Source organism: Haliotis asinina, chromosome 6 (genome assembly GCF_037392515.1).
Source record: "Haliotis asinina isolate JCU_RB_2024 chromosome 6, JCU_Hal_asi_v2, whole genome shotgun sequence".
Taxonomy (NCBI): domain Eukaryota; kingdom Metazoa; phylum Mollusca; class Gastropoda; order Lepetellida; family Haliotidae; genus Haliotis; species Haliotis asinina.
In genome coordinates, this window is record NC_090285.1 from 24,785,942 (window position 1) to 24,858,030 (window position 72,089).

A 72,089-nucleotide genomic window follows, 5' to 3' on the forward strand; every position below is an offset into this window, starting at 1 on the left:
ATTGGATGGTCAGGCTGGCTGACTTGGTTGAGAAATTCCCAAATGCGCAGATCGATTTCGTACTTTTGATCACTGGATTGTCTGTTCCAGACCCGGTTATTTACTGACCGCCGCCGCTGGAATATTACTGAATGCGGCGTAAAACTAAATTCTCACTCACCACTGCAACTGCTACTACTTCTAAACTGAAATATCCCACAAGGATGGACATTTTAAGGACTGGATGTAGTTTATCTAAAACTAGCACACAGTAGTAAGAACTGTTACACAGGCTTACACTTAACAGCCGCCATCAGTCAAGCTGTGCCACCTTCCTTGGAAACATCCATCATGCTACTTCCGACTGTCAGAAGTTACTCGTGGAAATGGCCAAACCAAGGACAGAAAAACACTATTTCCACCAAGGTGGTCTCACATACCCCCATCCACTTGTTGCTGTCATTTCAATCTGAAAACTAAACCTGAAAACTAAAATGAAACTAACGCTCATGTGAATGTCCACAAAAAATACCTAGGATTAAGGTGACAGAGACAATAATCCTAGCGTTCTCAGTAGTCCTTCATCTCGATCAGGTCAAAGCTGATAGTTCCAGTAATGTAAATAGTACTGCAATACCGTGGTAAGGAGGTAAATCATACTTCAGCATAATGTTGTATAGTACGCCCAGCACCAAGATGGACATTATAATGAAGGGAAGGAGATATATGATATCATTAAATTCTCACTATGGGGATATTCCGTCGGCTACGATCTCAAATTATGAGGAAGCTAAACGTTTGATGATTAAATCTGCATTTGCTTTCGGGATTTTGTGGATCCTAGTTTGATGTTCAAGGAATGTGCGCCATCTTGATAGGGTACTGGGATGGTCAGGTGAACGTTCTGGGCGTGAACGTTGGACGATGGACGATGGACGATGAAACTTTCATTTGAATGCTGCAGTTTTTAATTCAGTTATTCACAGCTCTGTGACGACGACTGCGCTCTCTCAATATCTGTAAGGATGGTAAAGTAACGAAAGAAGTCGGAGATGGCTGAATATACGTTAATGATTGGTCAGTAAAGTATAGTTATGTCTAAGTAACATCAACGTCTGCAGAAACGGTACTAAATATGCCTGAAAGTAGTCTAACAATGTTCACACCGGTCGAACCAGTATGAACTTTCACACGGAATGTCAGTCGGAATACTTTGTGTGTTAATCTCTGTGTTCCAATGCTAGATCTGTCCAAAGTTGACTTTGACAATTACAATGCTGAAGCATAAACCTAAGGAATCACACTTCATCATTTGTATACTTCATCATTCTAAAGTAAGGTAACGATAGTCGACATTTGTATCACAGCTAAAGAAGATGTTACCAGATGAACACCAGATACTGGTATCACTCGTATGACACGCATATTAACAACAACACCGTGAGGACGGCGTTTCAAATGTGGATACAACAATATCCACTTCTATAATTATACATGAATACATTCAGAAACGTGCTTATAGATAGTCACAGTCATACTGAAATGACCATATGAAGGATAACCGATCCTTTCCATACAAAGGCAGACCAGAAAACAGATGGACAATGTTTCCAAAGGGCAGTAGACATTAGGTGTTGCACTGGGTCAGACATTTATCACAAGCTATTGCTTTGAACATGAGCACGCGGTTTTGGAAGATCAATGCAGCCATGCTGGCACACATTACGCTGTCTTGTGACATTTTGCTTGAACTATAGCCACTGTCCTGAAACTTTCATAAACTTGTTGTGTACCACTGGAACCTAACCACCCATGGCAGGTGCAAGATTCTTCTTGAGTTCAGTTTATCGATAAGGACTGGGTTTTATATGACTTTTTGTTACTAAATATATCAGCAGCTTCTTAGGCATTCATCATCGATGCATTTTCGAAACAAAGTAGAGGCTGAGCCAATACCATTACTGAGATCAAGACTTCAGTAAGCTTCCAAATCCTTTCAATTGATTTTGAATAAAGAGTTTTGCCCGTATCATTATGTTATTTACAGCTGTAGCGAGGTTATTACATCAGCACAACTTCTTGACATTATAAATACAAGGAGTCAGAATACTCTTGATGCAGCATATGAAATTGATGCATGGTAAATCAATGAGCCAGTAGAAATGGCGTTCGTCTGTATATATCTACAAATAGCCTCAGATACCAGAAACACGGAGAAGCACAGTGCTGTAGTAACCCAGTCACCTCACCATTCTGCATTGACATTTTTCACTATGTTTTCACTTATCACTGTACATATGTATTGTGTGATGGGATATATGGTACTCCAGATGTTAACAGGGGTGTGTATTCCAGAAAATTTTCGTATTGCGATACATTGCGATGCGAAAGCATATAGTGCGATGTATATTGAGATATATTGCAAAAGATTCTTCTAAACAAAATCAAAACTACTTACAACAGAGTTAATGCTTGATTCATAAAACAAAATCACAACTATGCTTGTAATAGAAACCTATAATCATGATATATCGCCACTCTCCAAAAAAGCGCTGAAGATTTAAACAGCAACCTCACCTAGTCAGGACATATCACCGGTCATTAATGATTAAATATGTTAAACATTCAGATCCAAAACATTGCGAAACACTTGAATAAAAGTGAAGGACACAACTTCAAACGAACTTAACTTGACTTCCGATGTGAAGAACTGAAATATCCGAAGATTTCCAAGTGTTACGAAAATATCGCTTTTCGATCAACGTGTCGCAATACGCAACATTGTCATGTCTGAACTGGTATACACAGGCAAAGCGGTTTTATTGCGCATCCCGACTGGTTAACGCATTTGCTTGTCTCGCCGTAGACCGAGGTACGATTCCCTACATGTGAGAAGCCCATTGCCGGTCTGCCCTGTAGTGATATTGCTTGGGTCTTGCGATATGCAGGATAAAATCATACTTACTCATTCACCACATTCTACCCAAAGTTCGTGCTATATTTACCCTAAACTTCGCTTCATCTCTCCTCTTGTCTCAAAATGATATCTTTGTCCGGATGCTGGTGGCTAACTGGTGGCTAAAATTTGATTAATTTGATTTAGGTTGACAAATACGAAAGAGACAGAGCAAAATATGTACTTCCAACACATGTGTAAAATCGTAGTCATTCACTCGATGTGTGAGTACCCTTGTCCCCAGCTATTCATGCCATAACGTTGCAGAACAATCTTCAACAGTATCAACGAATGAGTACTTATATAGCAAATTGTTTGAATATTTTGAAACATTGTTGAGGTTGACACAAAGGGAATGCCACCAGATATTTCTTTACTGGGGGACCTAATCGATATTTGGCAATGCACATCTACAGGCTGTTCAGCTTGACCTGAAGTACTCTACACACGAATGCCCCGAGAGGCCATATGGTACAAACGGAAGGCCAAGGTAACTTCATTAAATAGGAGAGCAGAGAATGCTTTCGCTGCCTAAGAGCCCGGATCGGAACATTAAACCATCTGCAGCTTTTTTTAAAAGAAGGTTAGGACATTTCTGACCATTTCTCGACAGTGAGGTGTCAAACAGCGGTGTTATCTAGGCTGTTCGGACACGTTGACAATCATTAATTATCGTGCACCTCTTCACAATAACAGACCTAGCCAGTTGTGACACGTTCACGCAATGCATTAGTATTCAATTGGTCAGATCAAGCTGAACAAGCTGTACATACCCACAAACGTATTAAAGTGCTAATTATGAGATATTAAGTCCTAATTAGGAGATACTACGTGATAATTAGGAAATATTAAGTCCTAATTAAGAGACTATGTACTAATTAGGAAATATTAAGTCCTAATTGGGAGATACTACGTGATAATTAGGAGATATTAAGTATTAATTAGGAGATACTACGTGATAATTAGGAGATATTAAGTCCTAATTAGGAGATACTACGTGATAATTAGGAAATATTAAGTCCTAATTAAGAGACTATGTACTAAGTAGGAAATATTAAGTCCTAATTAGGAGATAAAAAAATCAGGTTGTGGCACTAGGACGCTTCCGTAGGTGTTCGATGCTATGATGGATGTTACTGGCCAGTCAATGGTGTCTGACGGACTGTTCTAATTAGATCTGATTTCTCTACTGAAGTTTTGTGCTCTTTAGCCTAATGCCATTAGACATTAGACTATCAGCCCCCACTATTATACACCAATCACACACACTGGCACATTGCAAACAATGCACTGTAAACAATAAAGAAGAAGTTCACATCCATAACATTTTGTCTAGTATGAGCGAGTGATGGATTTGGACCAATTTTGGCACTAGTTCAGCTATCAAGGCACAAGACACCCCATCTTCACAAATTATATTAATTGGATTTTCTGTCTTGATTTACTTTCTTTAAAAGACTGGCGAAAGAGGTTGCCATCAGCAGCAAGAATGATTAGGGAGGTCTACTCTGCCCCTGACAATAACCCAAGGCACCCCAGGGCTGAGTACCACACTGAACCAAACAAGGGAAGTGTGACGAGCCAATGTACAAAGTTCCTTAAACAGATGTGTTAATCATTCGTCTTGGTGTCATATGTCTGAATCTAAAATATTCTAAACATCTAACAAATGTTTTTGAATTTCATCAACATTGTTAAAAAATTCTGATTGGAATTCCTTGGGAAATTTTGAGGTAGGTGTACGCGACATTGGTCCCTATGTCAATGAATGGAACTGAGCACTCGGAATCTCATAAAAGTTCTCCTTTTCAAAGAAGTTTCAAATTTTACGCTTGTTGAGATGTACGTGATACATTTTTGACGGTGAAGAAAACATTATCCACAGACCCTGTTGTCAGAATCATGGTTTAATGTTTCATAATTTCTGATTAGATGTCAAAACCGAATCGATCTTATTCAACGGAACGGACTTGCTTTGATTAAAATGTCTAAGGAATATATGGGCAGAGATTATTGCATGTACGCAACGATGAATTGATTATTCGTTTGAGGAAGAGGATTCACAACATTTCCTACATCCACACCTAATCACATACGTATTCCCCTGATGAAACGCCATATACGCATATAGGCTACTGTTTCATCAAGGATATATTGAGAGGATACGTCCCAAAACATTCCAAGTAAATTTAAGTGCATGTTTTTAATGGAAGTATTTTTGTTATTTTAATATGTGACTAAACCACAGCGGAATTGCTCAGGGGATGGTGTGAATCAGCTGGGGCCCATGCAAGTAGCAAACTAAGATCCCAAGGACTTTAGTATGGTGATCTACCTTCAGTTGTTAGCGATAGATAGCCCATCCTTACATAATGATTGTATTGACCATAATAGTTGTTTACATTTAAAGATACATGCTAGCTACTTTTAACTCATTTTGTGATAATGAAGTAGTGCTACTGTCCTTTGTTGACAAGGGTCTGTACATCATGTATATTTATCATGAATATAGAATTAGTTTTAGTGACGATATGACTGAAATACTGCCTATGTGGCTTTAAATCTTAACTCACCCATTCACTCAAGGAGATATACCTGCTTACCACCGGATCTTTTAAATCATATGTATCCAAACACCTATGCTGACGCGTCAAATATATGTTTGTTCTGTTGCCCATCGTTCACAATTTCAATAGAATCTCTGGTCACGAGACGTCCACATTCCATTTGTACATGTCCACCATATGGACATAAAAAGACCATGCTTTATTACCTTTGCGGAAAGTATCTTTACAGTTTCGAGCAAATACATCGTCGTAAGACAGTAAAAAGAATACATACAAACCAGATGATTTAGGTTAGAAAAGATCTTCAGCAAATTGTGTTTGTTGTAAAAGGCAACTAATGGGATCAAATGGATAGGCTAGCCGAGTTGGTTGACACATGTCATCGTATTCTTGTCGATGCTCAAAAATGTGGATTGGCTGTTCCACACTCGATATGTAGACTTCCGACTTATAGCTGGCAAAAAAAAGCTGACAAACATAAATATCAACGGAAACATTAGATTTTTTTCTTTTTCTTAGCACACGCCGTCGCTATGGACGTTCTTGTCCTAGTGTGATAAAATCAATACTTCTCTCAAAAACTTTCAGCTAATAGGGACCATCTGAAAATTTGCTTACGAAGCAAATCAACTCGATCTACTTCGTAAACCATTATAAATCATATTATCAAGTGAACCAAATTTTCGAATTTAACAAAACAAGTAACACCTTTTGTTAGTGGTTGTTGAGTCGGAAGATGAGGATCATTTATTGAAAGGTTTACATATATTCCATTTCAGTGTAAAATCGATACGATATGGCTGAAATATTGCCGATTCATTTCAACTCACTCACTCATTCAAGATGAGGAGCCAATAAAAGTGTGCGGATGGCTAAATGTAGTTTAATATTCAGTGATCAATACATGTTCACATGGACGTCTAATTTGGTAACATTTATACTGACTAGGGTCTTACTGACCATCCAAGAATCCTTTTATATATGTATCCGTTTGTGGAAAACCGTTCAATGTGAGTATAGTGTGACCAATGATCTCCACTTCATGATGCTGTCGTCTTCGTGGTGTGGTGAGACTGTCGTTTTTACCTGCACAGCTGTAGCCAGGGCGATGTATACTGTACAAGTGATCTGTACTGTGTCGTTCTGAATATGGATCATGATGCATCCCTCTAGATGCTGTTACTGAGGACGACTTCCACCTATGTCCCTTCGTGACCTTGCTCTTATCAAATGTGAAGGATTTGTGAATAAATCAAACATATATCCTGGTGAATTCCTGTCCAGGATCTCGTCGACATGTGTCTTTACCCAAAAGGTGAATGTATCAATGAATGCCATTTCTGCTACTGTGGCCACTCTAAGCCGGCGTTGCAAAGGGCATATCCCAGGGCTTGTTGACTTGATCATCTGAAACTGCGCAGGTCTTTGCTCAGAAAGCCAAACGTAATTGAATGTATAGTAGCGGCAAAGTGAAAGGTGAGCTCCTGGGTCTTGAGTCCGGTTGCTCACAACGAAACCAACTGGTAAAACAGACCAACAAAACCACTTATGCAAGGTGAATCTTTATAAATAAAAGGTTTTATTGAAACTAATATTTGACTGTCAGAGAAAGAATGAAAGTATGGTATCTGTCAGTATCTGCAGACTCATTTCATTATCTAATCTATATGAAACATGGTCATGTGCATGACATTATTACATCGGTTTCAAGTCTTAAGTCAGGGGCCAACATCGTAGTTAAATTTATCTTGATGAAGCAGAATGCTACTAAACAGATATAACTTCGATGTTTGAAGTAGTGTAAGTTTCGTATGAGCTGTTACATGATGAAGACTTATTCGAATTGAAAGGTCATAAAAGTAGATAGATAAAACTTGTAACGTGATTGCATTCTTAAATGCTGAAGATAAAGACTCCACAGTGACTCATTAAATCCAGCCCCGCGACAGTCATCGGTTTAATGTCCTGTTGCACACTAAATTACGTTGGACAGGCTGACCAGAATGATTCACTGAAGTTTAATCTTTCAAATTGACCAGAGATGGCAATGGACGACGAACGAGACAGGTATATCGTTCAGATCATCGTTTGGACTGAACCTCGTTTTAGTTTATGAATGGTTCCTCTTGCATCTGCAGTTTCATACAGCTTTATTAGTATGGGAATATGTGAGGAGTTTAGTAACCACAGTTTCGTAGATAACGCTTCTAACGCTAAACCTGTGTCATTTAGCTTAGATATAAATGTGTGTCCCGTGTCTTATCTCAAGACACAAATAGATGCACCGGATTGTAACTCTCGATGACATGGCTGTATAAATGTCATCTCCTACACAGATGTGAAAGATTATTGATTATCTATAGGCCACCCTCGTGTAGGTGGAATATTGCTGTGTGTGCGGTGAACAACAGACAAATCTACCACATCAGTGCTACTGCAACAGTTCGAATCCTCTTGGCCTCACAACCGAGCTTGTAGGTTTCATCAAGCTGGTAATAATGGAAGCTGTTAAACTTCTTTTTCCATGGCTGACACAACATGTAATTGAAAAATTGAAATATTATTATATCGATTTCATTCGAAGCAGCAACAACCTCCTTACATCAGGGGCTACGTTTTTCTTAGCACGATATGAAACCATTCCGTAAGAAGCGGTCGGGCGTCATGAGAGGTCCTGGATGGATTCACTGCGTAGAAACGTTCTGTGTGAGCCTGATCGCAATCAAAGTGAAAACATGACAAAAAAACGTCATTAAACTCCGTAAACTATTAATCGCACCAAGCCTGACTCGATATTGTGTTTACATACAAAGATACGTTTGAGTTTGAGTTTGAGTTGTTTCGAATTCCTATGCATTTCGTTTTCCGCAACGATCCCCCCATTCACGTGCTAATGTAACAACTCAAACTCTTGTTGAACCTTACACATCAACTCTTCTAATTTACTATATATCGTAACTTATTCTTTCTTTCTATAATTAATATATGTATTACACAAAAGTGGTGCCATCGCGTCGGAGGCAGTTGTTTCATTCAATGTACAGTAATGCAATATTCTGCAGATAAAACAGAAAGTGATGCCATCGTGTCTGTCTTTGACATGTTTTCTGTTGACCTCGTCAGATTGAACATGTAATTGTTGCTAAAAACCGTATCCAATTTGGTCAAAGTAAATCTTATATGAATGTCTTCAAGAAAAACACCCACGATTAATGCTAAGTTTAGAATGTGTCAAGACAATAATAATGACGCTACCAACAGCACATCCGGTTTTTTTCAGGTTGAAAGTTGACAATTCCAGTAATATAGCAAGTGCTAAATTGCTTGTTAATGAGGTAAGACATACCTCAAGGACGTGTAGTATAGTGCGCTCAGTGTCCGGATTGACGTTATAATGGTGGAAATGAGATATATGACTTCATTAAAAGCTTAATGTGAGGATATCACATTATTCAATGTCTTAATCAACTTCCTCGGAGGCTATACATTGGATGCCCTATCTTTCATTTTTTCGGAAAACCTTTTTTGGAACCAGACTTTAAAAAAAATATACCTCGCTTTCAAACTATTCTAATTAATTCAGTTGTGTATTGATAGCGGTACCTCCAGATTTTTAAAGGAATGACCTAAACGTGTGGGTGTTGAACGCCGTTGGCATAGAGTGGATGGTGCAGGGATGACTTGGTAATGCAATAGATGTACTGTTGTGGATGCTGCTTTTGTTGCATTAGCAGGGGATTCTCTGCAGTTATAGACACCAGATATAACTGAAATTCAGCAGATCATTTTCCGTCTCAGTGAAGTCAGTAAATGCGTTTTTGTGTCAATCATTTGGTTGTCTGCATTGCTGACAGACCGTTGTCATATTGAGGAAGTATTGCAGTAAGAGCAGAAACCCTTTTGCTAAGCAAACTACTACCGGTAGTGTGAAATATGTTAACCTTTCTCGTGAACACGTGTTTGCATTTATGATTTTCTGTACACCCGTAAAGATCTTCAGCAACCCATGCTTGTAAGTCGTCGTGTGGTCACGCTGACTGACACATGTCATCGTATCGCCCTTGGGTAATCGATCAGTTTTGTTCATCACTGAATTGACTCCATTATTTTCAAACCGCTGTATTATACAGGCAAGAATTATTGGATGGTAGCTTCTTTACATGAAAATATCTGATGAAGGAGTAAGAATAAACTCTATCTGTATTGAGCCGACTAGTTGCTATGTACACATATTCATCTTTATGCTTTCTCATATCCTCGTACTCATTAACTTGGGACTACTACTACTACTACTACTACTACTACTACTACTACTACTACTACTACGACGACGACGACGACTACTACTACTACTACTACTACCAAAATGTCTCGCTTGCATCTCAAGTACACTGTCGTCAGGCGCACCATTGTTCTCGGTGCCCTTGGTTTGGTAAAACCTGATCTCTTGGCTCAGATCATGAGAGTGCCCGGGTTTTTCCACCGGCAGCACAGCCCTTCTGACAATCTGGGTAATGCAGAAGGCTGCAGTGTTGGGGAGCCTTCATATTCTCCGAAAAGGTTTTGGTTGGTTCGATTAGGCAGTCCCATTCGCTGTCTGGGCTGCGTGTAGAGGGGGTGAGGGCCCTGAGCTGATGATGAGCCTTACCCGCCTGACTGCCAGGATCACAAGAACCCTCTCTGCTGCATATCTATCTTAATCTGTAACACATAATATTAAAAAGAATAAACTTTGAAACGCCATGTTCCTCAAATGAAAAAGTACACATTTGCCTGTCTTTATGTGCATCACTATTAAATGACGTTCAACATCCGTGCCGCCAAATGGCTGGAATATTGCTGAATAAGGCATAAAACAACAAGCAAACAAAACAACAAAAATCTGACAAACATGAATTGCAAGAGAATGATTATTCGGTATATTTACCACTACTGTCATGCAAAATAATTTACTTGTAACACACTGAAGTCAAGGAACTTAGCATTACAACATTGGCTTTCAAACGGATAAAGAAAGATACCCTTCTGCTATTTTCCTCATGGTATCTTGATGTCAATGAAACAAAAGTCGAAGAAGGAAAGAGAGAGAATGTGTTAACACGTTTTACGTTTCGATGACACGTGTGAATACTGACACTTCAGGGTGGGGAAGGAGAGTACAACGTGTCTTGAACTAGCTGCATAATTGTAAGGTTGGAGAAAGCCTGGTTAACCTTTTTCAAATTTGTTTTCGACCCAGAACACATCTCCAATGAAACAATCATTTCTCGTAAAACCGTTGGGACAAACTACATGCAATTCCGATCACATTTTAAGAGATGTGTAGCGTTTATCAAATTGATCTTAGGTCCCCGGAAAGTATTAAATGGTCGACCCCTCAACACAACTAAAGATGGTGATTATGATTGTACAATTTTCAACCAACATCGTTGAGGGGAAGTACCAGGGGCGTTTGCTTCTCGGTTGGAAGAGTCTGTTGAAAGACTCGATCACAGGGCTTGCGGATGACAATAATGTTACGTGGAGCAATATGCACTACTCATTTTCCATATTCATGATTACACTTACATCAGAGAAGGAGAGTACCTATACATATATTACTTTTCAATTCAAGGATGTGCAATCATCACTTAAACCTCAGAGGGGATTTCAACCAGGACGGTTTTCACCTGACTGGTCGTCCCAGAGCTATTTCAACTTCACCGGAAGAACGGTTTCTGAGATGATTAAATTAAATTAAAAGACTACATCCCCGAAAGGCACTTGTCATGAAAGTATTAAATCTAGTCCGACTTCTATCGCCATCTCAGAGACGGCACAGTATCTGTTCCTAAGTGCATGGAGTTTCCGCGGACCATTCAGTCATGGTGTACAACAATCGCTGACAGTGACGTCTTTCACGGCTTCTTTAGCCCCGCTTCTGAGAAGGAGCATTCTTGGGTAACTGACAACCCCGGAACCTTTTGAAGACTGGTGTCGGCGCCTCTTGTGGCTTATAAATGGTCGCTGCTGCTTTAAACATGAGCAAGCCGTTTCGGAAGGAGCGCAATGCATCCATTTTTGCAGATGTAACGCTCTCAAGGGTCTATATTTTAGACTCGTGAGAGCGTTAGATCCACTATTCCATGACCTTGAGGAATGATATGCACGCCTAAACCGATCACGGGTAAAATGCAGTTTGAAGGACGTTTATGGCTACTTTATTATCAACACAGCAACAATTAATCATCGGTCACTTGTAGACAATATGCTTGGATTGAACCAATACCATCACTTTGATCGAGGCTTAGAAATATTGAATTCTCAAACAATTATGCCCCTTAAGCTTAGTGTGCTCTTTACGACTTCTCCCTAAACGATTTTGAATAAGACGTTTTACCCGCGTCATTTATAATATCTACAACTTCAACAGGTCGATCATGTTAGCTGTCTGTTTTCTTAGAAATAGAAAGAGAACTTTCAAATATTTCGAAATATTATCACATATAATTATTAACCTGGAAGATCTCTTTGTGGATTGTAATAATAAGATTAGTATATATGTGTCTTTAGTCGGAAAGGCAATAGAACCACTACAAAAAACATACTCTTTTCAGGTTTAACAAGCGGCATGCATGTAAAGGCACATCTGAAATTTGTTTCCATTTGCATATATATATATATATATATATATATATATATATATATATATATATATATATATATATATATATATATATATATATATATCCAAATGATCATAAAAGGCACAGAGCCACATCATATTTCTCTACAAATACATAGCACATTTCTCCCAATAACACTATCAGCCCTACGGGGAACAGTCACATAATTCATTTAAAACATAATTACGTATCTATATTACAGTACTGAATTAAAAAGTTCGAATGAATTAATGCAACGTTGCTATAAATCGACTCTTCCGGCCGAACATTATTTCAAATGAGCCCCAAATAATTATGTCCCTTGGTGTCTTTTCAGGTGATTATGCATCAGAATATGTATGAAGAAAACAGAGGTAATGAACAGGGAAATAATTTATATGTTGATCTGGCTTAGATATATCGTATGAAAACTATGAGTGAAATAGTGAATGAATGGCGTTGTATTTGTACAACCACACGGTCGGTGTTACAAGAAAATACCTTCACACAAGATAAGACTTCGGTTTTCTATCCCGAGAAACTTTCTTCCTGCGGCATTACCTTCCAGTGACATCACGACAGGGCACTCTGGTACTCTTTTACTAACTCCTGCAGTAGGAATTATTAGTGGAAGGTTGAACGTATGTAGAGAAGCGAACATGAGACTTAACATCCGTTTCCGGCCAACGCTCAACCGTTTGGTGAAAATACATCTCATACATCAGTTTTTAAATCAAAATTTTAAAAGATTTCCGACAAATGTCTTATATTTAATCTTCGTTTTCTCTGAAGATTCCATATCTGCTAGAACAAACTATAGCTCCATGCATAATGAAATAAATTGATGATTTTAATGGAGGGAAACTTTTCGAAGCTCTCTTAGCGCTAAGATAGTCGTAAGTCTATGTTAATTTACGGCACTTTCGACTGTCTTAGCGCTAAAAGTACTTCGAAAATCTAGGCCCAGGCTTCTATGCCTATGTTATTGAAAATTCATCACTTATCGTTATGCTTTCCGCATGAAATTGATATTATTCATGTTGACACCCAAATCCTGCATATCCATACTTTCCTATAGCGATGTCATGCTCCATATAACTTACACAGTCCTAACGAGAAGCCTTTCATTCTTATCTGCACTGCCCCAGTGATAATATCATTATTCATATCTATATACTTTCACGGAGACAATCCTGCCATTCATATTCATACACCTCCAATAACAATGCTAGTATTCCTATCCATACAACCCCAGTGATAACCCTAGCATTCCTTAACATACTCCCCCAGTGACAACCCTTCCATTCTTACATGTACTACCAAAATGACAACCCTAGCATTCCTTTCCATACTCCCCTATGATAAACCCTAGCATTCCTATCCATACTCCCCCAGTGACAACCCTAGCATTCCTATCCATACTCCCCCAGTGACAACCCTTGCATTCCTTTCCATACTCCCCCAATGACAACCCTAGCATTCCTTTCCATACTCCCCTATGATAAACCCTAGCATCCTATCCATACTCCCCCAATGACAAACCTAACATTCCTGTCCATACTCCCCCAGTGACAACCCTAGCATTCCTTTCCATACTCCCCTATGATAAACCCTAGCATTCCTATCCATACTCCCCCAGTGACAACCCTTGCATTCCTTTCCATACTCCCCCAGTGACAACCCTAGCATTCCTTTCCATACTCCCCTATGATAAACCCTTGCATTCCTATCCATACTCCCCCAATGACAAACCTAACATTCCTGTCCATACTCCCCCAATGACAATGCTAACATTCCTATCCATACTCAACCAGTGACAATGCTGGCATTCTTATCCATACACCCCCAGTGACAATGCTGACATTCCTATCCATACTCCCCCAGTGACAATGCTGGCATTCCTATCCATACTCCCCCAGTGACAATGCTGGCATTCCTATCCATACTTTCCCAGTGACGATGCTGGCATTCCTATCCATACTCCCCCAGTGACAATGCTACCACTCATATTCATACTTCTCCAATTACAAGCCCGTCAGCCATAGTCTCTCACTGTCAGTGCTATAATTAATACCCACATCATCCTGATTACAATCACGTCAATAATGTCCACAGTTATATGCTTTCTTTTAAGGGAATTTAGCTAGACGTGTCTATGTAAAACTGCAGTAAGTGCGTCCGCCTACAAGACTGACACATTGCTTTTCAACTTGATACGACGACTGGCTTACAGATTCATGGGTAGTCTTCGTGTTTGGCTTTACAGTGGACAGTTTAATTACAACATACTGTTACACTCTTGCTAATCAAGTATTTTAGTTAATTCGTTAATAGACACTATTATTGTGTTATAATGAAGTTTTGGTCTAAACGACGGCGTCAAGATTGGAACATTAAGAAAGCAACTCCGTTCAACCTGTAACGTGACTGCACTCTGAAGTTCTGAAATAGTCTCAACTATGACTCATTCCTTCCCTATCGGTGACAGTCAAGGGTGTTTTGTTCCTGTAGCTCACGCTGTAAGAAAAACAACTCAGGATGAACTTTAAAGTTGACCGAGATATCGATAGATAGACATAAAGTTTCAAGTATCGTTAGTAGAACCTAATCTTACCCTCTGTAAGACAGATAGATGTTGTTGCTGATGTTGATTCCCTGAACTGATTCCTTGAATACGCTGCTACGAACTGTACAGAATTAAAATCATACTTGAATTTGTCGGCAACTGCTAACCGAACTTTGAAAGACGGTGAAACTGATTTCGATGACGACCAGAGGTCTTCAGGATAGTAATATGTATGCCTAATTTTTGTCTTAATTAAATTTTTCGACAAAAAATACAAAACGATTCCCGACATGAATAGCCAACTTTTTTCAAGGTCGGGAGACGCATAATGCTGCGTTCAATAGCAATTTCCTTCAATCGATTTTTGGCCATGCCTTACAGTGGACATAATAATTTCTATATACCGTTAAACTCTTACAAATTAGGTATTTTAGGTAATTCGTCAAGCGACTATTGTTGCATTATGGCAGTAGTTAAGACATATCCATAAAGGGTTTAGTTTAGTGGAGCGCATGGCAAGCGTGTGGAATAAACAAAACAAGCATCTTAAAAATGGGATTTGCAAGGCTTTGTATGTGGACGCATAGCAGTAACTCCTGGAATCCGCGGCGAATATTTAAGAATTTCGCGACCAGTTGGAATAAATTCTGCATTCTGAACCTGTAATGGTTTTGAGCTTCATGACATTCAAGGTACAGTCGTTCGTTTGAGTTGCTATTTTTTATAAAACGTTTTTCTGGCTTTAGAAAGATCACCTTCAAAAGTATTCTTACGAATGACATCGGGATTGGCATACAAGCTGTACTAAATGTCGTAAATTCCGCGGCAGAAAAAATGGCAAATTCAGCAGGTATTCCGCACGAAAATGCGTTTTCCGCCAACTAAACGATTTTCTGCATTAACTAGTAGTGTCCAAGATTTACTCTGCAACTACGGAACTGAGGCTGTTATATGGTCAAATCCACCACAGGTACTTTCAGCGCTTACATGCGTGTACCGGTGTATGGCTGTCGTGTTCCTATGGTTCCACAGACATCATTCACGATGCTACCCCTGCGATGTTGACGTAAATTGCTTACACACTAATCAGTCGCTCGGATATTATAGCTGTCAGCGAACGTGAAGGGTGCCTGAATTAAAACAAACATAGATTCTGTTGTATTCTAGTCCAGGAGGATTCTTTAGAAGGAGGAAATTATTAATGAACGCCATTTCCGTTCCTGCCATTACTTTATGACAACATTGCAAAGGGCATGTCACTGCGATTGCTGACTTGATACTCTCAAGATGCCCCGGCCTTTGTTCGGAGAGCTGAATGTAATTGCCTGTAAGCAGACGGCAATCCGCAGGCCAACAGAAACGGCGAGTCCTCTCCACCACTTACAATGAACCCATGAACATCCGGGTTAACAATGGTCTTCCAGCAAACCATGCTTGCCGGAAGAGACGACTAACGTGATCGAATGGTCATGATACATGATTGGTAATCCTAATTGCTCAGATCATTTCTCATAACGTTAAACACTGAAATGTCAATTGTCTTGACTGGACATGTACTGGACATGTACAGACCGCAGTCATATAGAGGGACTATTGCTGTGTGCAGCGTCAAACAACCAAATAGACCAGTAATAACACAGCCGCAAAGAAGAATCTTCTTTTCTTAACAAAAGTCATCAGAAGATAACATATCCCCTCGCCCCCCAAATATTTGAAAGGACAAATCATCTGACAGTTACTTAATGTCTTTTAGACTAAGTTTGAATCGTTTCCATGGAAATCGTGAAAAATATAAATGTCATACATCTGTACACAGCAAAAGGCACCACTACAAGATCCCAGATATCTGCTAAGATCTGTTGAAAGATATTCAATGGTTTTTAAAGTGCTCTGGAAACGAATCCCATCCCTCCATTTTGAGACTAAATCAGAATTGTTTCCATGGAAAACGGGAAAAATGAAAGTGCCAAACTTTGCTGAAAGGTATTAAGAAGTTTTAGAGATGTGCTCCGAAAACGAAGCACCACTTTGGGTTCTGACTGATGTATCTACCAAGTTTTGCAGAACATTATTGAACGGTTTTTCGTTCTGCACCGGAAACGAAGCTCATTCCTCCATTTTGAGTCCGAACCGTTTTTATGGAAACAGAGATAATAATAAATAACAAAAATCTGTAAAGAGCAAAAGACACCACTTTGGGATCTGCCACACATATCTACTAAGTTTTACAGATATTACAAAGTTTTTTTAGATTTACTCAGGAAACGAAACACACCTCTCAATTTTGAGACAAAGTCCGAAAAGTTTCCAGGGAAACTGAGAAAATAACAAATCACAAAAACCTGTAAGTACCAAGAGGCACCACTTCAGGTTCTGACTGATATATCTACTAAGTTTTGCAGAAAACTACTAAAGGCTTTTGGAGTTCTGCTCTGGAAACGAAACACACCTCTCGCTTTTGAGACAAAGTCCGAAACGTTTCCATGGAAACCGAGGAAATAATTCACAAAAACCTGTAAGTACCAACAGGCACCACTTTAGGTTCTGATTGATACATCTACCAAGTTTTGCAGAAAAATAAAGAACGATTTTTGAGTCCTGCTCCGGAAACAAAGCCCACCCCGCCATTAGACTAACACCAAAATGTTCCATGGGAAAACAAAAACAAAAACAAAAATACAATAAAAATTCCAAAAATCTGTAAACAGCAAAAGGCACAACCATAAGTTCAGAGTATTATATCTATCAAGTCTGATCTAAAAATATGCTCCGGAAACAAAATGATTGCGGGTGGACTGGCGGACGGACAGGCAGACGAGGCGTCGACTATATCCCCCTGAATTACTTGCCGGGGATAAAAATGAAATAGCAGGCTCACTAACTGTCCAGTCTATGACTCCCAACTTCAGTTTAACAATTAATAATCTTTTTTATTTTGATTATTCTTTATCAAACGTTTTCTGTGTGCTTTTCCTATAAACGATGAAGAAACTGTTCAAATCTGAAAATAATCCATGAAAATGAGTACAAACCTTACTGGTGGAACGCTGTCTTTTGAATTGGCGATAATTCTTGATACAAAAACAAAACGAACCCAAAAACAACAAATAAAAAACGCATAGGTAACACTTTGCGCTGCACTGCACGTCTCCTACAGTCATTGGGCGTTATCCCCCAAACAATCCATTCGAGGGTGTTAAGGTTTTCAAGGTCGGACGCATAATGCTCCGTTCACTAGTAATTTACTTCAATCGATATTTTGGGGCAATCTGCGAACACCAGACGGCTGCTTCACGTTGTACTATTTTCAAATCATGTCAGGCTTGAGTAACATGTCTCAACTGTTTGGGAGTCTTAGCTGCTGTATGAAAACACAAATTATTATCGACATTTAAAGAACAAACATTGAGTTAAGATCCACGTCGCCATATTTAGGTGAAAGAATGTCACAATACTTCACCGTGTTTGCAAGGCATATGTTCACATCACTGTGGGTCCAGTCGACTTTCCCCCTCAAGAAGTAGTTTACTCTACAGTTAGCCGTCGCCTGAATATGACGCTCTACCTCACTTTCTTCCGATACCATAAGCTTAACAAATTGATGCAATATTTTTCAAGCATCCAGCTTCAACCATTACCTATATGTTTTCATAAAGTTCACATTATTCCAAAGCTATTTCATCATAGACAATTTGTATTTATGTTTAGAGTTGTGAAATTTCAACTTTTGAAATGTTTCAGTGAAACACAGTATTCTTTTCAATGTCACTCGTTTTTGTGAAAAAGTGGTAATGTTGGCAAGAAGTCCGGATTGGTGGAATCCCCAAATGCCAGACTATACAGCATGATGCACATCAAACATGGGGGGCCTGTACAATGAAAGGGAAATAACTCGTGTCATATTGGAAGAGGCTATAAAATCTCACCCCTAAGAAAACTCTAAATGTTTTTCTTTCTTACATTGGAGAATATCATCTCAATGATATTCGCATTTATTAAAAAACGGTTATTCAACAGATGTCATCTAGCGTTTGTATTCCATCTGAAGTATTTCACAAACGTCCTTAACATGCTCAGGGGTGTTTGAAGGTCTGCGATGAGGTCCCTTAAGAAAAGCAGCGATATTTGGGAGTGTTGTCATCATTTTGTAGAATTCCTGGAAAACATTAAAAACGCAACGTGATCACTTTCGAAAAGACATATATTTTAATTTCTATATTCAATCAAGGACATATTATTAATCCCAGAGTTTTGAAGATGTTATGGCTCATGTTGGAAATACTTCAGAACAAGAGACCATTATGTGGGAAAATCAAGCAGTCATGGAAGGAATTCAAACTTCCACATCGGTTATTGTTAAGTCAGAGATTATCATCGAACCACTTGTGGCTACAGCTGAAAAAAATGCTACTAAAAAGAATTATAGCTCAAGAACATAAGACTCACTTTAGATAGGGGACAGTTGTGTGTGTTGGGGAATACTTGCCTTTGAGTATGGACCATATATTTGTGGAGAAGAATACTCACCTTTCCGTGGGGAGAGTTATGGAGAAGAATACTCACCTTTCAGTAGGAACCATTGTGGAGGAGAATACTCACCTTTCAGTAGGGACCACATTTCAGTAGGAACCATTGCGGAGGAGAATACTCACCCTTCAGTTAGACATTTGTGGAGAACACTCAGCTTTGTATATGGATATTTGTGGAGGAGAATACTCACCTTTCACCAGGTACAGCTGTGGAGCAGAATAGCCAGTATGCTCACACTTTTGTCGAAGTATTTGCAGATCAGACAACTTACCTTCAACTTTGGATAGCCATCCAGAACACCTTCCCCAAATTGCTCGTGTGATGTAAGCAGAGGTTCGAGAAGACCAATGTCAGCAAGGGTCAATCCTTTACCCACCAGGTACCCACTGCTGCTTGCCTCCAGAATCTAGATTCAGTAAGACAACCAAAATTGAAAATTTAACCAAAAATTATTTATCATACATATCCTATTTCATGTCTTATACTCTCTCTCTTATGGCAACCACAGGGAAGAAGCACACTGTTTAAGTGAAGTTAAATATACATGACTTAAAAAATATGTTTAAATGTACAGAGTTTGAAGTTCAAAAGCAACTAGTGCATGCCGTGTATCACGCAAACTAAATATTAATAACTGGTTTATCTACAAACTGTATTAGGAGTGAGTATGGCTTTTCAAGGCTTTTAGTAATATTTCAGCAATATCACTGTGGGGAACTCCAGAAACAGGCTTCACACACGGTACACGTGGAGATAGAAACAAGGTCTTCAGTGTGACGAGCAGACACTTTAACCATTAGGCTACCCCACTGTCCCCTGTATTAAGAGTACAGTGGTGTAACTTGAGGTATGAAATGCTTTATTTCATCAAAAACAAAGGGGAATTGTTGCAAGTATGTTTTACTTCAACTTCAGGTCTTAAGTCTATAAATAAAAGGATGTCAAACTTTTACCCATGTCAGAATCTGACCATAATCAACATACTGCAATAAAGATGATTACTCATTTCTTCTTTGTTTACCTTTTCATACACAGGAAGATATCTGGGAAAAAATTTCTTCCGATAATCCTCCAGAATTGATTCAACGTCGTCGAACACCAGGAAGTCAAAGCTGTTCATGAAGTCCCGTGTCCCCTCAAAGTACATTTCCACTCTGTGAACATACAATATAAGGTACAAGATGTTGTAAGAAATAACCAGGTACACATACTTCACTGTGATTTGAAGTTTGAATAATGATTGTAATGCATGGTGGAACAACTTAAGACTGACTATCCGTCCAACTTCAATACACAGAACTGGTAGCAGCACATGAGCCAATTCACTGAAAAACAATGGATGAGGTTAATTCCTTATTAGCTTTACACCTTCTTTGCAGATTTACATGACACTAGTGACAGAATGAAAACACTTCATAAATCTCAATGTTTGTAATTTTAATCTGAATAAATGAGAACGATGAGACCTATTGGTGCCAAACTGTTTAAATTGAGCTTAAGGTTTCATAGAATGAGCAAACAAATGCTCCCTGAATACCTATACTGTTTGAAACATGTTTTCGCATGAATAGTACATTTGTCTGACCCATCACACCAGCTAAGATTTAGGCAGGCTGTCAACTAAGATCATTCAGATTAAAAATCCTTAACTAAACATTTATATCCTATTCACATATATTTTGTTCATTTTCACTTTTTTCAAAATAGCACATTCTAGGCCCACAGGTTGAGAAATTCCTATGAATACCCTCTTTGACCTAAATCAGTCCATTCAACTTATCATCAAGTAGACATCAGGTTGTTCATGTAGGTATACCCCTTCAGACTGGTCAAGTTTTGACTGATGACCATTCATTTATTTATTTTTTTTCTTTCAAAGGATTGTTTTTTTTGCACATTATTACAAAAAAACATGTCACACTGAAAAACTCAAAATAAACCCCAACCACATGCTCCTGATATGTTAGCTCCCAAATCTGTCCAGGATACAGTTACCCAGCGAAGTAAGACATACACAAAGTCTGTAACAAAAATAAGTTTGATTGAAACAAATAACTTTACTTAAAATGAAAAGAATCTCTAGTGTGCTTGGAGGTTAAAAAATCTGGGGAAATGTAAAACTAGCTTCATTTAGAGCTGTTGCCTGGTGAAAAGTCCTGGGCCAAAGGGGAAATATTGTGGTTCAGGGACTGTGACAGACCAAATTTGGCATTTTACAAGAGGCAATCTTAGTGACATAAGGTCACTGGATCCCATATTGGGATGCCAATCATAGATTGCCAGGTCCAGATGCAATTATTTTCAGACAGCCACCATAAAACTGCAGCACAGGGCTAAACATCAGTATGTGATGAATTATCAATATAGATATGCATGTGTGGGGAATACTTACAAGCCATTTTCAGTCAGGTTAGAACCATATAAGCCCTCCCTTATGGCTATGTAGTGTAGGATTGCCCTCCTCTGTACGAGGTTCTGTCCATCTATCTCCAGCAGAGGCAGCTGACCGTACAACAACTTGCCACCTGGTGATTCAGTTACGAAGGAAATACTCATATAATGTGAGCACATGCAGATAAATTACTTGCATCCTTCAAATACTTTTTCATGGGTTTTTAAACGTTATGCAAACTACACAAAACTAAATTCCGTACAAAAGCGTGTCCGATCCAGTTGTACTGATGGTTTGGTTTGATTGTTTAGTAATATTACAGCCATATGACGGCAACCTGTAAATAATCGAAGCCGGACCAGACAACCCAATGATCAACAGTATGGGCACACATCTATGTAATTGGGATACAATGACATCGAGCCTGACCAAATGATCTCTTAGTTGCCTCTTAAAACAAGCATGGGTTACTGAAGACCAGTTCCAACTCGGATCTTCTCTGGTGACTTGCATTCATGAGCAACAGACATAATGTGTAAAGCAATAAAGTTTCTGGAGGTAGTCATTTCACTTCTAAAATGAAGCCTAGATCGTGATTGAGTATAAATACGTATCAGAATGGTTTGAGTAAACAATACATTTGATGATCAAAGTCATGGAATTTGTTTGTCAACAAAACATTCAAGATTTGGTAGTCTACACATCAGCAAGAGCACCTGATGATACACATAATATACATGATTTAAATCAGTGGATTGTCTGACCCTGATGTTGCCAGGACACATTACCTGATCTCAGTTGAAGGAATTCCTCTCTTGACTCCACATTATGTTCTGTGAACTGAAAAAATCAGTGATTCATTAAAAAACACAGTCAAAATGTCATAAAAACTCAGCTTTTGTCTCTGTTGTATTAATTCTATAGCTATTACTTATATATATTAAGCCAAAGCATACAAAAATCATTAACTGTGTAAATTAAGGATTCTGGTAATTTCTGTAAAACGATTATCACAAATACAACAAAAACAAACAAATAGATACATAAATAAATATAAACAATAAAAGAATGAAAAAAGTATCTTTAATGTGTTAAAAATCAAACATCACTCTTGGAACCTAACTTTTTTACTAGCATTACAATATTCTAAAATGCATAATGAAAGTGGATTAATTTCACAATGCTAGGGGACAAGCTTCTTCTCTTGATCAAATTATGAAAGAAGAAAGTGATTTGAAAATATCAAACAGCAAAAGAATGCAAAATATAAAACTAGAATGCTGTACTTCCTCCAGTAAAGTCTAGGTGTAGATCCTGTGACACTTCATAAGTCTGGTATGAATTTGAGGCTTGGCAATTTCAGGATTTGCTAAAACCAATCTTCAATCTCATAGTTTAAATGTTTTTGATTTTAAAAAGTGCTCCTGTTTAGAATTGTGGTATCATATTTCGGGAAAATCACATAGAAAGTCTTAAATTACCATTGTTTAATTGTGTTTAATTGTTACCTATTGTCTATTGGTACATTGTAGTCCAGTGTTTTATCATGGCTCTGCATTTATTGAATGAATGTGGTATAAGAATATCAAATAAATTAAAACTGTAACCAACCAAGTATCAGCTCAAAACTTTGAAAATGGATACAAGTTTTAACTACTGAAGTTCTAGGTGTGGGCGTTAGCTCGTCATGCCGAAGACATGGGTTCGATTCCCACATGGTTACAATGTGTGAAAAAACATTTTTCGTGTCCCCCACCGTGATATCGTTGGAATATTGCTAAAAGCGGTGTAAAACCATATTCACTCACTCTAGGCCTGGGTGTGGGTGGGGGACGAGTGCTTAATTGTGATACTGGTTTTACATATCACAAAATCAACTTATCTGATTTATGAGTGTTTTATATTGTACCTAAGGTAAACCTAGTTCATATGAATAAACTCGTATTCCAGCCTAGCACACCTTGGTATAGTGCGAAGTCGTCTAGTTATATGCTGGACTAAGGTAAACCAATACCATATACATCTGTATGCTGTCAGAAGTTGTCATTACAGCTAATTTTAAAATTAAAATATGGGCTTATCATTGAGGGTGTTGATTCCACCTAGTGCAGTGCCTCATACAGAATGGTTTAAGGGAAGAGTTCTTTCCGAAGATCTAATTTGAAGTCCATCTCACCTCAATTCCTGCAGCACAGAGAGTCATCCTAATGAGATCAGCAAAGCCTCGTCCGTCAAAGTATGTGAGTCGCGGTTGAGTCGTCATGGTCCGTGCACAACGTAGCTGATCGCAACACCGGCCAGTTTAACAATCCAGTCTCTCCACTGCCTGAAATGCAAGTCACTAGCTGAATAAACTACGCCTCGAGAGATACGCAGGTCGGACGTGAAGTACCCTGACCTCAAAAGATTACCCAATACCGACAGTGATGTGAACGAAACTGCAGCCGCTTGTGCGAGTAGCGATAAGGCGATGTGCAATCTCAACACGCTCTCTGTTGTTTATCTCCAGTAACATTTTCCATTGTGATCGCAAAAGGTCATGGTCACTGCATGTCATGCTGCACAGTTACGATCCTCAAACTGGTTGTTGCATACTGCGTCCCTCAAATGTGGGTCAACACTTGAAAACGGTCGCGCATATCACTGCATCGTATCAGTTCATCTAAAGTTTCGTCGTCCGTCCTTGACCTTTTTAAAGGGACCGAACCTCTCGCCACAGCAACCCAAGTTTCCCTCCCGTGCCATAAGCCAGGTATATAGATCTACATAGATTTTTTAATTTATTGCGGCTGTGAGCTGGTCCTTTGTCTCCATGGATGAGATCGTCATGTTTTATGATCTTACACAAGGTTTTGTGCATGTCCACAACAGTGTTTGCCCTTAATCCCGAAAAACCTCAGTTGTGGGTCCTGATCAAAATGTGTAGGTCGGGGCTTTCTCTAGTAGACCTATGTTGATATGGAAATAAACTGGGGATGAAAGAGCTGTCGTTTTGGTAAATGTACAAGCCACAAGCTGATGGGGCTGATATTTTCTGCCAGTGTAGACACTTGCCGGATTTGACAATGCCGGTTTTGGCAGCTCCCGCTGTATGTCGTGACTTCGTGTCGCTTTTTCTACCTAGCAGTGTGTGGCGATTTAAATACTTGACCAGAAGATGGCCCCTTTACGTGCCTGTAATGGGAGATTTCAACCTGCACTTGGTAGTTGATATTGTTTTATAGTTTAAGTCTAAATTGTCGGCAAAGTGGTTGATACCAGTTACCTTTCAAACAAGCTCTTTCATCTGATAACTTTCTTCAGAATATATCGGGCTGTTGGCATCGGAACACACCTATAGAGGTATACTACAGAACATGTAACAATATACAACATTTGTTGGTTAAAACATATGTCTCCTGACTGAATGTGTGCACATGTCATCATAGTCGGGCGGTGTGGGATTTGCACCAGTGGTTACTGTTGTTCACTTGTCCTAGAATATCAGCTTTCCGAAAACTGAAACAGTAAACACTCTGCTATGCCTCTGAATGTGTAGTTTACAGTTTGTGGTCTCCTGGCAGCCAAACGAGAGATGCTGGCAGATATAGGTCTTGGAGAATCAATTGTTACAATACAGCACTAAGTGCTATGGTGATAAAGTTTGGCGAGATTACTCATCTTATCAAGTGTTTGTGCACTGGAAGTGACACGCCCCCAATTTTCATCTCCGACATGTACTTAATTTGAGTGAGTTTGTGAGTTTAATTTTACGCCGCACTCAGCAATATTCCAGCTATATGGCGGCGGTCTGTAAATAGTCGAGTCTTGACCAGACAATCCAGTGATCAACAACATGAGCATCGATCTGCGCAACTGGGAACCGATGACGTGTCAACCAAGTCAGCAGTTCTGACTACCCGATCCCGTTAGTCGCCTCTTACAAGGATCGTCGCCTTTTATAGCAAGTATGGGTTGCTGAAGGCCTATTTTACCCCGGATCTTCACGGGTCTGTGCTTTGATATTTCGTGTCAGTTCACTATTGCCACGAAATCGTACACATAAAACATGGATCTGAACGACCACACTGATTAAATATAGTTAGCATCTTCATTTTAGCAAATTGATGACGTGTAATTCGTTACGTTGGCCAAATTTTGTTATATTGTGTGTGTTGGAAACAAACTGAACGCCCCTTAATAGTAACTAGAAAATGTTTTTTACCACATTTTAAAGATAATAATTAATAGATCTAATACTTTTGAAACACATAAATGATTCATTCCTCAATGTTTTTTTCATAACAATGTATGTGCTTTCAAATACGGAATAATAATCGAAGAATATGGTCTGTTTATTATTTGTATTCATTTGGTATATTCATTTGAATATAACATTGGGTTAATCATGGTGATGCAACAGGCATCAATGTTAGAAAGGTTTAACAACAGTCATGGTATGGCAACATCTGGGTGATGCCTCTGGGAACTCGACTACACATCGGAGTATTACATACTACATTCAATATATGTTGTATAATAGTCGTAAAAGGAAAACGGACACATCATGAAATATTCATAAATGTGCGTGTTTTAGCTTGTTTTGAAAAAGCCCATTCATAAAAGGAAAGTGCACCTTGTTTAATGGATGGAGCTCATGTTTGTTAAAGACATGATTAGCCAAAAAATTTATTAAAAAAACAAAAAAACAAAAAACAAAAAACAAACAAACAAACAAAAAAACAAACAAAAAAACAGTTGTTAATGTCACATAATGAGTTCATTTCCTAGTATATAAAAGCACTGTCACTGTATCCGGGGTCGGGAGATGGGGTACATTGGTTAGTTTGTTGTTTACGGCTACACTAAGTCTGGACCAGGCAGTCCAGAGATCAACAGCCTAGGCATTGATCCAATAAAAAAAACGTTATAATGTGAGACTGTACCCATATTAATTGTTTAAGACACATACAAAATTCTTTGGCTAAGTGAAGTTCACATACAGGCAATACATGCATATGAAACTCATAGTCAACAATAGATCTTCCCCACAATATACAATATTTACAGTCATTCAGTGGGACATTTGTGCATCTTCCAAAATCGACTAGAAGTTCAACCTACTATATCTGTAAAGAGCCATGTATAGTCAAGTGCATAGGGATAGGGAGTGCAATATTCTTTTCCACATTTAACGCTCATTTTAAAATGCTGTTAGTAGAAGGAATCAGACAAACGATTGATAGAACTACATGTACATCGTGCTTGTTGTAGGGTCTAAAATGATCTTTGTTTCAAAAAGGTGAATAAACATCTCCACATCTTGTGCAAATAGCACATGTTCAATTTCAAATCTAAACATAAGATTTTTAATGAACAGTCCATGCTATACGGCAGTGGCGAGATAGTTTGCATTCATTCAAGTACAGTAGTCTGCACCAGTACCATATAGCCTTTGTGGTGTGTACAAGTTGGAGAGGGGTTCTGCCTCATTCTTCCATCAGTGTAAGTAAACTTATCCTCAGCACTTTTCGTTTCACTCCACTACTGGGTCTATCAAAACCTCATGGGAGGTCGCGTCAGGTAACCTTTGAGATTGACCAATCAGAACACAGCTTACCAAATCGCGAAAGTGCACATTCGCACATAGCTTTTGAACTTTTTATCTCGAAAAGGTTCCGAATGCTGTTTAGCATACGCTCGCTTCCGGGTGATGCACACGGCGTCCGTACAGCCATGACAACAGTGAGTAAAGGATGTCATCTTGCGGAATTATTAGGTAATGGTAACCATGTCAACAGAGGCCCCAAAGTGTATATATTATGGGTCAAATAACTGTGTTATATGCGGATATTTGTTTGTGAAGAGATCTGTGTCAGTGACCTGAATATTTTGAAAGTCCCGCCGATCCCTAAATAGTAGCCATTGTCTGCTTGGGTAAATCTATTTAAGTATCTCGCGTTTGATTGGACGGTCATTGGTCACTCAAAGGTTGCCTGACGCGACCTTTTATTAGGTTTTGTTAGACTCAGTGGTGGAGTGTAACGAAATACATTGAGCCTAAGTTTACTTAGACTGTTCTTCCATAGCATTGTTTGCAGTTTTGAGAAACCGTTTACACATGTTTTGCCGTACATCTTCAATACATTTATGGTATGAGGTCCCCTATACTTCTGCACACTTACACACTGCAGGAACAATCACAGCATTAAATATCATAATTAATCTTGACATGTTTTTTTATCAACTTTCTTTTGACATCTGTACAATGCTATGACATTCTTTATAATGTGTGCACCAAAAGTAGTTAGTGCTTAAGTCCAAATAAGTTTAGGTGTTAACACATTACCCAATATTTATATGAAGATACAATTTCTGTATACACACCATAAAATTTGAATTTTTCAAAAATACAATCACAATAGTGAACTGGGGCCGTTTGGTTTCATATCGCCCATTTCAATACGATTTTCGTGTCTCGCAACTGCTTAAATAACGTTTTCCAACTCTGAAAGTAACGATTGCCGTTGTTCTGGTGACGTATACTTTGCCATAGTGTCGACGAAAATGCTATGAATACATCCTAACCACCCGTTCTCGGATTTTTCTATAGTAAATGTATGGTGCGTCTCCCTGAAGTGAAGGCCGCCATTCGGCAGCGGTTGCCTGGATCAGTGTGAGGGTGTTAGCGCTGGCGCAACGGACCCAGGGAACCAAAGTGAGGTGACCTCCAAATAACTAAGATCCTTGACTACAATGTCACGATGCAGTTCTACAAGTTAAAGACTTTCATCTTTATGATAAATTCATGACAAATGTCCTATTATAGAACAAACAAATGGCCACACAGAGCCTGAGACTCTACTAATAAGTCCAAATAAAGTATTGGTCAAGTATTTTAAGGGTATTTACAAGTGGAATGTATAAGAAAACCGAGATACGTAATTCTTTGGACAAGCAACAAAACATGACTATTTTGGCATTCTTTGTCAATGTATCAAGCATAAGTAATTCGTTTTTGTTTCACTGCAACTTATCATGTGATGGTCCTATATTTAGAAGTTTGAAATTAGAGGAGTTCTACATCCGATAAAGCGATGTTCTCTCTCGGCTACCATACTGTACTCGTGCTTGTACATACAACGTTCTGATCAGTTTTACTCTGAATACGATCGGTCATTTCTGCTTTTCTTTTCATCTAACCGGCATTCTTCTTTATACCCCTGTAAACGTTCCTTCCCAAATCAACAATGGCAGCTCCTAAACTCTATTATTTTGACGGACGTGGAAGGGGAGCAATTGTACGGTTAACACTGGCCGCCTGTGGCATCAAGGTTAGATACTTTAGTATGTTTAAATTTATGACTCCAACGTGCATTGGAGTTTTGCCTGCGTGAACTGGTATTGCAACATAACTGTTTCGTAAGAAATAACGATCACAATCATAAATGCAGTTGTTTTCTCACTTAACAACTTTATTGGGACTCCCTCCGATATCTTACAACATACAACACGCCCAGAAAATGAGCGATGTCACAGAGCACAAGCATGTCACATAGTACAAGCATGTCACAGAGCACAACCGTGTCACAGAGCAGGCTGTGCACGTCTCAGTGCAACGTTAATGTATTTCATAATCGTCTAAACTGTGACCACCAAAAGATTACGTGTTTGCACACTGTTCACCCTTAACTGGCCTTGTAACAACTTGTCTTGAATAATTCGGAATGTGTAATTCAATCGTCATATGATAAACAGGGGAGCTCTGATATATCTGTGTGAAGAAACCTAATTTATAGCATGCCGATTTATACCTGTGTATTCTATCAAGTTCACAGATGAACTACTGACAGAAAAACACCAGATTGAAAAATGGAGATCAGGTAAATTGTTTGTTTTCCTTATGGCAACTCAAAATGAAACAGTTCAAGTATTTCTGCTTTTCATTCTTTGATCACATCAGGATATTGTACAATCGATACCTCATTATCGGAACGCTTTTGTTATATATCAGCAAATAATACGTCCCACTCGTACTTAAGTGTAGGAATGGACCTAAGGATACTGTGTCACGATATCGTTATTTGACCATTTCCATGTTCAGATGGGCTTCTCCTGTTTCACAAGCGCCAATATTGGGGTTACCTCATTTTCGCAACGTTTTTGTTATATAACAGAAATTAACACTGTGACCTTCACTCGTACTTACGCGTAGGAATGGATGTCACGATATTGTAATTTTACCTTTCTGATGTTCAGATGGGCTCCTCCTGTTTTTACAAGTGCCAATGTTGGAGATAGATGGTCTGAGACTGGTCCAGACAGGGGCCATTGTTCGGTACATAGCAGGAAAAGAAGGGCTGCTGGGGTCATCACCGGAGGAGACGGCCAGGTACGTCAGCAACATTTCACAAACAACCTTCTGAATTAAAGGAATGTGTCTGATAGTCCGAAACAAGTGTGACGGATAAGGTCAAAATATACAAATTCAACTTGCACTAAAGTAAATGTGTGCAATACAAAATACAGTGAATGGGTGCCGGTTTCAGCAGTAATTTTGTGCAACGAATCAGACTGGTAAAGGGAAAGTTGTTTTTGCAGTATTCCAGGTTTCTAAATAAGGTTTCTAAATGTGTCCCTGACAGGCACCAATTCAATCATGTGTACTTACGGGAAAATGAATCACTGTTAGCATTTAAATCCCCTATTGACAGTATACCAGTAATGTCATTGATGGTCAACACAATGATTACTTGCATGGGAATATAACAGTGCGAAGTGCTACGAACGAATGTGCACAATCAAGTGTGTCCCCCATAGTAATTGTTTGCTATAAAAATATGAAGAAGAGGTTAAGTCAGAAGGATCAAACGTTACGTTTAACAATATTTGCAGTTAAATCGTAGTTTAATGTAATGTAACTCACGAAACCATGCAGGCCTCAGATTTTCATCAATCCGTGAATCTTACGAGCACGATTATTGGAAACACAGAAACCTAATTTGGTCCACCTGGTATTGAAACGAACAATCCAAGGTTTCTGGCACGCTCAGTGAACGGAGCTGTGTACTGTGAATGACGGCTTTCAGATCACTGGGTTTCCCATGAAATACAGAAATCCGACCAAATACCCCTAGTTTTTATGCAGTTGAACATCTGTCGCTGCTATACAGGAACTGCAACAAACGATTATATTAAACTATTAGATAAAACTGAAAATAACTTCAGTCCCCTTTTTTACCAAAGTGAATAGCATTATTATTATTGTTTAAAGTATCTTTTTGTCAAACACATGCATTTCTAACATCATGTATGTTTATCAACTTAGAAAACAATCATTGACTCTCAATTGCGACAGTATTTGGTTTATTATAGGCATAGCAGATGGACGGTTGGTAATGGTAACTTTCAACATTCATTTTCATCAGAATCAATATGCTGTTCGAAGGATCGCGGGACTTTCTGTCGTACTTCTTCATGTATAGACCTGGTCGAGGATTTATTGATATACAGGAAGTACTGGATGATGCCACATCTAAGGCTTTGCCTCGCTACCTGCCAGTATTTGATAAGGTGAGTGCACATTTCAATGTGTTTGTGCTCATTGGTTTAACAAGGTCTAAGTTACCGTGAGGAAGCCAATTACACCGGTAATTAGATTATTCTAGCTGTGAAGAAACACAACACTAAGCATCATAAATCCAACCCTCTACAAAAAGTATCCTTGAAAACGACCCCACCCTCATCCACATGAGTGAGTGTGTAAGTTAATATTTGTACATCGGAAATGTTTCAGCCATAACGTGGCGAGATAAAAATATGACGTTTTTTTAAGAATACGTTAAAGTTCGAATAAAAATGTGAAGATAAAACTAACAGCATGTGAAGATAAAACTAATAGCACTCTTTCGACAGTACACAATATAAAAACAGGCTTGAAATCGCCAGCAACTGAAGGCAGATCACCATAGAAGGGACAATGTGGAATTACAGTGCCTTTGCTACCTGTATGTACCCTATCTGGATTCACACCATTCCCTGAGTCACTGGCGACGGTAGGGACCATAACTTAAAATAACACATATTCTATGTTTATCTTCCGAATATGTGATACAAGTAAACGTTAAACATTATATAACACCACACAAGAGTTCGTGTTCACACACTTTCACATGCTATACATCCCGTAGTTTTGTGAAATTTGACAAAACAAAATATCAGGAAGCATTCTCAAGACGCACAAATGAAACTGCTGCACTGTTTATCTGAGAGTGTTGTCGGTTGACAGGTCTTAAAAGAAAACGGAAGTGGTTTCCTGGTTGGCAACAGTTTGACTCTGGCAGATATTGGTCTCTTAGAACCGATTCTCAGTGTCCTCGACTACTATGGGGAAGAAGCTCTGAAAGATTACCCATCTCTTCAGGTAAATATGCACCGGGGGAATTTATGTTGTAAACGAGGCTGCACATAAAAGATTAAACACCAGGGACTATATTTTCGAAGTTTTCTTAGGGCTATGACAGTCGTAAAAGTTGATGTTATGTATGACGCTCTTGAGCATCTTAACACTAGAAGAACTTCTAAAATCTATAACCTTCATGAAGCGATTTTGATTTTATTGCGCCAAATCTTTTGCAGAATGTTTATTTGTATACGTAGTTGCGGGATGGGACCAGGTCCTTCCCAAGGGCCCAGTTTTAAAAAGAAATGTGCCCTTGAGAAGTCCCTTATCCCATTCCATCATTGTGTACACTACTTTCTGGGGTGCATGCAAAATGTGATGAAAATCGGTGGAATACTTTCGAGATGTGGACTTTGAAGTGACCATGGGGTCGGTCGGGAAAAGGTAAAATGTTCAACTTTTTGTCGTATTTAACTCACGGTGCCCTACAGATTCTGAGGCCCTTATACAATTTTGCATGGATCTCGGCAGATGGTTACGCTACAGCAAAACGGCATTGAGAACACTTTCAATGACGCCATGCGATTAATTAAGACAATATTACAAGTTGAACATTTTACCTTTTCACGACCGACCCCATGCTCACTTCCGTATCTCGAAAACTATTCCGGGTATGTAAAACATGTAACATGTAAATACAAATGATGTACACAAGGAATACACCTGTAATGTACACCACAAGTACACGGGTATGTAAAACATGTAACATGTAAATACGAATGATGTACACCAGGAGTACACATGTAATGTACACCACAAATACACGGGGATGTAAAACATGCAACATGGATACACGTATGATGTTCACCAGGAATACACGTGTATTGCAAAACACGTGTTGTACGCAACTGGAACAGACATGTAGAAAACAATAGGTGCAAATGGGTATCGCACAAAAAAAACCCCACACATAAGACTTTCATAACGATTATTCTCGTGTTCCGTGTCTTTCAGGAGTTTCATAAGAAGGTGACATCTCTGCCGAGCTTGGCTGAGTTCCTAGCAGGACCTCAGCGGAGGAAGCCAAATGATGACGTGTATATGTCAACTGTGACCAAAGTCCTCTTTTCATAACTCGAGCTCTTAACAGAATCTCGACAGAATTAGACAATTCAATTTGCATCAGGGTGAAGTTCCGTAAGAATAATCACTGAACATTTGCTGTCACGTCACCAATGCTGACGTGACACGTGCGTAATTTGAAGAACTTAGAATATAACCAGAGATAAAAGTATAGCACTTTTGATCTGTTATGTTAAATCTATTGCGGATTAAAACACTTTTTCCTCTGAAATTGCGCTGCTGCAGATATATAGGCGTGTATGCGTTTCCTCATCCTGTTTTCTTTCTTTTTCTTTTTGTGCAAGTCTATCGGTATCAATACAAACAACTACTCCCACGTAGTTTCAATAAAGTCTCGAGTCCATTCATATCCATTAGAAATGTAAGACAGCATCATATTATCTAAAACTGGTTAACCGATTTGACCCAGTGAATCTCTACTGCTTTCGACCAGTAACCCCTTTTTCCCGATGCACTTATGCATTGGAGGTTACCTTCAATTACTGAAGGCATGAAAACGTGGTTAGGGTTTACCTGTGTCGTAGTACTTTTGTCACCGGATCCTCTTTAGTTAAACACTTTATTGCGTTCTCAAGTCAATGAGGGGACACGATTGGCCCTATGACCCATGTGCAGCGCTGCCCTCTGAAGGTTCACCAGAAAAATATGTTATTGGGTTCACGCCTATGCACACTACAAGTGCATCACTTGGGGCTTAGCTCCCAGTATTAAATGAAATAAAGGTGCACTTAAATGTATTTCCTGTTAAGCCATATTTTCCCTTCTGTACCGTATAAAGCATTCATTCTGTCACTACAGGTTTGCATTCCATGGCGTTCGTGAGCGTTAGAAGTGGTTCGTCCTAATTTCCCATACCTTGTTATTTCTATTTTGGTCCCTAGTTTGTGAGATCGTCTACCTTGGACATCTTCAGATTCCGATGATGGTCCACACAGGTGATGATATGCCTTTACATACACACTACAGAGAAAGAGAGAGGGAGAGAGGAGGCACACACACACACACACACACACACATACATACATACATACATACATTCAACGAACAACGTATTTATCTTACCGAACACCTCAATGTTAATTTTGAACTGTTCCAAGCATCTGCGGATCGTATACTTCACCCAACACGTGTGAATCAAACGTCTCGAATCTTGCATGTTGCTGTTTTGGAAGCAGGTATTGTCCTAGTAAATCGCTGCGGTGTAATTCCCCTTCTTAACATTCACATGGACTACATTTGAACATTTTGTCAAAATGTATCAAGTGGAATGTAGGCAAATCATCGTAACCATCGCTAGATTTTGCAGATGACAGGACTCTTTTCCATCGATTTGCATTCGCAAAACATCGGCAATTTCCGTGCATCATGCGTGCTTCAATGTTGTTTGAGATGACGATGTACTACCACAAAGTACCGAATGAGTTGCCATTGGCAGCGGGGTACATTGCAATATACCTCGTTTTTAAGTGTGGTACATTGAAAATAATAGAAGATTGCTTAGCCAATCAGAAAACGACATTTATGTGTAAGTAAGATAAACATACATCATGATTTATTTCCCCTACGGAAACCGAAATTATTTTCACCTGCATCCAGGCTATTATTATCAGCCCATGCAGTCGACCCCTTCTTAAGGACAACAGGTTATATTTAATAACAGGCTGCTAATTAACTAGTTCCTTTGTGTTCCCGGATTCCGTGAACTTTTAAATGTACACATCATCGGTGCAGGCTGTATTATTATACTACCTTTTTAATATTATAATGCATGTTGCTTAAATTTACATATACACGTTTATGTCGTTCATTGCCAGATGAAAATCAAAGGAACGCGTACGTTCTCGGGGTTTTGAGAATTTACAATTTTTCAATTAGAAGTGTACACTAAAATGGCAAAACCCCCCACACATATACTAAGCTATGAGCACTGTTTTCCTTAGGGATTATAGATTGGGGAAAACATGTATAGATAGGCCTCCGGGAAATGAAATCCCTTATTTATCTCAGCTTCTTATGGTATCACAACACGTACACCATGTACCTGTTAGAAGCAGAGACGAGACAACTTTAACCCCGTCTAGTTACATCACAGGTAACAATTTCCATCTACACCGTACAGGACCGTCGTTGAAGGACAGGCTGTCCCCATCGATCCCAGAATTCGTGCATGTGTACACACGTAGTATTGTGATCCAGTTTCCCTACACCAACACTATTGGCCATAGCTGTGCCTCCAGTCTCTGGAGCCATCCCTCTCACACCGTCCTTGACCTTTAAAGAACAACTATCGTTAGTCAGTGCGCACTTGCCGACCGATCGCAACGATGGCAGCCCCTAAACTATATTATTTTGATGGACGTGGAAAAGGAGCAATAGTACGATTGACCCTGGCCGCATGCGGTATCAAGGTAAGATACTACTACTAGTAGTGTGTGTGTGTGTGTGTGTGTCTGTGTGTGTGTGTATGTGCACCGGTGCACTTGATTCAAATGGGATCACATGTCATATCAACCATGTGCACTTTAACCTTCAAATGTCATGAAGATGGTATCGAGACATTTATGTTTCTGTTCGACAGAACATATGCGCGTTGTCACTCATGTCACAAAGAGTAGAAATTTACAGAATATGAATGTTTATGTCATGGTCCACGTGTACTGTACGCGGGTGTCGCAACAGCAGTGTTGCCTGTGAAATATGGATCACAAACACACACGAGATTGTCTCAAACGAGGTCGTTTGAAACATATACAAGAGATCACAATAAACACATGCATTGTCCTTACAAACAATCAACGTTTTGGAATAATTTTGTTGAATTATTTCACAAAACAGAACACAATTCATTGTGTATATGGGCTTCATAGTCTAGAGTACAATAAATGAAATACATTTAAGTATCACGTGACAATCACGCTGGACATTTATTATAAATATATTTCTAAATCACATGACTAAATGTACTTACAATGCTATGCACATTTTAGGTGAGATATGGAACACATTTTACGAAGAGCTGAATATTTTTCACAAACAGATAATACGAATCACTCAAATCGTTATCTTTAGATCACTAAAAACTGCTAACTCAAAGGTATAAAGAAATTCTAAATTTACAAAAAGCACCGATCAAAGATATGCCCTTAGGGACAATCTAAGTTTTCGTTTTGTTGAATTATTTTACAAAACACGTGTCATATTTGGGATTTCACTTTCTTAGTAAAATACACAAAGTCAGCCGCCTAACCCGCTCACCAACCGCGACTTCCACAAAAAATGGAAGTCGGACAACTGGTAGTTTAGACTGCGCACTTTGAGTACCCCTCTGATAAGGGGTACAAAACGTAGAGAGTGAAAAATCTGTAATTTGTTAAACCAAAAAGAGAAACTGTAGCCGATAACGTTCAGAAACAAATGGAAAGTATTGCAGTAATACACAATCAACCGGGACATGTGGCACTCACTGCGGGCGTCATCTCACTAGGGCTGATTGTGGGAGTTAATGAGCTTTACGCAGCCTGTAGCAAGACCTCAGCCACGCCAAGATTCCACTTTCAGAAAGTTTGATGCAGTTCATTTTCACGTTTACACCACGATGATGTGTAAGTGTCCTATGTTGTCGTCAGTGTAGGATTATTGTGACTCTCACCCACAGCACCGTTAATAGTGTAGTTTCATTATTGCCTAGTTGCGTATCCCAGTAGCGTGGATCGATGTTGTCGTTGATCATCGGTTTGTCTAGTCCAGACCCGATTATATACAGACCGTCGTCATATGACTGCAATATTGCCGAATGTAACGTAAAAATAACCTCATTAACTCACTGTTGTCTAGTTGAGCAAAATAAGAGTGATGTTTAACTTTTCTCTTAAGCTTTGTATGTCCGAATACATCAAACTGTAATTGTCAAGGTGTTTAAATGAAACGAGCTACTATAACACCACAATACCTTCCTGCACCTTTCACTCCATATTGGTCTATCCTTGAGCAAAATCATTATAAATGCATCACTATCAATGCCTCTACAAAAAGACTTGTTCAACATGTCCTATGTACCCATTCATTTTGTTTAGTTCACAGAAGAGTTGCTCACAGAAAGAGAGCAGATTGAAAAATGGAGATCAGGTAAGCAATATGCCTTTGTCAACGCAAATAGCAACAGTTTCTAGCTGGTACGTATCTGTGTGTGTGCATTTGTGTGTGCGTGCGTGTGTGTGTGTGTGTGTGTGTGTGTGTGTGTGTGTGTGTGTGTTCCCACTGTAACCTTTTTGCACGTCAGATTAACATGTTTGGGCTATTATGAAATGATAACGAACTCACCCCTATTTACGTCAACGTAGATTGTTTCAGGTCATGTGATCATGGGGTTATTTGAAGTATAGATGAAAATCTAGTCACAAACTGCGGGATACAGGAATGAAACCAGTAGCATCATGGACTTTTTCCATGTTCAGATGGTCTTCTGCTGTTTTCACAAATGCCTATGTTGGGGTTACCTCACTTTCGCAACGTTTTTGTTATATATCAGCAAATAACACGTGACCTTCACCCGTACTTAAGCGTAGTAATGGATACATGATTGCTATGTCACGATATGGTAATTTTACCTTTCTCATGTTCAGATGGGCTCCTCCTGTTTTCACAAGTGCCAATGTTGGAGATAGACGGTCTGAGATTGGTTCAGACAGGGGCCATTATTCGGTACATAGCAGGTAAAGAAGGGCTGCTGGGGTCATCACTCGAGGAGACGGCCAGGTACGTCAGAACTTAAAAAAATATAAAATATAGTAAATGAGCGTATGACGCTTCATGTAACAGTAACTGTGTGAAAAATGAAATAAAGGAGACGGATTGGTTAAAAGAGAATTTTAGCAGCGTTCCAGCTGCATCACCGCAAGCCCGTGTGCACAGAAAGACCGAACCAGTGCAGTGTGCGAAATATAGGCTGGTCCTGTGGCCCCTGACTAGTAAAAATGCATCAGGACCTTTAAATAATAATTTTGCACTGGTCATAGGAGAAAAGTGAATTTTGAGTTTATAGTTAAGTAACACTACATACTATACTTTCAAGTGACGTACAGACAAGGCCACTCAACATTGTCCACTCACTGGTCCTGTGTTCTAGTAGAAATCTCAGTGGTTTCGTTCCCTACTATTGCAGATTTTACTTATTAACTCTGATGGTAGAACTTAACATCCCAAACCAATGTGCAGGATATATCTGCAGGTATACATCCGATTCTGACAAGCACTGAAGTAATTGTATTAAGTTAAATGCATTACTTACTGTGAGTGTTCAACACTGGTTTCATAAGTATTCCAGTAATATCACGAAGGGCCATCTTTGTGGTTGTGAGAGAATAATCCCAAGTTTTTGAGTCATCAGACCTTCACTGCAGTGTTGCCACGAGCATGAATATGGTATCAACAAACACAGAAACAATAACCGGGATTCGACACATCAGTCATTGGGCTCTGCCGAACGTAAGGGATGCGATTCCTAAGGGACGAATCACCTTACTAAGACGACTATCCCCCTAAAACATCTTTAGCTTTGTGCAGTTGCAGATTTTAGTGATGTGACTAAACATCTGTAAGAAATGTTCAATCCCCTTGAGTAAAACCGATCATGAAGTTTTGTACTTTTCTTCAATCCCCTTGAGTAAAACCGATCATGAAGTTTTGTACTTTTCTTCAATCCACTTGAGTAAAACCGATCATGAAGTTTTGTACTTTTCTTCAATCCCCTTGAGTAAAACCGATCATGAACTTTTGTACTATTCTCTATATGTTCACCCATATGTAAACTATTGCCTCACAATTCATTATCTCTAATTGTAGTTCATGGCCCTGAGGTAGATACGCATTCCGAATAGACAGAGTTTGGTTGGTTCTGAGAATGAGTAACATTTCTTTCCAGAATAAATGAGCTGTTCGAAGGCTCGCGTGACTTCATGTCGGCTTTCTATACAGCTGTGTTTGTGGATATTAAGGAGGTGTTGGAGAAGGCCTCTGCCAAAAGTTTGCCCCGCTACCTGCCAATATTTGATAAGGTAAGCGCACATGGTTATGATATTTTGCAACCTGGCGAGCAGCGTGGCAAAGCCAAATTGGGAATAAAGTGTAAAGGAAGCTGAATTAAAATGAATCTAAACTGATGTTCGAAGCCAAAACCAGCTCGTCCTTTTCCGTTGCCTATCGAATGTGGCCGCCATTGCATTGTACAGACCTTTATGCCCCCAGCTAGATCTCACTACAAGACACTGTCTTCTCAGTATCTCTAACAACTTACTTCTTCTGAACAGCTTCGGGAATAAGCCACCCACTGTCTTCAAGAACATTCAAACGAACGGAAGAATATGAACCATGTCGCCATATTAATGGGCACGTTACCTGTTGACAGGTTCTGAAGGAAAACGGAACAGGTTTCCTGATTGGCGACCGTGTGTCGCTGGCGGATGTTGGCCTCTTGGAGCCAATTCTTACAATAATTGACTACTATGGGATAGAAGCTCTAAAGGATTACCCGTCTCTTCAGGTGGGTCTGCATGAAACATTATAAATTAGAAAACCCTGACCAGCTTGAGATTACTGTTTTGTCACAAAGTTGTCGAACAACATATGCATGTAAACATTTTTATTCCATTTTGGGTTGAAGTCTCCATGTTGTTATTGCCTCCTCTTCCTGGTGGACGTGGTCGTCAGTTTAGCCTTTTGGTGTACAGTTTACAGTGTACATCAGGAGAACACGGGTCACGCATAACAAGACTACACGTGAAATGTACAAAATGCATGGGTGGGAAATGAACAGCTAGGAAACATGCAAAGTACAAAAGGAAAACACGCCTAGTAAGCATCAGGAAAACGTGCAGGAAATTATTTTGATCGTTGCCATATACGTGTTCATCTGTCTTCGAAATTGTTCGAGGAATATATACATGTTCCGTGTCTTTCAGGAGTTTCATAAGAAGGTGACATCTCTGCCGAGCTTGGCTGAGTTCCTAGCGGGACCACAACGGAGAAAGCCAAATGATGACGTGTATGTCTCCACAGTGAAGAAGGTCCTCTTTTAATGATGTCATCGTACCTTAGTGGATGTGTTTTAGCGAACCATAAAAGTATGTAGGTGCAAGCCCTCCATCGCGGTTCGTTTTTGAACTCATCTTCCGAAGTGATATGTTTTCTGACATGTTTAACCAGAGGTCATATTTTTGGTATAAAAGTCTTTAGAAGCGAATATTTGTGTTATTTTTTTTTAAAAAAATATGAAATATATTAAATAGTATCGACGCTTATAGAAGTATCTGGTGATTCATGCCGCTGTGGTCGAAATGTCGCCTCACGGATCATTCATGTCTGATCTATGTATGATGAAAAGATAATCATGTCTGATCTATGTACGATCATAAGATAATCATGGCTGATCTATGTACTACACAAGATAATCATGGCTGATCTCTGTACGATCACAAAATAATCATGGCTGATCTATGTACGATCACACGATAATCATGTCTGATCTATGTACGATCACAAGATAATCATGGCTGATCTATGTACGATCAGAAGATAATCATGGTTGATCTATGTACGATCACAAGATAATCATGGCTGATCTATGTATGATCATAAGATAATCATGGCTGACTTGTGTATTGTCATGACATCTACACTATTTACGATCACAAGTGAATTATGTCTGAAATGTGTATTCTCAAAACTCCACCATCTTTTAATTATGTACATATCAGTCATGCCTGGGCCACGTATTCCTACAACGACATTTCACAATTACTCACTCTCGTAAGTCATTTACGGCTTCGTGATGTATTGTCACATGTTTTACAATCGGCACCGTGAGCAGTATCACCATACTTTGTGAGTCAACTGTAGATCCAGGTTACAATTGGTCTTCAGTATCCCACGCTTATCGTAAGAGACGACTAAGGGGCGCAGGCCCGCTGACTTGGTTGACACATATTACCGTATCCTAATTGCGTGGATCGATACTCATGCTGTTGATCACCGGATAGCTGATAGATATTTATAGCTGAAATATCATATATTAGACAAATTATTATGGGTGAAAATATCTTCTTTATTCTGTTTCATTTGTGCACAGAATAAATAGTACTTTGTTATATTATTGAAGACAAACTTCTATCATGAGCCTTAAATAGTGTTTGCTGAAATTGTGTGGCGATAAACAACAATCTATCAATTGTTGTATCATAGTTTGCAGTATATAACATTTATGACCGTAATTTAATTTGTCAGTGAAGTGTTGAGTGAAAGAGTCGGAGCATTGTGGATGTGCTCCTTATACACTGTATATAATACTTCTAGGTGAAATCCGTCCATTAAAACGCACAAACCTGCTCACGCTGACGAAATAGAGTCTCAATAAACTGGAGTGTGGTATCGCACTCGTCCGCCTTAGAAACATAGAGTCCTTTCTTATGCCTTTCGATATGTACCAGTGAATACACTTACGGTACAGGGGGTCCTTCCACGAAGCAACCTTTACTAAGGTTAACCTAAACTCCCTTTGCACTAAGGTTACCTTAGTGATTTACGATCACATTAGTGCTTTGTGAAAGGAGACCCTGTTCAGTCTCAAGTATCTGAAACAGCAATAAAGTGTGTACACACAATGTCCTGGTTGCTTACCGATCCGTCGAAATTCTGATTTCAGAATAGTAAAGTAAGTTCGACGGATGAGCAATTTATCACAAGGGATAAATTTGATAACTCACGAACTTTGAAGGATCTTTTTAATAATGTTAGCTCTCATTTAATTATTGCATTTTTAAAAGACTTATTTTGCTAAATGAATTGTAAATAGATCAATATTTTATTCTTGGAAGTTTGAATTAGTAACTTAGAGTGTTAGTGGCTGTATCCTCGAGAAGGGTTAAAGCACTGTAAAATTATTATTATTATTATTATGAAGTGCATCAAAACATTCCCCTGTTTCTAATCGTGGAATACCTGTGTTTGTAATTTATGGCTAGATTTCCTGAATTGTTAACGGCTGAAGGGATGATGTAAATCCAGCTAGGGTCCAAGTCCCCATGGTCCCTAGTATGGTGATCTACCTTCTGTCGTTGGTGATATATAGCCCGTGTTTTATATTGTGTTGTCCAAATAGTGATATTAGTATTAACTTTCCACATTGGTTTTAAATTGTAACTGTGATATTCTAGTTGTTTTACTGTCCTTTGCTGACAGGTTTATTTATGAAATATATATAATCTATTTCAGTGTTAAATGTTCTCGTCACGATATGGCTGAAATATTGCCGATGTGACGTTAAATATTAACTCACTCACTCACTAAAAGGACAAAACGACCACTTGATGATGATGGAGAACAGCAGCCTTGTGATTCTATTGGTCATTGGCCACGAAGGTTGATTTTGGAAAGCCCGGATAAGACAAAAAGGTGTCAACGGATTAGCGGGAGAGGTACGAATCAATCCAAATATTTAATACATACGTATCACCTGAGGACATGAAGGGTCCGAAAACACCTAAAAATATGTCACTTGACTACTATCGTGCAGTGGAATTGTAGAGATCTCAGGACTAACTTTAATGAACTACAGCTATTAGTCCAGGATCTAACGCCATCGGCATGCTGTTTGCAAGAAACGTATCTGAAACAGACGAATACTTTCACATTACGCCAGTTTACAGCCTATCATCATTTCCCACCTTCGGATGATTAGATCACTAGAGCGTCTTCTGTACTTGTACGACAGGATATTATTCACACCCCTGTTACAACATGCTGTATCAGTCTTCTTTGATCATGAGAAACCTTCTGATACGACCTGGAAGCATGGTATTTTGATCAGCCACTGTGCCACCGTCCTTGGACCCATCTGTAAATAAGGGTTTATAATTGGTATATCTATGTTTTAATTGATTATTTTCTTGTTTGTATTGCAATTGATTAGTTTCTGATTTTTTAAATGTAGTTAATGTTAGGTCCACTTGGGGCCTCACCAGTTGCCAAGGAGGAGAAGACAGAAGACGGGAAGGAGCTATATATTCCAGGTCAATGCCGGCTGAAGAAAGAAATAGTTTAATTCTTAAACCAAGAGGCGGAACAAGAGAAGATTTCTTTTTGTATAAATCCTTATATAGAGAACTGAAAACACAGTTATATGCAGGGTATGACTCACTGGAATATATTTTTGTTACATACTGTAAAGATAGTGTTATACGTCGCTGCTCAAGAGATGGTTCATCAGCCTCAACGTACAAGGCTGTCAACAGGTGAAGTTCGAAAGGAGCCAAGACACCTTGATGGTGAACAGAATCTAAAAGTGTTAGGTTGCTTTTACAGGCTCCACCACATACAATGGAGCCATAATCAGGTTTTGACCGGATCAGTGATCGATAAAGCTGCAGGAGGGTAACTTGATCCCCTCCCCACTTAGAATCTGAAACGACTTTCAACAAGTCAAGTGCCTTCAGGCATTTAGTTTTGAGGGATTTGATATGTGGTACAAACGTTAAATGTGAGTCAAAACTTATCCCCCAAGAACTTGACCTCCTTTACAACTTTTATGGGAGATCCATTTAGAAAGAGTTCAGGATCTTTATGCGGTTTATATTTTCTACAAAAGTGTATACAATTAGTTTTGGATTTAGAAAATTTAGAGCCATTTTCAAGACACCTTATATTCATTTTATTTAAACACAGCTGCAGTTGCCGTTCAATAGTATGCATATTTTTACCACGACAAGGAATATTAAAATCATCCACAAATAACGATCCATCAATTGAATCATTTAAAACTTTAGATAAGCGGGTGATCTTGATGCTAAAAAGAGTAACAGACAAAATACTGCCTTGTGGAACACCCTGATCCTGATTGTAATGATCAGACAGGGTAGAGCCCACGCGGACTTGAAATTGCCTATTATTTAAAAAGTTTGCTATGAATTGAGGCAAACGACCTTGCATACCGAAATCATGTAAATCTCTTAAAATGCCTGATTTCCAAGTAGTGTCATATGCCTTCTCAAGATCAAAAAAGAAAGACACAGCATGTTGTTTATTAGTCAGCGCATTTTCACAAATGATTCCAAACGCACTAAGTGATCGACTGTACTTCTGTTTTTACGGAAACCACATTGTATATCTTTGATAAGGTTATTAGTTTCCAAGTACCAAACAAGTCGATTATTTATCCTGCGTTCCATGGTCTTGCAATCACAGCTAGTTAGTGAAGTAGGTCGAAAATTGGACGCATCCGTATGATCACGTCCAGATTTAGGTATTGGTACTACTATGGCGTCACGCCATGAGGGAGGAAAGTTACCCGATGTCCATATATCATCATCAAAAAAGAGTTTCTAGGCAGGATTCTGGTAAATGCTCCAGGAGTTGATAATGTATGTTATCAGCTCCTGTAGCAGTATCATGAGGTTGATCAAGAGCAGTATGGATTTCATGAATAGAAAACGTTTCATTATAATCGTCCCCAATAACTAAGCTGAAATTAATTGTTTTCTTTTCTTGTTGTCTTTGATATTGCTGGAATTTAGGTAAATAATTAGAAGAGGAAGAGTGTTTGGCGAGGGTTTCGCCCAATTTATTTGCGATATCTGATTTATCCGTAAGTAACTGATCTCCATGTTTAAGATGATGGACAGTAGATATAGTACCTTTACCTTTAATTTTCTGGACCATGTTCCATACCTTGGACATAGGTGTCCGAGAATTTATTTTAGATACATAATTTTGCCAACATTGGCGTTTGTTCTATTAAAAGTATACGGTGCTTTAGCATTTAAAATTTTAGATTTATTTAAATTATGCACCATAGGATAGAAATAATGTTCTGCTTTTTTCCTTGCCTTCCTAGCTTGTTTGCATTCGTCGTCGAACCACGGTTATCGAATATGTGGAACTGCAGAGGAATTTGGTATACACTAATCAGCTATAGAGTTCAATTCATCAGAAGTGCATTTAATAGCATCAGGAACGTCAATAAAACGTTCAGGTTTAAGTTTTTCAGCACACAGTGTTTCATATAAAGCCCAGTTAGCCTTTTTAAAATTCCGCCTTATTGATGGAGGAACATCAGATGGAGTTACAGATTTTAATTTAGTAGGAAAATGGTCACTTCCACAGAGGTCATCGTGGACTGACCATTCGAATTCATTTAGTAGTTCTGAATTTGTGAGTGACAAGTCGAGAGCAGAATAAGTCCCTGTCCCATGGTGTAAATATGTATTGGAACCATCATTATAAATACATAAATCAGTCCTCCAACAATTTACCTGGAGTGTTTATAGTTACACTACCCCAGAGTGGGTTGTGCCCATTTAAATCTCCCATTATAAAACAGGGCTTCGGGAGTTGGTCATATAGAACTTGAACATCAGTTTTGGCAAACGTCGAAGACGGCGAAATATAGAGAGAGTATTGCGTAAACGCGACATGTAAAGTAATTCTCACTGCCACAGCCAGCATATTAGTAATAAGTGGAACTGGCTTTGAATAACGTTTTGTCTGACTAGAATGGATGATCCGCCAGTGGCCATATCACCCGTAGGTGAAAAACGATGATATGCATTAAAAGGACGAAATTCAAATGTATCTGTTTGTTATAAATATGTCTCTTGGAGACATATCGCTGAAGGTGTAAAATCTGGGACTAATAGCTGTAATTCATGTAAATGGGTCCTCAATCATCTGCAGTTCCACTGTACAATATTATTGGAATAAACTATCTTTTTTTTTTGGGGGGGGGGGGGGGATTTATTGGGGATTTATCCCGCACTGTTTTGGAGGGCGACAAGCTATGTGCCCTTGAATGGACGTTTTCAGAAACGTTGAAAACGTCCATGTCCTCGAGAGACCCATATTTGTTAAACAACTGAATTTTGTTTTGTGACCCTTTCGGGGCTCTGCCACTTTTTTCAAAGGATCTGGCCTTTTAGGTTTAGTTTTAACGGTTTCCGGGGATTTGGAGTTGACTGAGAAGATATCTCATGACAAGAGAATGCTACTGATAGGATTTGAGACGAAAGTGACTCTGGCGTTTGAGCAGATATTGTAGGTGAAAATATTCAGAGGAGCTTCTGATGTAATCCAGGTCAAGTCAGTTTGACAGCTTGCGGTTGATTTTGTTATACTTGCTTCTGACGGAAGCATGGAAGCATGCTTTCTTTAGGTTCAGAACTTAGGACCAGTTTTTGGCATCTGCAAAACTAATGTTTCGGGTGGATTTTAGTTTGTTGATCTCCATGTGATACTTACAAACAAGACATTCTTTAGAAAACAATGAATGAGCACCAGTGCAGTTTGTACATTTCTTAACGCTACTGTCACAATCTTCTGTTGTATGTGTCTTTTCATCACAGTGAGCACAAACAACAGACAATGTGCAGTTATGAAGCCCAAGGCCGAACTTATGGCATTTGAAGCATGGAAGAGGGTTTGGAATGTACATTTCAACGATGATGTTACAGTATCCTGCTTTCAGTGATTTTGGAACATTTGCATTGGAGAAGAGAAAGAGAACAAATATGTATTTGTGTTTACAGTAGCATCATTTCTACGGGTTGTAAAACGTTTGACATGAGGGACACCTTGATCCTTCATCTCTAAGGCGATGTCAAGTTCTGACATGTCAGCAAACAAACGTTCACGGTCCCTGACAATTCCTTTGCTCGTGTTAAGTGTTTTGTGAGCCGAGATCGTAACTGGAATGCCGACAAAAGATTTAGTGCTCATAAGATTGGTGGCTTGCTGCCTGTTTGGACACTCAACCAGAAGGGCACCGGGGCGTAATCGCCTAATGTTTTTAACATCACCGGCGATGCCTTGTATACCTTTAGCTACGGCAAAAGGATTCACCTTTAAAGGGGTCTTGTCAATAGTCAAGAAAACGTGGCCAGTAATCAATTGAGTTGGGCAGTCTGTGGTCAGTTTCAGCGGGATCAGTATCAAGTTGACGTTTGCTCTTTTTTGAGGGGTTTCGTAAGCAATGTTTAGTTAGTTAGATTTCATCATCTGAGCTCCCCACCCACCACGGAGTATCCTAAGGACAATGCCAAACATACGTGGGTCTCCGACTTGCAGCACCAAGCATACTCAGATGATATACTCTAGCGGAAGAATTATAAATAACTAATCCACCAGATTGGCCCATGAGCCACTCTAGGCAAAATTCAAGTACATATTATCATATTTCAAAATCCAAATAATGTCACTGTAATAATAAGGCCAAGTCCGAAAATCAAACAATTCCACATATCCAGTCCATACACAGGGCTTGGCATGACCAGCCGTTTGGTTGAACCGGGCCCATTCAACAACCCGTCTAGGTGAAGTAAGGGTCGAAGGGGTATGTTGAGCAAAGGGAACACGATTACAGGCCCAAGTGCTCTCAACCCCCAGACTCCCGTCCTCCACCGACACAGGGTCGCAACCTACGGCAAACGGGTTGATGGACCAAATATCCCCCCGGGTCCACAACGGGGGTGAACGGCTCTCAGCATTACCCAGCACCCACAACGAGGAGGTGGCCGTTGACGGGTGCATTTTGTCCTTTTGAGGTGTGTTTGGAACTCCATGTTTAATTCATATTTGTTCATCATCCGACCTTCCCACCCACCATGGAGTATCATAAAGACAATGCTAATAACAAGTGGATATCCAACTTGCAGCATCAATGATACCCAGATGATAAACTCCAGCAGAAAAATTGAAATTAATTATTCTACCAGATTCTCCCATGGCACCAGCATCGAGGCAAATTTTCTCAATTTTGAAAAAATCATGTAAAACATATTGTATCTCCCATCTTCAACTGGTGACCAATGCAACACCTGGTGACCAGTGACCATAGAAAGACCTGAAACGTGACGTATAGTTCACTGCAATAAATATGCAACAGGTTTGACTACTGAACATTCCTCGTCATGACTGCCTATTTAGGACAGCGAATCCTGGCACCACTACTGTGCCTAGTTCTATTTTATAATGCCGTCGGTATAGGTATAAAATCAGCTTAGGCATCTCCCCTAAAATACCGTAAAACAAATTCAAAACATGAACACATACGCAAACAAACAAGGAAACAAAAACAACAACAACGACGACAGCCTACACAGCTATCAAAGAAGGGTCAAGTATGGCGGAGGAATTTGTGCCAAATGGATTAATGCTAACAGTACTGCCTCGAACTGCCAAACTGTTTCATTTGTCTGCTGATCAATATCCTGCTTTTTGCTGATCCCAACGGTTTGATGGTCGACTAACTAGCTGGGTGTCAATGCAAATGCCATCATGAATATTTCTTCAAAGATATTTTGACTGCACAGCACTGTTTGTGTAATGGTGCTGGGAGATGAATCATGACTCTGGAAATGTCCCTATGTGCCGGAGACGCTGTATCAGTTAAGTTGTAATTGACTCCTCTGTGTGAGTGCTCTTAGCCACTTTGATTTGAAAAAACGCTCATGAGAATTGGAAGCATTTGGTAGTGATTTGACAGTTGATCAAACAACATCTTTGTGATTTTGATATGCTTCTCAAAGATAATACAGTCAGTGCCATTTGTAGGTCGACTATCCTTTGACGACGAAGGAACATTTTGCCTGGTTTTGAGATGCCCTTGGTAACCCCGAGGTTTCAGTTTACAGCTAGTCTCTTGGATAATGAAGGCAAAGCACTGACAATGCTCCTTGTCAAGTGGTAGCGATACATACGTCCTGTATGGAGACTGATGGCAGTCTCCTAGTCGAATGGTAATGTGAAGCAAAGTGACAGATGCTGATATTCTTATTCTTTTTATTCTTGTATTAGAATTGTACCTCTGATCAGTGTGATCAGTAATACGTTTGCAACATGTAAAGTGAGAAATAACTCCGAGAGACATTATCTTTCACACTGCACAGACAACAGTTGCAAAACACAAGGAGTGAGAGTCCTACATTCCATGTCATGTAGGACGTAATTTACATAGTGACCTCTATTTTTGTGTGTAATGGAACTGACTAAAAAACACAAAACGGGTTCTCTTAAATTCTAAGCACGTTTCCATACCAAGGCGATAAGACAGAATGGGTATGCATTGGACGCCAGGTTATCAAGTCATGCGGAAATCAGCTATAGTTCGATCGTTTGGTTTTTGGTGGTGTCCATGGCATTGTGAGGATAATGTGATGCTGGAGGTGAGCATGGGCGTCCTGACAGACCAACCATCGACATTCGGAATGCAAACGGAACAACGTTTGATGTCAATATGCTGTCTTATAGACACGTGATGCATGTGTCAATCTTGGGAAGGAGTATATTCCACAGAAATATGTGTGTCATCCAACAAGGAAACCACTTAACAGATTTTATCGCGTAAAGACGACTCTGTTCCTGTAAAATTAGCCATATCATAATTACATTCGTTGATATGATAGAAGAGATGTCTTCTGGCAACTAATTTCTCAATGTTATGACCCTTTTGTCATTATAATACTATGCTTATGGGTCGAAGGCCTATCTTGATCTTGATATGATCTCAGAAAGTACAGTTTCGTTATTTCAGTAATGTTGCCCTAACTTTAATTTCCTTCACTAAATTTCTAGTTCCTGAAACAAACTACACTATCGAGGCATTGATAGAAATTACGAAAATATGACCAAAGTAAGAAAGCCGAAATTTCGGAAACCATAGACAGATACTTGAAATATGGATAAATTTCGAGTTTACAAAGTACGATACCAATAACGCAACATTAGGCTTCCGTAGAGAGGGCAAATGATGTCAATGTGCAGTTGACGACACTTTTTTCTATGGCTATTATCTGATAACGCTAACTCTGCCAGAAGGTGCATGTAGCATTCTAGATTATTACCTCTGAAGTTGATGAGATGTCTAACAGTCTTTCAAACGTTTTATCTAACCACACACCTATAGTTTAAATTAATTCAATGCAGATGTCCCATCTTGATAAAGTTCTTTATTTTATTGCAGTTCAAATAAAATAAACGGTTTCAGTTATGTAAGTTGTTTGTGTTTATGGCAACATCATGCTATGCCCAGAGGAGACTGGGCGTTAGTCTAGGGAGATGACTGTAATCGTCAGTAGTTACGCAATATGGCGACGGTAGGACTCACATACTTTGATGGCCGCGGACTAGGTGAAATCGTGCGATTCACACTAGCAGCATGTGGTATTGAGGTATGTTCATTAGTGATATGCAATTATTTTGTTTCATATTCCTGAAATGTGATTATGTATGTTTGCGCCAAAGAATGATTTGTACTGGAAGACAGAGGACGCCCATTGATAGGGTGGAAATAAACATATCAGCCATAGAGGCGAGGGTTGACCGAGTTGTGACGTGATCATCGGTGCATGCTGGTGGGCGAGCCAGGCAAGAGATCCAACGATCGTGAGGTGACGGGATCGAAGCCACCTGTGACCGGGTGTACAAAGACTTGGAGTAAACGTTCAGTGTTGTCACAACACCTAGTCTACAGTATGCAACCCTGTTCTCTTAAAAGAACCCACGAATCCGTTGGTATATGATCAGATGATGGCCACATGAATACGTGCCAACACCTAATTGCAGGTACGACAGCGTGCAGTTAACTTGTGGTTATGTGTCTTCTCAGTCCACCCAGCTGTGAATGGGTACCTCGTAAAGATGGGAAAGCCACATTAACTCAGTGCGTCAAGTGGTTGCAAGAGTTTTATGATCCCGATGTGAGGTGATTTTGTCGGAATACTGTGTTGGCAACTGTGTGTATATACAGTATTCCGACAAAATCACCTCACCTCTCGGGAACATCACGCTGTCCACTAACAAATATGCAGAGTCTTTGAATAACATTTAGAATTAATACAAATACAGGCAAATTCTTTTGGATGCCATCTTCTTTATTGTGAATGAAAGACATGGGAAGCAGTATTGTGTATAAGAAATATACATTTTCTTATTAACAACATGTCTCCACATGCGTAGATCAGCAGGTAAGACTATGTGTTAACGGCGGGATTGGGCGAATGCCTAGCGTGTCCATGCCTACTTCAACCCAATATATAGGACTGTTAAAGGGGCACTGATGCGGAGCGAATAATGTTTCTCGCCAACGGTCTAATTACGGCACCAAACTGCAAATTGGTCAGCGCCCGCTCCTTCGACCGTGACGGACAAAGGAACTGGGCTCCTGTCCATATTAGCAGAATTTCTTCACCCAAAAGAGTCAGGAGGCCGGTTGCCCATCATATGCCATTATTTAAAAATATCCATGGTATTCCTTGTCTGATCGTAACAAAATATCCCAGCAGTGTACTGTGCTTGGATGGTATAGTTACTCAATTTGATCCTATTTCTGTGTTTTTAACCTCGATATTTAATCATGTTACATGAAAATATGATGTCTACAGGCACGTAGCAAGCCATTTATTTCAGTACGGAAGATTGCAAAGCTTTATATTTAGGTAGTTTTGAGTGTTGGTTCAGCTGTGATGGCAAATATCATACGTAAATTTTGGTAGCTATGGTAGCTACGATGGTTTATTATTTATGATAATAAAAACACACAGTTGATTTATTTGAATTCGTAAACAATAAACGATGACTTTGCCATTGGTAGAGAAATCTGAAAATTTTCTTACGTAACAAAAAACCCCTTATTTCACCTATTTACCCAAGTACACAGCAAATGCCTGTATGTATTACTTATGTAACGAAATTCCGTTGGTATCCTCAAAACAGTTTCGGCCCATAAGTGTTTTCAGGCTGCATGCCACACAGAGATTACATCTTCCTTGCTGTAACTCGCGTTTGATGGTGTAAACCTACACGTGTTATTTGTCATCATTCTCTGGATGGTCAATTAATGAATTTATAACAGGTATAATTAGTAGTAACACCACTCAGGTTACTCAACAAAGGTTGTGTCTACATGACTACACTCTGTCGTAAAGTGCGATTGTAAAAACAACATCCTCCCTTCAAAGAATTAATCACCCTTGCGTTGATCGATTGATTGCTCATTATTGGTTAACTAAATTACTTAGAATAGTGGACATCATACAGTTAGTTGCCAGGTGTGCTATCTTGGGTGACCAGTGAGAGGTTTATCAGGTTTTCACCAACGAAAGACGTGAAACGATGTGTTACTTTTTCGCAAATTAGACAGTTGTGTAAGACACGCGACACAGCACAGGATTATTTACCAGCTGCAGATGAATGGAATACGATTTCTTTTACGTGGATATTGATGGATACATTCCTGAACAAGGTAGTAGCCTGACATTGTTGCTATAAAATTAGTCTGTTTTACATTCATTATTTGCATTTTGTTTTAATTTATTTTTTGTAGCATTCAGCAGAATCAATATGACAGAAAACACACACTTGATCGCGTATGTGTGTGAAATAGGATCCACATTGGCAATCTATACAATGTATAAATGTTGCTGTTATGTTAGAAATATACTATGAGTATAAGCAGACCGTGTGTTCTTTTATTAATTTTCAAAATCATACAAATATGACAATAAACTAATTAGGGTTATGAGACAAAATATAGAGACGTACATTGGCTTCGTTATTTTTCCGTCCTAATAGTTTTTTACCATTTCTACCACTGGCAGATGATTAATCTTCAAAGTGTTTCATTTGTTTTCATAATACGTTTGTAATGAAGTTGATCTGTCTATAATTAAACTATCAGTTGCACATACGGATTGCGCAGCAGAGGTCACGAACCAGTCGCGAATTCTGGGATATCGTCCGGGTACTCACTTGAGAAAAACAGTAACAAAAGTTTCCACCAGTCCACGGAAATTGCTCCGCATCAGTGTCCCTTTAATCATCGCCATATACGCTCTAATGAACAGAAGATCGTGTGTCACGACAGAATAATTTGTGTGATACGGAAAGGTTGTGGATATTATATACCGAAAATATTCAACTAAAACGTTCTTATAAGGCTTCATCCGTTACGTTTTAATTTTCAGCACCCCATGTTAATTTGACGATAAAGGGGCACTGATGCGGAGCAATTTCCGTGGACTGGTTTAAACTTTTGTTATTGTTTTTCTCCCGTGAGTACCCGGATGGTATCCCAGAATTCGTGATTGGTTCATGACCTCTGCTGCGCTGTACGTATGCGCAATTGATAGCTTGTTTAATTATAGACAGATCAACTAAGGTGAAGTCATCTTTACTTCATTACAAATTAATTATGAAAACAAAACACACTTTGAGGGTTAATCATCTGCCAGTGGTAGAACTGGTTTAAAAATATTAGGATGGAAAAATAACGAAGCCAATGTACGTCTCTATGTTTTGTCTCATAACCGTAATTAGTTTATTGTCATATTTCTATGATTTTGAAAATTAATAAAAAAAACATGGTCTGCTGATACTTATAGTAAATTTATAACATGACTGTAACATTCAAACATTGTATAGATTGCCAATGTGCATCCTATTTCATCCTATTTCACACACATACGCGATCAAGTGTGTGTTTTCTGTCATTTCGATTCTGCTGAATGCTACAAAAAATAAATTAAAACAAAATGCAAATAATGAATGCAAAACAGACTAATTTTATAGCAACAATGTCAGGCTACTACCTTGTTCAGGAATGTATCAATATCCACGTAAAAGAAATCGTATTCCATTCATCTGCAGCTGGTAAATAATCCTGCTCTGTGTCGCGTGTCTTACACAACTGTCTAATTTGCGAAAAAGTAACACATCGTTTCATGTCTTTCACACTGGTGAAAACCGGATAAACCTCTCATTGGTCACCCAACATAGCACACCTGGCAACTAAATGTATGATGGCCGCCATTTTAAGTAATTTAGTTAACCAACAATGAGCAGTCAGTCAATCAACGCAATGGTGGTAAATTCTTTGAAGGAAGGATGTTGTTTTTACACTCCCGCTTTACGACAGGGTGTAGTCAGTATAGATTAGTACATCTACACACACTGCCTTTTGACACATCCGCTGTAGAAGATAAAAGTAATTAATCAATCAGTGTGTTATCGGTTAATCCTTTGATCGATGTCTGCTTTTGTAACTCAGCTGATAAACCCTCTTGCATCACTTACATGTACATATTACATAACATACAATACATTTGCTACTACAGACCTTATAATGTTGAGTATTTACTCCAGACAGGAGAAATGCCAAATGGGAACCTTTGTTGAGTAACCTGAGTGGTGTCACCACTAATTATACCTGTTATGAATTCATTAACTGATCACCAAGAGAATGATGACAAATAACACGTGTAGGTTTACACCATCAAACGCGAGTTACAGCAAGGAAGATGTAATCTGTGTGGCATGCAGCCTGAAAACACTTATGGGCCGAAACTGTTTTGAGGATACCAACGGAACTTAGTTACATAAGAAATACGTACAGGCATTTGCTGTGTACTTGGTGAAGAGGTGTAATCATTTTTTTACGTAAGAAAAATTTCAGATTTCTCTACCAATGGCAAAGTCATTGCTTTTAGTTTACGAATTCAAATAAATCAACTGTGTGTTTTTATTATCATAGATAATGCACCAGGGTAGCTACGAAAATTTACGTATGATCACAGCTGGGCCAACATTCATAACTATCTAAATAGAAAGCTGTGCAATCTTTCGGACCGAAACTCATGGCTTGCTACGTGCATGTCGACATATTTTCACATGATTTAATATCGAGGTAATAAAAACAGAAAAAGGATCAAATTAGATCAGTCACTATACCATCCAAGCATCCGAAAAAAACTACACAACTGGGATATTTTGTTACGATCAGACAAGGAATACCATGGATATTTTTAAATAATGGCATATGGTGAGTACCCGGCGTCCTGACTGTTTAGGTGAAGAAATTCTGCTAAGGTGGACCAGAGCCCAGTCCCTTTGTCCGTCACGATCGAGGGAGCGGGCGCCGACCAATTTGCAGTTGGATTTCGTAATTAGACCGTTGACGAGAAACATTATTCGCCCCGCATCAGTGCCCCTTTAAGTATTCTCAGCTCACATGAGATAGAAATACATTTTGACGACAATTTGACATTACCATTAACTCTAGGTTTCTTTCAGTTCACCGAAACACTTCTCCAAGAGAGACAAGAATATGAAAAGTTACTGGAAGGTAATCGTGTTATTCTCCCAGCAAATAGTAGCTTTGTTAATTACGAGGTAGTGTAATTTTAAAGGAGTCTGACCTGTACTTGAGTACCGGGCAACGGATCGGGCACAGTAGGACTTGAGTCCAAATTGCGAGTACCCGAAAAGGGAGGTGACTCTACTATAAACGTGACCACGTGGGCAGTCCTGGATGAAGAAAGGTCGAACGTTTGGGCCCATTTTGATTTTGGCACTTAAAAACACAAAACCATGTGTCGTCTTTGCGGCATTATGCCGACTTATGCAGAGAGCTCAACAAGCAATTTAACATGAAACATGTTTGTCAGTGTGGGCGATTCTTCCCCCAATCCAGTCAAAAAGCAAGCCACGCTCAGGCAAGGATATTTTGAGGGTTACAACCGAGAAAACCTTGACTCAAAAACGTACGTGACACTCGCACGCATATCACTCCGAGTTACAGTTGTTTTGATTAGTATTTTGTATTATTTCTTGTTACTTAAGGGATATATGTTTCCTATTTAAATCGCTTCAGAGCTGATTTTTTTTTACAAATTAACATAATTTATACGGATTGTTAATAAAGTTGGAATATGGTGCTAGTTTGGTTGTTCGTGTTCAACACAATGTTTTCTCATACAGTTGTCATCATTGAATTTCTAGTTTTCAAATCACATGCGTTAATCAACACGTACATCTGTGTTGATGTTGTTAATTGCTGATGCGGAAAATTCTCCCTTTTACAGAGCGGAATATTTTATATTTTCAAAGAAATTCATTTTGATACTGGTTATGCGAGATTTGCTTTAATCAATGTTGACTTTGACAATGGCTTGTGTTTTTTCTGCTTTGTTGGTTGAGTCTCAATGTCCCCCCCCCCCCCCCCCCCCCCCCCCACACACACACAATGTTACACTCTGCATTACATGTATTATACCTTGTATGTATATTTGTTACAGAAGGGAAACTGATGTTTCATCAGGTGCCTCTGTTGGAGATAGATGGGCTGGAGCTGGTGCAATCTGGTGCCATTGTGAGATACGTTGCCAGGAAGGGAGGATTATATGGGGACTCCAATGAAGAGACCTCTAAGTGAGATTGAATTTATGATATGTCAATATTCCTCAGCGCCGTATTTACAATTACGTTCACACGTGTCCGACGTATGGTCAAAATCGGAACACAGACAACAAACATAAAAAGTCCCAGGAATGCTTACCGGTCGTTCACAAATTTGCGATCTCCCTACAGTGGCAGATATAGAAAAGATTATATGTCCAGTTTTGACTACTATTTTTCAAGTTCAGTTAGTTTATTCAGATTATTAAGCGAGATCGAACATGCGAAACTTCAAACTTCTTCAGAGACATATTTACAATCAAGTTCGGACACAGTTCGTCTCATGATAAGCATCGCATTACAAACCACACTAAAAATAGTCAGAGGAAGGTTTACCGCTTGTCCATACATTTGCACTCAGCCGAATATGCTCACAAAACCCCGACACTAGCTTTATTTTAACAGTTTCAAAACATAACGAAGCCAATGTACGTCTCTATGTTTTGTCTCATAACCGTAATTAGTTTATTGTCATATTTCTATGATTTTGAAAATTAATAAAAAAAACATGGTCTGCTGATACTTATAGTAAATTTATAACATGACTGTAACATTCAAACATTGTATAGATTGCCAATGTGCATCCTATTTCATCCTATTTCACACACATACGCGATCAAGTGTGTGTTTTCTGTCATTTCGATTCTGCTGAATGCTACAAAAAATAAATTAAAACAAAATGCAAATAATGAATGCAAAACAGACTAATTTTATAGCAACAATGTCAGGCTACTACCTTGTTCAGGAATGTATCAATATCCACGTAAAAGAAATCGTATTCCATTCATCTGCAGCTGGTAAATAATCCTGCTCTGTGTCGCGTGTCTTACACAACTGTCTAATTTGCGAAAAAGTAACACATCGTTTCATGTCTTTCACACTGGTGAAAACCGGATAAACCTCTCATTGGTCACCCAACATAGCACACCTGGCAACTCTCTGTTGGAGATAGATGGGCTGGAGCTGGTGCAATCTGGTGCCATTGTGAGATACGTTGCCAGGAAGGGAGGATTATATGGGGACTCCAATGAAGAGACCTCTAAGTGAGATTGAATTTATGATATGTCAATATTCCTCAGCGCCGTATTTACAATTACGTTCACACGTGTCCGACGTATGGTCAAAATCGGAACACAGACAACAAACATAAAAAGTCCCAGGAATGCTTACCGGTCGTTCACAAATTTGCGATCTCCCTACAGTGGCAGATATAGAAAAGATTATATGTCCAGTTTTGACTACTATTTTTCAAGTTCAGTTAGTTTATTCAGATTATTAAGCGAGATCGAACATGCGAAACTTCAAACTTCTTCAGAGACATATTTACAATCAAGTTCGGACACAGTTCGTCTCATGATAAGCATCGCATTACAAACCACACTAAAAATAGTCAGAGGAAGGTTTACCGCTTGTCCATACATTTGCACTCAGCCGAATATGCTCACAAAACCCCGACACTAGCTTTATTTTAACAGTTTCAAAACATTGTCGTGACAGATATAACACAGTTAAATATACAGTTTTCACTACAAAGTAATTGGTTAAACGTTCCATACATATAATAAACTCAATGAATACTTAACTGGATCAAGAAATGGACACTTGTTAAATGGAAGTATTGCGTGCAATAACGTGAAAACAGTTGTGTAATCATACCGATGTCAATCACGTAATAAGAACAATGACAAATCTGGCTGAAAGTTGTCGACATTGGTAAAAAGTGCTAACATGTTGTTAAAGCCTTGGCTTGGGCCATCTGCAGTCGTCTTCTCTTCCCAAATGTGTTTTCGATACGACTGAAGTCTGTTCAATTATGCATCTGTGAATTTAGCTCTTTTTTTCTGTTTAATATTGAGGGGTGTCTTGGTCCTAAGTCATAAGCTTCCGAATAGTGTATGTGCATTGTATATGTTGAATGTATGCATTAAATATAAAGTCTTATATTTTTTTCAGAATTGACATGTTCTACGAAGGAACTCGTGACTTTTATAAAAGTTTTCTTTACTTGGTCTTCCAAGATCCAAAGGAGGTGTTAGCAGCAGCCAAAGCTAAAGCTCTACCCCGTTATCTGCCCATCTTTGACCAGGTTAGATGTACATCATGACTTGTCTGAGTGTCGGCAATAAGTGAAATACATGTAAACGTATGTATATTTGGCTATGATTTAATCATAATGGCAATGATATTCAAATGTAAGCAACTGCGGTCAAGTATCCAAACCAGGCCTATGCTTCAGTGTATCCACGGTGAACACCCGCTGGTGTAAGCTAATACGACATAGGCATATATTGCCCTTTACATGGTCCAAGATTTATTCATAAATGTTTCATTTAAGTTGTTCATGAAGCTTCCAGATCATTCTTGAGCCCATCTCTTAAAAACGCAACACTCACAATACTGACACCCGCTAAATTCTAAGAGAAATAAAATGCAATTACACGTATTTTTCTACCTAGGCCCTGAAAAAAAACGGGACAGGTTTTCTGGTGGGCGAGTCAATGAGTTTGGCTGATATTGGTCTCATAGAGGTCCTGCTCAGTGTGACGGAATACTTTGGAGAAGAGACACTCTCAGACTACCCTTCATTGAAGGTCAGTGTTCGTTCGTTCGTGCGTGCGTGCGTGTGTGGGTGTCATGAGAGAGGCCGTCGTCTCAGTTATACATCAGCTTGGTATCAACACACGTGATCATCATGGTAGTTGTTATGAACTTCACCAGGGTCCGTATTCGTGATGTCATCATAGCTCTATAGGACACTGTTCACTATGACAGAATATGGTGGTATGAAGTATCACAAAGATATGTTGTCGATGAGAAAGAAATTCAAGACAGCCATTCATTTACATTACAGTATTAGATACGCACAGTGTTACCTTTCTATTTCCAAAATGAAACAAAATGTTATCCGAGAGAATGCACAAGCAGTAACATGAAGAAAACGCGACCCACTTAGTGGACACTTACTCTCAGACCTATTTGTATGTATTCTTAATAACCCACAGTAATATATTCTAGAATGTTAAGAACGTATGATATCGTGTTCTCCTAATCCTGTGCTGTATTTCAGGCTTTCAAATCAATGATGGTCTCACAGGAAAGGATTGCTGCTTTTCTGAATGGCCCTCAGAAGAAGGGAGGCAACACGGATGCTTATGTCGCAACATGTAGGAGGGTGCTGAAGCTGGACATTTAGGAAACACTACCATCTGCAACATCTCGAGTGTCCAGAAGTAGAGATTGATGAGGGCGTGGTGTTCCAAGGTTGTCTAGAAAGTACGAATCATGTGCGTGCAAAACTGCTTCCCCCAAATCAGTGTCACACGAGTCCACTCTATGCTCGGATCATCGACCAATTCAAATGATTAGATGTAAGAGAGAAAGTCTTCACATGAGATGTGATTATGCATTTCTTATTATTTCGCTTGAACTCGTGTACTAATCGAGACTTTAAACCAATCACTTAGCCGTCAGCAGCTGCGGGCGTGTATAATCAAGACTTATTAACCATCAGTATTGAATGGTATCATCTGTTTTTTTACAAACCTAAATAGAGTATGGCATATTGATGGTTTTTCACGCTGTGGTGTAAACCAGGAATTAGTAGAATGGCTGCCATCAAATAGTCTGTCTTCTGATATATGACATTTTGTCTAATAGTGAAGAGCTTTCTTTTTTTAATTTCTATCAAATTATCTCAATTACGCTACACATCATGGATATACTGTGTATTCACCTTTCAAAATAAAACAGTTACTTTGTATCTAATACATCGCAACATTCATGGAAATTCGAAATATGGATATTTGTTTCTAGTTACATATTTTTCTATTTGTGTGTCCATAATCTCGTCCCGTGGGTTGCGGTCCTCTATCGGTGGAGGAAGGGGTGAGGGCAATAGAGACCTGGGCCCGTGTTCCTGTTGCCTAACACACAACTTTGTCCCTACCTTCACCTAGACGGGTGGTAGAAGTAGCCCGGCTCTATCAATCGGTTGGTCATGCCGTGCCCTGTTGACAGTATCTTGCTTACATTGTATTTTGACACTGGATGTTTTCCTTATTCTTTTGTACATACAGTAAATGCTTAGAGTGATGTGTCAGAAGGCGGTGACTCTTGGGCCAATCGGGTGATATTAACCTCTGAATTCTGTTTCTTGAGAAATGTGTCATGGGCCGAACCAGCCAGGCATATGTTCTTTTGGATATCATAGTTATTCATGTGTATATTTACTCGAGTATAACATCTCCGTAGCCCTGGTGTTACAGGCTGGCTTCCGCTGTTAAATGTAAAGAGGTAGAGGGGCGCTGAGCAGCTGAATATATTTATCCCATCATGCCTCTCCACATTCACTCTAGTTCTTCAAAAGCTATCAAGCGTAGACATGTTGATTCTGATGACGAAACATTAACTGAAAACTCTGATTCTTGTATATAGGTTTATCGTTGTTCTTTCTGTTGAAACTCAGCACTTTTGCCATCTCCAAGGGTATTTGAAGGTGCCGGTGCAGAACTGAAAAATGTCACCTGCATCTGAAGTGGTTCATTGTTAGTTGAATGTGCTCAGACGCAACAGTCTGACTGGTCTTCAGCAGTTTGTTAATACACAGGTTGTTGTCGCGGTGCACAGAACACTGAACTCAAGTAGAGGAATCACTCAAGATCTGGTGTTTATTAGTGATTAGGAAATTGTAACTGAATTGGGAACTCAAGGTGTTACAGCTGTGAAGCGTTTCACCAAAGAGCAAGACAACAATATAATCAAAACAAATACCTACCTCTTTACATTTAACTGTTCGACCATATTAAAGTCCATGAAAGCTGGCTATTTCAACATTGCAGCGGCCGTATACGTTCCTATTCCACCCAGATGTTACAAATGCCAAAGATTTGGGCATGTCTTGTCATACTGAGAGTACTGTTTGCTACCGTTGCGGTGGCACTCATGCGAGTTCTTAATGTACAAATGAATCATTCAGTGTGTCAACTGTGGCGAGGAGCATGCAGGCCCTTCTACATCATGTCCTGTCTTTGAACGCCAATTCAAAATACTGAAAATCAAACATACAAGCAATGTTTCTTATCATGAAGCGAAGAGGTTGGTTTCCGTTCCATCTCAGACTTTTTCTATTTCTTATTCAGCTGTAGATTCCTCACCTCCTATACCTGTTGTCAAATCTTCCAGACTTTCTACTCAATGCCAAACGTCGATCAGGCGGGTGAATGGTGATCAGATCATTCTGGAATAAGGTTTTTCTGTACTGGATACCTCAGCATCCGAAATACAAACAGATGTCCCACTGACAACACTCAGCACCAGACAATGTTACAAGAGAAACCTCAGTACAATTGACGAAAACAGAAAAGAAACAGATGAGAAGAGGAGCTAGGGCCCTACGAAACTTGGGAGTGCATTCTTTTCCCTCATCCCCTGCTTCGGTTCAAAATCGATTTGAACCGTTAGACATGGAGCTCAGCCCTCCAGTCTCCACTCAAGGGAACATCAGTTAAACCACCATGAACGGTTATCAACCAGTAATCAAGTGGACTTGGGAACAGTTTCACTGATTTGCAACTGTTATCACTAAGATCTGAAACCACTGGCATTTCGCTTACAGAAAACATAATGAAAAAGTGCAGATCAACTGAAAACCAGACAATATGATTCTTATCGTTTGCTTCCACCTACAAGGGCTAAAGCCACTGATGGCACATCAATATTGGTAAAGCAGGACTTTTACATTCCTCCATCTTATTCTCTTCAGCAAAATAAACTTCAAACACTCCATGACCAACTTCCAAAGCTTTGTATTATAATGGGCGACCTAAACGCACATAATCTTCTTTGGGGAAGTTTGCATACGAGCAGTAGGGGAAATAGTTTGGCAGAATTTTTGTCCGCCAATGATTTGTGTATTTTGAATGATACTTCTAAAACGTATTTACATCCTTGCACCGGTACATACTCTTCATTTAATTTTCCAATTACAGACCCAACTCTTCTTAATGAATTTGAATGGTCAGTTCATGATGACCTCTGTGGTAGTGATCACTTCCCTACCATTCTACAACCTATAAACCCATTTGATGTTCCTCCATCATCACGATGGAACTTTACTAAAGCAAATTGGTCTTTATACGAAACACTGGGTAGAGAAAAACTTTAACCTGAACTTTTTATTGGCGTTCCCGATTCTATAAAATCCCAACTGCAAACAAGCTAGGAAGGCAAGGAAAAGTGCGGGGAATTTATTTCCGTCGCAATCGTATGTGTCATAATTTAAACAAATTCAAAATCTTTGAAGGCGCAGCGTACCTTTAAACAAAATAAACTCCAATCTTGGCAAAATTATGTATCTAGAATCAATTCACGTACGCCGATGGCTAAGGTATGGAACATGATGCAGTATCAATAATAGACTAACATGGTAATTGGAATCTAATACTTGAATAACTAACATTCAGTGTGGATTTCAGAAAATATGACAGTACCACTGACCATTTAGTTCGATTAGTCCATCCCTTTTTACCCAGATAAAAACATACACTACATGGAAACATGGCATTTTAAAAGATTTAAATGTTTTTGGATTACGAGGCCGTTTGCTTAAGTTCATATTCGAGTTTTTAAGTAACAGGCAATTTCAAGTACGCGAGGGTTTTACCCTGCATGATCAATATAATCGGGATCAGGGTGTCCACAAGGCAGTATGTTATCTGTCATCTTGTTCAGCAATAAAATGAATAGTCTCTCTAAGGTTTTAAATGGTTCCATTGATGGATCTCCTATTCTGGATGATTTCAGCATGTCATGTGGCAAAGAAATATGAATACTGCTGAAAGGCATTTACAAATATGTCTAAATAGAATTCATAAATGGTCGTTAGAAAACGGATTTAAAGTTTCAAAGCTAATACAAACTGTATCCACTTCTGTAGGAAATACAAACCTCACTGAGACCCAGATTTAGTTTTAGGTTTCACGACTATACAGGATGTGAAAGAAGCTAAATTCCTCGGTGTAATCTTTGATCACCACACATTGAGTATTTGAAAACTAATGCCTGATGACCGTTGACTTACTGAAAGTTGTTGCCAATTCCAAGTGGGGAGAGAATCAGAAAATCCTAATTCAATTATAAAGCGCACTAGTCCGTTAGAATTATCGGTTATTTTGTTCCCAGAAATGCCAACGTGGCTGAGCAACCGACGAAAGATGATGTGGCACTGGCCAGTAGTAAGATCATCACACCATTCAATAATTTCAATAAAAAGTGGATGTTTACAAGGTTTTTATGAGCCCGAAGACATGAAATAGAATCAGAAAACATTATGTATTGTTTATGTTTAATATGTCTTTGAATGCATTTAAGAGCCGCTAATATGGCGTTTGCTTCCGCTGTAAAAATACACCTGCTATTCGGTAATCTAGATAATATTACACGCTATACACCACATTTGGACCCATCTGTAAATAGTGGTTTGTAATTGCTATACATGTATTTACATTTTAATAGATTATATTCATGTTTATATTGTAAGTCATTAGTTTCTGATTGTTTAAATGTTGTCAGTGTTAGGTCAACTTGGGGCCTCACTAATTGCCAAGCAGGAGAAGAAAGGAGACGGGAAGGAGCTATGTTTTCCAGCTCAATACCGGCCGAAGAAAGAAAAGGTTTAATTCTGTGTCCGAGAGGTGGAACAAGAGAGGATTTTTTGTTGTACAAGTCCTCGTAGAGAGGATTGATAACACAGTTATATGCAGGGTTAGATTTGTTAGAGTATAGCTTTGTTAGATATTGTAAAGATAATTTTATACGGCGTTGTGTAAGAGATGGTTCATCGGCCTCAACGTAAAGACTGTCAATAGGTGAAGTTCTGAAGGACCCAATACAAAGTCTTAGACCTTGGTGGTGGACAGGATCAAGAAGTTTAAGGTTGCCTTTGCAGGCTCCGCAGGTTCATAGGCTTCAACATGTAGACTGCCAACAGGAGAGGTCCTAAAGGACCCAAGACAAAGTCTTAGACCTTGATGATGAACAGAATCTAATAATTTTAAGTTTCTGTTGCAGGCTCCACCATATACAAAGGAGCCATAGTCAAGTTTAGAACGGACAAGTGATCGATATAGATGGAGGAGGGTAGCTTGATCACCTCCCCATTTAGAATTGGATACCACTTTCAACAAGTCAAGTGATTTCAGGCATTTAATTTTCAGAGATTTAATATGAGGCAGAAACGTTAGGTGTGAGTTAACAATTAGGCCCAAGAACTTGACCTCCTTGACAAATTTAATGGGAGTACCATCTAGAGATAGTTCAGGATCTTTATGCGGTTTATATTTTCTACAAAAGTGTATACAGTTAGTTTTGGATTTAGAAAATTTAAAGCCGTTTTCAAGACACCATTCATTTATTTTGTTTAAACAAAGCTGCAGTTGCCGTTCAATAGTATGCATATTTTTACCACGACAAGAAATATTAAAATCATCCACAAAAAACGATCCATCATTTGAATCGTTTAACACTTTTGATAAACTGTTGATCTTGATGCTAAAAAGTGTGACTGACAAAATACTGCCTTGTGGAAAACCCTGATCCTGATTATAATGATCAGACAGGGTAGAACCCACGCGGACTTGAAATTGCCTATTATTTGAAAATTTGACCATGAATTCAGGCAAACGACCTCGCAGACCGAAATAATGTAACTCTCTCAGAATGCCATATTTCCAGGTTGTGTCATATGCTTTCTCAAGATCAAAAAAGATAGACACAGCATGTTGTTTATTAATCAGCGTGTTTTTCACAAATGATTCTAAACGCACCAAATGATCGACAGTACTTCTGTTTTCCCGGAAACCACATTGTATATCTGTGATAAGATTATTTGTTTCCAAGTACCAAACAAGTCGATTATTTATCATGCGTTCCATGGTCTTGCAAACACAGCTAGTTAATGAAATTGGACGATAATTGGATGGGTCTGAATGATCACGTCCAGGTTTAGGTATTGGTACTACTATAGCATCACGCCATGAAGTAGGGAATTTCCCGGAAGTCCAAATATCATCAAAAAGTGATAAGAGCGTCTCTAAACAGGATTCTGGTAAGTGCTTCAGGAGTTGATAATGTATGTTATCAGCTCCAGAAGCAGTGTCATGTGCTTGATCAAGAGCAGTATGGAGTTCATGAATAGAAAAAAATTCACTATAATCTTCTCCATTATCATAATTGAAATTAATAGTTTTCTTCTCTTGTAGTTTTTGATATTGCTGGAATTTGGTACATAATTTGAAGAGGAGGAGTGTTTAGCAAGGGTTTTAAATTTATTTAAATTATGCACCATATGATGGAGACGGAAATAATGTTCTGCTTTTTTCCTTGCCTTCCTAGCTTGTTTGCACTCATCGTTGAACCATGGTTTTCTTATGTGTGGAACTACAGAGGACTTTGGTATACATTCATCAGCTATGGAATTCAGTTCTTCAGAAAAGCATTTAATAGCATCGGAACGTCAATAAACGTTCAGGTTTAAGTTTTTCAGCACACAGTGTTTCATATAAAGCCCAGTTAGCCTTTTTAACCTTCGTCTTGATGATGGAGGAACATCGGATGGAGTTACAGCTTTTAATACAGTAGGAAAATGGTCACTTCCACAGGGTCATCGTGGACTGACCATTCGAATTCATTTAGTAGTTCTGAATTTGTCAATGACAAGTCAAGAGCAGAATAGGTCCCTGTACCAGGGTGTAAATATGTATTTGAACCATCATTATAAATACATAAATCATTGTCAGAACAAAAGTCCTCGTACAAGTTACCTTTAGCGTTTGTAGTTACACTACCCCAGAGTGGGTTGTGCCCATTTAAATCTCCCATTATAATACAGGGCTTCGGGAGTTGGTCATACAGGGCTTGAAGATCAGTTTTGGCAAACGCCGACGACGGCGAAATATAGAGTGAGCATAGCATAAACGCTACATGTAAAGTAATTCTCACAGCAACAGCCAGCATATTAGTATTAAGTGATACAGGGCTTTGAATAACGTTTTGTCTGACTAGAATGGATGACCCGCTAGTGGCTCTATCACCCGGAGGTGAAAATGAATGATATGCATTAAAATGACGAAGGTCAAATGTATCTGTTTGTTTTAAATATGTGTCTTGGAGACATATCACTGAAGGTGTAAAATCTTGGACTAATAGCTGTAATTCATGTAAATTAGTCCTCAATCCTCTGCAGTTCCACTGTACAATATTATTGGAATAAACTATCTTTTTTTTTGGGGGGGGGGATTTATTGGGGATCTACCCCGCACTCTTTTGGAGGGCGACAAGCTATGTGCCCTAGAATGGACGTTTTCAGAAACATCCATGTCTTTGAGAAACCCGTATTTATTGAACAGTTAAATTTTGTTCTGTGACCCTTTGTTATTTTGAAGCATCAGACTTTGGCTTCGGTTTACCTTTTCCAGTTTGCTGACTATCAGCTGTCCACTGAGACTTTGAGTGTCACTGAGATGATGATTTGTTATCAGAAGAAGACTTTGAGGTACTAGGAAGTGATTCCTCAGTCTGTGATGAAACAGCAGGGTACAAAAGTTGTGGAGAATCACAATTTACCCAAGTTAAGGTAGTTTGGCAGCTTGTGGTTGATGTTGTTTTAGAGCTAGATCCCGATGATGTTTTTGCTACTGTAGCATAACTTTCTGAAAGTTCAGATCTCTTTACCAGTTTGCTCCGAAAAAGAGATATTTTGTGTAAACTGTATTTTATTGATCTCCATTTGTTCTTTCCAAATATGACACTGTTTAGAAAATGAAGAATGGTCGCCTGATCAATTGGTGCATTTTTTATAATCACTGTCACAATCTTCTGTTGTGTGTGTCTTCTCACCACGGTGAGCACACACAACAGACAATGTGCAAGTATTTACACCGTGTCCATATTTCTGGCATTTAAAACACCTGAGCGGGTTCGGGATGTATGTATCAACTGGAATGTTACGGTAGTCTGCGTTCACTGATTTGGGTGTATTTGGAGATGAAAAAGTAAACAGGTACGTATTCGTTTTGATGGTTTCGTTGTTTAAGTCCAAAAGAGTTTCGCACCTAAACGAGTTTATTACATAACGGGTTATTACAAAACGGGTTACTCTCGAACCAACCCACTTTGTAATAACAGCGGACATTGTAATAAATTCTTCAAAGTCCAAAAACATTTCGCACCTAAGCCATTTTATTATGTATTCTTTCCGCTGAGGACAGTATATGTGTTCTACAAGTAAGTGTAAACCTAACCTTAAATCTGTTCCTGGATATAAAATGTTTTCTGCGTTTTCTGGTAGTTTATTACAAAACACGTTTTTATATATATTCACAAACCGGGTTGAATAGCGAAATGTAATAAGATTTTACATATCTTAACACACTTTGTAATAACACTGTCAAAGTGTCAAACGTCACACGTACGCCTTGGGAATGACTGAAATCAGGGTTGAAGATCTTCCTTCAGGTGAAGACAATGCGGCTTCTACACCCTTTAATTAAGTGTACATTTGAACTTAAACCCGTTTCATGTTATGAACTCTTAAAGTTCCTGAGTTTTTGATAATTTGTGTCATAGACTAAATCATCTGAATACGTTACTTTAAAACTTCATTTAATCAAACGATCTATTTGTCTCAATAAATGTCCAAAGTGCACCGAAATTCTATCCTTTGTCTCTGTAATGTATTCAGCAAAAATTCGGTGTATCCCCTCTTATCACACTCCTCCCTCTGAAAAGTCATTTCGACCATTATGCCCCAACTATAATAAAAATGGTTGCTGCTGACCTCAAGTCTACCGCGGACTTTTGCCTTACGTCTCCTACTAACCATCCTGAACCTCCACTCGAGAGCACCCCAACGAATGCTCTTGGGCTAGTGTTACAAAATGCACTGACACTACATACTGGTGAAGACAATATGTGTTCTTAATTCTTAACTACTATATGTATTACATCTCTGATCGTATAGTGGATTTACGAAAATAGAACCATGAAACAGATGCCCAATAACTGACTTACAATGTTAATTTAATTGTGAGTCTGCACTTTTCGGAACATACATGTTCGTTGACATAGTGTCAACATAAAGCCTGACATGTTCTTGAGTTGTGAATTCTTTTGAAAATGTGAATGGACATATGTGCAAAGTTGGTTCCGCAAGTGCCGTTCTATCGGCATTATCCGCCTATTGCGACAAGTGGGGTTTGCCGTGGATCTATTCCACCTCGTATCCGCTCGGGTATGTTAGTATGACTCTGAATTAGTACCTATTGTGTGTGCATTTGTGTTTAAGTGTTGAAGAATGTTGGCCATGTATGTGTTCTGGCTACTGCTATACATAACAGAACTTCATAGTTTGCAGTGTACTCCGTTACTATAAGCCTACCAACCGAAGGCAAAGTGGAGAATTGAGTTTTTTTATTTTATCTTTTTTTATATTTATTTATTTTTTCTTTTATTGTTCATTTGTTTTAAGGAAAACACGTGTGGCTAACGCTAAGATATAGGATGTTCAATAACTGTGTGTTTCATGTAATGAATGTGTAGGTTATTATATGTAATAAATATTTGTATCGGTTAACCAAATTTCAATGTGGTAAAGCTATGTGTACATTCGTCAAACTGATATGTTGTATTGCAAGCTGAGGATTGATATGAATATGTTATAACAGCAGCTACGGATATGTGTTTTAGATGTGATAAAGCATCTAATTTCATGTGTAAATATACATCACTATTGAAGACATTGTAATGGTTAGGCTCTAAATGTTCCGTGTCCTATGTATCAGTTGAAGTCAAACGGGGAAAAAGTTTGGGCCCACGATAAAATATATGGTACTCCTCTGTAATGTTAGGAAAAGGGTGTCACTGGAAATATTTTCAAGTAATCAAGAATGTGTTACAGTATAAAAACGTTTGTGCATTTGTAAAGATTGTTTCTCGCCGTAAAGATGTCTTCAAGACGTCATGCGGCGTAAGACAATGCTTTACGTTAAACCCTTCATCCTATTCAAAATGAGTTGGAAACACAACTAGAGGATAGCAATATTTGGAAGTGACGCCATCAGGTTATTACTTTTTGCCAATGACGTTGACCTGGTATCGGATTCTATATTTTCGAATCTTTCTGTAATAAATGGGTCATGAAAGTATATTTAGATAAGTCAGATATTATTGTGTTTTGCAGTGGTGGCTATCTTAAAAGGATTGAAAAACAAATGGTTTGATAAAGGTATGCAGATGTCAGTAACTACACAATACAGATACGCACATGTGAAATTATTACTTTGCAAATCAGGAAAGCGTTTTTTTTTCATATATTTAGCATGTTTAGTAACTATGCTGATATGCCACTTAAAACAGTTACTAAAATGTTTGACACTAAAATATTACCAATTGTTTTGCGTGGTTGTGAGATCTGGGGTTGTAGATATCAAGAATTTATTGAAGAAAACGTTGACTGATCTGACTTTAGATGTGATAAGTGTGACAACATGGCTGTCGAAGATGAATTTCACTTCATTTTGAAGTGTCCTTACTTACCCTCAGAAATAACTTGAAAGCATTCCACACATTTCAACATTGAAGGCCTCGTGGCCCAGATTACAAACAATGTTGAATAAAGACTTAAAAGCATGGGTATTTTTATTGGCGGGGCGGCGAGTGCGCCATCCCTCACCAATTAACTATCACAAGGGATAAATATTTCAAATCATGAATTATGAAGCCTCTTATTACTAACAATATTTCTCATTTAATTATGGCATTGTTTTAGAAGAATTAGATTTATTAACTGATTTGTAACTAGATAAATATTTTATAATTAGGAGTTTGTATTAGTAACTAAACTTTTAGTGGCTGTATCCTCGAGGGGGGTTAAAGTACTGTAAAAGTATTGTCCTCCCGAGAGGGTACGTAAGTCCAAAAACATTGGAAGTAAATTACAACCTTCCACTGTTAAAATCGAAGCGTATGTGTATTTTCATTCTATGGCTAGATGTGTCTAAATTGCTAATATAATGCAAATAGGGCAAATGAGTTTTGCTACATAGGGCAAATGATGGCAATGTGTAGTTGGCTCGTTTTGACGCTTTTTTATCTATTGCATGGGCTATTATCTGATAACGCTAACTCTGCCAGAAGGTGCATGTAGCATTCTAGGTTATTTACCCTGAAGTTGATGGCCTGTCTGACAGTCTTTCAAACGTATTATCTAACCACAGATTTATATTTTTAAATTTGATTTAATATAGATGTCCCATCTTGATAAAGTTGTTTTCAGTTCAACTGAAGTAAACGTTTGAGTTATGTAAGTTGTTTGTGTTTATGGCAACATCATGCTATGCCCAGAGGAGACTAGGCGTTAGTCTAGTGAGATGATTGTCATCGTCAGCAGTTACGCAATATGGCGACGGTAAGACTCACATACTTTGATGGCCGCGGACTAGGTGAAATCGTGCGATTCACACTAGCAGCATGTGGTATTGAGGTATGTTCATTAGTGATATGCAATTATTTTGTTTCATATTCCTGAAATGTGTGTATATATGTTTGCGCCAAAGAATGATTTGTACTGAAAGACAGAAGAGGCCCACAGATAGAGTGGAAATATCAGCCACAGAGGCGAGAGTTGACCGAGTTGTGACGTGATCACGCTTTGCATAACAATGCTGTACCGTAATCAAAGATATCCATACATGAGGCCGTTGCGAAGGTTAATCACCTACTGCAATGGTGCACATAAGCAGCGTTCTTTTAACTACATTACAGAACAAATGAATAAAATGTGGTTTAGTTTTACACCGCCTTTAGTAATATTCCACCAATTTGCTTCACTCTTGTAACCACGCATGGAATCGAACCCGAGTCTTGGTCATAGCGAGTTAGTGCTTTAAACACAAGGCTACCCCGTCGCCCCTATTCACCTGGAAAACATGTAACAGTATACACTAACATTGCATACTATTTTAGCAAAAGCGTGCTGAACATGCTGTACAGTAACAAATATGCACAGTCTTTGAATGACATTTAGAAGAGATCCAAATATAGGGAAATCAACTGCATATCAACCAAGAATTGTGATGGACACGGGATGTTTCAGAATAGATTCTTACCCCTTCATCGGTTGAATGAAAGAGTTATAATTCTGTATAAGAAATTTACACAACAGCATGTCTCCACATGCATAGATTTGCAGGTAAGACTATGTCTTAACGGTGGGACTGGGGGACTGCCCAGGGTGTCCATGCCTAATTCAGCCAAATATATATTACGGTTAGCCATCGCCATATACGCTCTTATGAACAGAAGACCTAGTGTCACGACTGAATAATTTGTATGATATGGAAACGTTGTGGATATTATTTACCGAAAATATCCAGCTAAAATGTTCCTATAAGACTGCATCCGTTACGTTATAAATTTCAGCACTTCATGTTAAGTATTCTCAGCTCACATGAGATAGAAATACATTTTGAAGACAATTTGACATTACCATTAACTCTAGGTTTCTTTCAGTTCACCGAAACACTTCTCGAAGAGAGACAAGAATTTGAAAAGTTACTGGAAGGTAATCGTGTTATTCTCCAAGCAAATAGTAGCTTTGTTAATTATAAA

At 38.9% G+C, this 72,089-nt stretch overlaps 4 protein-coding genes and 1 pseudogene across 4 annotated transcripts in view; 4 read left to right on the forward strand and 1 right to left on the reverse strand.

Moving 5' to 3' along the window:
* Window positions 1-18,735: 18,735 nt before the first annotated feature.
* LOC137287086 (glutathione S-transferase A4-like) lies at window positions 18,736-24,263 on the reverse strand (annotated as a pseudogene).
* Window positions 24,264-28,863: 4,600 nt separating this feature from the next.
* Window positions 28,864-33,149, forward strand: LOC137286443 (glutathione S-transferase 3-like; the record flags this gene model as incomplete). Its single annotated transcript, XM_067818314.1, has 6 exons — window positions 28,864-28,947; window positions 29,445-29,496; window positions 29,873-30,005; window positions 31,042-31,186; window positions 31,902-32,036; window positions 33,030-33,149. Coding segments are annotated over 6 exons (669 nt in total), but the record flags the coding sequence as incomplete, so codon positions are not given.
* A 2,103-nt stretch (window positions 33,150-35,252) lies between these two features.
* Window positions 35,253-40,395, forward strand: LOC137286442 (glutathione S-transferase 3-like). Its single transcript, XM_067818313.1, has 6 exons — window positions 35,253-35,566; window positions 37,232-37,283; window positions 37,781-37,913; window positions 39,079-39,211; window positions 39,562-39,696; window positions 40,115-40,395. The coding sequence occupies exons 1-6, from the start codon at window positions 35,483-35,485 to the stop codon at window positions 40,229-40,231; spliced, it is 654 nt and encodes a 217-aa protein (XP_067674414.1). The 5' UTR covers window positions 35,253-35,482; the 3' UTR covers window positions 40,232-40,395.
* Window positions 40,396-50,241: 9,846 nt separating this feature from the next.
* Window positions 50,242-60,220, forward strand: LOC137287408 (glutathione S-transferase 3-like). Its single transcript, XM_067819675.1, has 6 exons — window positions 50,242-50,365; window positions 55,263-55,314; window positions 56,267-56,399; window positions 58,380-58,512; window positions 58,883-59,017; window positions 59,494-60,220. Exons 1-6 carry the CDS (start codon window positions 50,282-50,284, stop codon window positions 59,617-59,619), a joined length of 663 nt encoding a protein of 220 aa, XP_067675776.1. The 5' UTR covers window positions 50,242-50,281; the 3' UTR covers window positions 59,620-60,220.
* Window positions 60,221-70,853: 10,633 nt separating this feature from the next.
* Window positions 70,854-72,089, forward strand: part of LOC137287410 (glutathione S-transferase 3-like) — a 4,950-nt gene continuing 3,714 nt past the window's right edge. Inside the window, exons 1-2 of the mRNA XM_067819677.1 lie at window positions 70,854-70,962; window positions 71,991-72,042. Coding sequence (XP_067675778.1) covers window positions 70,879-70,962; window positions 71,991-72,042 — 136 coding nt within the window. The 5' untranslated portion in view covers window positions 70,854-70,878. The remainder of the gene's footprint in view (window positions 70,963-71,990; window positions 72,043-72,089) is intronic.

What these genes read in the sequence shown, in the direction of transcription:
- LOC137286442 (XM_067818313.1), top strand. Translation starts at nt 35,483, where the DNA reads ATGGCAGCCCCTAAACTATATTATTTTGATGGACGTGGAAAAGGAGCA. An exon ending in TGGCCGCATGCGGTATCAAG is followed by an intron (nt 35,567 to 37,231) that starts GTAAGATACTAC and finishes CATTTTGTTTAG; the next exon opens with TTCACAGAAGAGTTGCTCAC. An exon ending in AGGATTACCCGTCTCTTCAG is followed by an intron (nt 39,697 to 40,114) that starts GTGGGTCTGCAT and finishes CGTGTCTTTCAG; the next exon opens with GAGTTTCATAAGAAGGTGAC.
- LOC137287408 (XM_067819675.1), top strand. Translation starts at nt 50,282, where the DNA reads ATGGCGACGGTAGGACTCACATACTTTGATGGCCGCGGACTAGGTGAA. An exon ending in ATATGAAAAGTTACTGGAAG is followed by an intron (nt 55,315 to 56,266) that starts GTAATCGTGTTA and finishes TATTTGTTACAG; the next exon opens with AAGGGAAACTGATGTTTCAT. An exon ending in TCCAATGAAGAGACCTCTAA is followed by an intron (nt 56,400 to 58,379) that starts GTGAGATTGAAT and finishes TATTTTTTTCAG; the next exon opens with AATTGACATGTTCTACGAAG.